The 72089-nt window shown below is 43.2% G+C and overlaps 2 protein-coding genes across 12 annotated transcripts; one reads left to right on the forward strand and one right to left on the reverse strand.

The window, feature by feature from the left end:
- Nucleotides 1-4844: 4844 nt before the first annotated feature.
- On the reverse strand, nt 4845-28363 carry LOC102929444 (phosphatidylcholine transfer protein). 4 transcript variants are annotated; one of them, XM_007055120.4, is made up of 6 exons: nt 28074-28363; nt 13193-13310; nt 8646-8725; nt 7720-7891; nt 6978-7045; nt 4845-6460 (listed from the first exon to the last, which is right to left on the reverse strand). In XM_007055120.4, exons 1-6 carry the CDS (start codon nt 28218-28220, stop codon nt 6395-6397), a joined length of 651 nt encoding a protein of 216 aa, XP_007055182.2. In that variant the 5' UTR covers nt 28221-28363; the 3' UTR covers nt 4845-6394. The 4 variants fall into 4 exon arrangements, with proteins under 4 accessions (XP_007055182.2, XP_043383687.1, XP_043383688.1 ...); XM_043527752.1 differs by having other exon boundaries at nt 8646-8731; nt 28074-28307; XM_043527753.1 differs by lacking the exon at nt 6978-7045 and having other exon boundaries at nt 8646-8731; nt 28074-28319.
- A 9836-nt stretch (nt 28364-38199) lies between these two features.
- Nucleotides 38200-47141, forward strand: TMEM100 (transmembrane protein 100). Of its 8 annotated transcripts, none has more exons than XM_043527759.1 (3): nt 38200-38497; nt 45870-46380; nt 46584-47141. In XM_043527759.1, exon 2 carries the CDS (start codon nt 45937-45939, stop codon nt 46339-46341), a length of 405 nt encoding a protein of 134 aa, XP_043383694.1. In that variant the 5' UTR covers nt 38200-38497; nt 45870-45936; the 3' UTR covers nt 46342-46380; nt 46584-47141. The 8 variants fall into 8 exon arrangements, with proteins under 8 accessions (XP_043383694.1, XP_037770072.1, XP_043383691.1 ...); XM_043527755.1 differs by lacking the exon at nt 38200-38497 and adding exons at nt 38504-38751; nt 41317-41513 and having other exon boundaries at nt 45870-47141; XM_043527757.1 differs by lacking the exon at nt 38200-38497 and adding exons at nt 38770-38888; nt 41317-41513 and having other exon boundaries at nt 45870-47141.
- Nucleotides 47142-72089: the final 24948 nt, after the last annotated feature.

Below are 72089 nucleotides of genomic sequence, written 5' to 3' on the forward strand. Positions count from 1 at the left end.
GTCTTCTGCCAACTCAAGTGTAAGCTTATCAAATATTTTGGGCTAGATATCCAAATTAGGGAAATAGATCAAGATTCCTGCTGTGGGATAGGAACATTGGAAATGAAGATTTTTAGGGGAGAGTCACTTCCATTTAAAGAGTGGCAACGACTATTTAGAATTGCATTCTGTGAATATCCATCACAGGGGAATTGGCCATAAGCAGCAGTATGATCCTGAACTGCTTTGAATACAGGTATTAAACACTCACCTTACAAGATGGCCTCCCAGTTGCCCTGTGCAACTCATTAAAACAAATGGGAATCACACCCCTCACGCCCATGTACTTTTCACATTGAAAGCTCCAATGAGCCAGTTTTCCCACCCTTTCCCTGTCCTTACTACCATTGCTTGCACTGAAAACCATTGCAACACGTCTACTGGCTATGGACCTGGAGTAGCAGTCAGTAGACCTGGGTTTTATTCCTTGCTCTGGGACCATGGGGAAATCATTTCACCTCTCTCTGTGCCTGCATTTCCCCTCTGTTTAGATGACAGATGCTTTAAGAAGGAACTGTCTACTGTACTAGGCACTGTACAAACCAAATCCTTAAGTACTATGCAATATAAATTGTAATTCAATTTCATGACCTTAAGGTCAATATAATACTTGCTGGGAAGACTACAGGGGTATGTTGGTATGATCCTGACTCATGTGATCAGAGAAATGGTCATTTCCACTACAGTGGCCTGGAATGCCGTCTCCTCCCACTCCTTATGTGGATAGTTTGATCTAGCACCAAAAGGAGGCTTTTTCGTCATTCTCCTGTTGCTTCCTCTTCATTGGCATCTTGTCGCCTCAGGGACACAAAAAGGAATGCGGACCTAAGGGTGTGTCTACACTGCAATCAGAGGGGTGATTAATTCTAGGGTGGGTATGCCTACCTGAGCTGCAATCTTCTGCTCAAAAATCAGAGTGAAGATAAAGAAGTATGGGAACTCTGGTACGTACACACGCACATTGGTAACCTGCGCCGCTCCATCTTCACTACTAATTAGTAGTGTGCTAACGATATTAAAGCAAGCTCTGGCAGGCTTACTGGAGCAGCAGTCACACCTTCAGCTGCCGTGCAGACATACCCTATGTTACACCTACATCATTTACAGATCCACTTGTGTATGCAATACCTCTTGCCACAGCTAGAGGGCTAGCTGCACCTCTGCCCGTTTGCGTCTGAGTGGAAACCCCCCCACCGCAGACGTCAACCCTGCAGCCTATACCTCTCCTGGGGTGGAATTCCACAAGTCTCCCACTCCTTGACCTGACCCTGGGCTACTGCACCCTGTGGATCAATTATGTTCACCCAGGAGGTCCAACTGAGTTCAGACATCTGCAGTTCTTCCCTTTGGGAACCTGTGACAGTGACCACCCAGCCTTCTTAAAACCAAAGTATTGGTTATTTTAGCAGTAGGAACAAAGCATGGAGAGGAGGTTTTAAAAAACAAACATGTAGATTTATCTTACTAAAAAGCTGAGCATCCCCTGATGGTAACCTGGGCAGGCCTAACTTCTTCAGCTGCCCCAGTAGATGCCTCTCTCTCAGCCTGGTTCCCCAACCTCTTTTCTCCCTCCCAAGAGAGAGGCCTCCTTTTCAAACTGCTATAGTATTTGTTATTCTACATTCCTGGGCAAAACCAGTCCTGAATACTAAGCAAGAAGCCAAGCCAGAGGCCTCAAACCCAATGGCTCTGCCATTGTCCATTAGCATCCCTCATGTATTTGCTGAGAGGTGGCTATCTTGAGCCATTCATTTCCTGTGTGTTTTTCCTTGCAGGCCCAGTGTTCAGCTAATTAAATAGATTCGTGCAGTAAGCATCCCAATGAGCAGCTCAACATACAGTATTCAGACACTGCAGAGCAGCTTCACAGCCATCATAGCTGCATTCCTAGGAGCAATTGGGCACAGCAGGCAGCCAGTTCTCTCTTTCTTTTTTTATTGAAGCCAGTAGATGCGTCCTCCCCTTACTAACCAGAACAGGAAGACCTGAGTGACCAATCCAGCTCAGCCTTCTCTTTGGAGTTCCTGGCTTTCCCAAGCTTGCTTTTGAACAAGTTATTAAGACCACGCCACCGCTGTGCATTTAAAACCTTAGTGTGTGGACTCATTATGGGAATTATGTAACTGAAATTGCAGAGGAGGTTGGAGAACACATACGCTAGAACCCAGGCTTCTCTGTCAAACACCCACTGTTTGCTACAATAGGTACAGAAATGTCAAATGACCCTTCTCTTTTATGAAGTATTTATTTCACTTCATTCCCTTAGAACCAGAGGAAAATGTAAAAAAGCTACAAGCCTGTGGAAATATTATAAAGGATGGAGTGTGGAAATTAAAAAAACTCCCTATAAAACAGATGAACACAATCAGCAGCATAGTACATTGCTTCAGCAGGAAACAACCTTGCAGACACGAAGGGCTGTTCTATTTGCATGCACAGCTCTTGCGGGAGACAAAGGTATACTGAAGTGTATCACCGCCTTTCATAGACCTTGTTACAGAATGTGGGAACAAGGGGACACTTGATAAAAATTAAAGGGAATAAAAGGTTTAGTGCTTTATGAACTGAACAGTCAAGCTGGGAAATTTAGCAACAACGGAGGTAGAGACATACTGTGGATTTAAAAAGGACTCAGAAATTGTATGACCTTTAAATACCATTGGGAACAGGTCAAGCCTGGATAATAAGGGTAATCAAGTCTTATGCTTCAATGAAAGATGGTTGTCTGCTAGGGGAAGGACTTTATTGTGCAGAATTGCTCAGTGCTAGATGCATTATGGTTTGTTTTTTTATCTTCCTCTGAAGACAAAGCTATTGGCCCCATCCAGAAGCAAGATCGGAGGCTAACCGATTCAGAGAGGCGATTTCAAAGGGTAAATTGAATATTCCAAAGTTATGCACACAACAGCATAGACTCTTTAAATGTCTTAACCATGGTGCTATGTTATGTGCACTTCACAAGTAAGGCACACAGTAACAAAACACACCCCTGACTACCACACATAGGGTTTTGAAGGCAGCAGCATTTTAAATTAACACCCTCCCCGCCACACCAAAAAAAACAAAAACAAAAAAACAAAAAACCAAAACCCACCCCATTCTGTAAAAACCTAAAGCAAAACTCGTACAATGCTAGGTTTTCTCCTTACACCAGTGCTGTGAGGAAATTGTTTATCTCAAAGCCTCCTGCAGCATGCATGAAGCACACGGAGATACAGCCAGAAGAACTAGAGGGGATTTCTCATCTATTCTTAAGGCTCCGAATTATTTCTTATACAGTTAAGAAAGTTCCACCAGAGATAAATAGATAGGATCTGACCAGTTTCCTCCTCGACCCTTTGTAAGACGACCAGGGACAATTTCAGTTCATTATGAATTAAATTCTATGAATCTGTGATTAGGGCCAGAAGAGACCATTACCGCATCATTGAGTCTGACTTGCATAAAAGAACCCAGGCCACAGGATTTCACCAAGGAATTCCTGCCTCAAGCCCTTATCTTATCTTGTGATTTTTTTTTTAAAATAGTCATAGCACTGTATGCAAATATTTTTTTGCAAAAATTAATTCTGGGGTATATGTCATTGTATGCAGCAAATTGTATCTGTAAATGAAAATAAGGCTGATGCTCTCCTGTAATCATGTGCCTGACTCAGATAGTTTGAGTAATAGAATGCAAAGCAAATGAGGTTTTAAGGAGATCAGAATGCTGCATTTTACCTACGTTATAGTTACCAAAAAGGTGGAAAACATTAACTTGTGGCCTCCAGAGCTTCCATACACTCCATCGAGGGCATAAAGGTAGTTTACAGCACCTTTGTCCATGTCCGGGTGCCTTGCCTCTGAGAGGCACAGCGCAGACTTTCAGCCATGCAACAGCATGTTTATTATGGTGGGGCCTAAGCGCCAACCAAGAAGGGGACCCCATTGTGCTCAGCACTGTACAGACACTTAGTAGACAGTCCCTGCTGTGAAAAACTTACACTCTAAATAGACAAGACAAATGCAGGGTGGGAGAGAAATGGGGCAGAACGAACAAGCCGAGTGAACAATAGGAGGGCAGAAAACATCATGCTAGTTTGATTTTTGGGTAGGTTCACTTGGGCAGGGATAAGCTGAATGGAAAAAAGGGAAGGAGGCTGAAGGGGCCAGGGTAGGAGAAATAGGGGGTGAGAGGAGCCAGTGTGAAGTGAAGCTGAGGTGAAGAGACTGAGGGAGAGGATTAGGGCAAAGCAGCCAATCAGCACAGGGCAGAGAAAGCCCAGTCAAAGCGGGATCAATATTCCTATCAGTGGGTCAAATTAATCACTGCACTGACTTAAGTCTAGAGAGCAGTAGACTTCATGATATGATGCCACGTGTGTTTGAATAGCCTTCAAGCCTTGCAAAACAAAATGTATCAAAGGCACCAGTTAGACTGATGGAGTAACTGTTTACAAAACCAGGGACAGAGTCTCAGCTGGGATAAATTTGCTGCTTTACAGCACTTGAGAATCAGTTCCAATATATTTTATATTATGGCATTTTCAGCTTCTTCTAGTGGAGAAGCTATCTGAACTCATAACTGACAATGATTACTGTTTACAACTTTAAAAAAAAAAAAACAAGCAGATCAATCAGTTTACTCACCTTTCAAAAAAAAAAAAAAAAAAAAAAAGTCAGAGTCTCACAGCGTTCATGCTGAAGTGCAATTGATGATCTGCCATGTCCATTAGCCAGCATTACTATGGCTACATGTGGAAATGATTAAGGAGCAAAAACTTTATAGCAAAGATTTTTTTAAAAAAAGCTACTCGTACAAATCTGTAATTTCAAGGTTTTGTTTTTAATTCATCAACTACCATTCAGAGCACATAAGGTATAAAGGCAAATAACTTACATCATTACTTTTATATACAGAAATGCTTATAGGTCGTTAGTTATGGAGAAGATCTGCCATTCCACTGAAGGCTGTGCATCTGGCTAGATTAACAGCATGGACTATGTCCCTGAGATCATCACCTTTGTGAAAGTGTTTTCCCTCAATATTCTTCCCACACAGACACACCCACATGGAGGTTCTACATGTGATTTTTTCCCCCTCTTTTACTGGGATTTCTTAAGTTATAGTATCAGCTGGAAAGTTTGGTTCTTGGCCTTCTCTCCTTGTATCAGACTTGGAAACATGAGCTATCCTTAAGACAGCCATTGATCCCCTTGTCAGGATCAAGCCATGTCAGGATCAAGAATGAGGAAGCAGAACCTTAAAATTAGTCCCTAGTATGACAGTTAGGAGATCCCCTGATAATGTCAGATACTGGGACAGTCCTAAAAGGATTTCAAATTATAGTTGATATCTGAGCTGTGTTTATCACAGAACTCTTCCAGGTAAGGGCTTGATAGACTTTTAGTACGCTAATTGGTTTTCATTAGAGCAGAACAAGGAACTGACTCATTCTGTCTTATTTCATCACAATTTTACTTATTACATGTAGGTCTCTTCCATCCTCCCCTCAACTAACTGGATGTGGCAAAAGCATGGCAGGTACAAACTATTAGATTTGATAGATACAAAAATGCCAGTATTGGGACTTAGACATGATCATAGCAAAACTCTTAATTATACCCTGTAATAGCATGAGTCCCAGTGCGGGCTGCAGGTTATTTATCAACACATATAGCAAATATCCTCCACCTGGATGGCCAGCAAGCAGGATGTGCATTTCTGATCAATGAATCTCAGCTCCCAATAAATACAGGATAAAATTTAGGAAAAGACGGGATAAAGAAACATACTTAGGATCATGGAAAGTATCCAGTGCATTAGACCTGAGCGCGCCTCCAAGGGGCAGCCAGTTTTGGCAGAAGGACTTTATTAGCAAGGCAACACCTGCCAGAACTGGTTACCTAATGTGTACAGAGACCTGATTCATCACAAGAATCAAAATTTACTTTAAAAAGCTGCCATTTTACAGTATTCTTCTCCAACAAGCAGTAACGGGCTCTACTCTGTTGAGGATTTAACATAAGCCAAAATTCCCCTAATGGACCTATGGTAGAAAGCATACAGAATTGGGGGTGGTGGAGGAAGGATGGGATAAAAAGGAAGGAAACTATTTGAAAAGCAGGTAGTAATTGCATCAGCAGTTGAAGCAAGGATGCCCAGCTATCTAGCTAAAGTGCACAAGAGATGGCAAATGAAAAAATAAAGTCTTGACCACTTTGAAGGCATATGCCAATGGAACCTAACTATAATGAGTAGAAGATCTCAGGAGGTAGATTTTATCCAACAATGTTTCACAATAGTTGCCCTTGGAAGCATCCAATTTTGGGAATCAAATCAAGAAACAATTCAGAGAGAGACTCGAAGCAGCAATTCAAGTTTTCTTGCAGTAATTAAAGCAAGCCTTCTGCAGGTCTTTGAGGAAAGCAGGTACTCCACTCTGTTTAAAAAAAAAAAGTAGGCAGTGGTTATTCTCTGATGATGCTGATAAAAAAGACACCGCAGAGAAAAGCTATATATAGACACCATTTTACACTACAAATATTCCAAGAGATAACAGAAGACAGTGCTTCTAACAAAAGGATTAAATTTACTACAAAGCAGTAAATTCTGTATTTGTTCCTAGAACATCACATTGTATTTCAGGAGTTTGCAAACTACTAAATCTGTCTGCTCGTATTTTGGAACATGAGTTTTTCTGGCCACAGTGGTGCAGAAACAACTCTGATGAGTTTTAGTATCAAGAGTGAGCTTTCTTGAGGTGTGGGGGAAGGAAAGTTAAAGAGACAGCTATCAGAAGCGAGGCCTGAAAGACAAGACAGAGTGGCCAAGAGGGAAGAAGACTTCAGATAAAGATTGGCTTATCTTGTCTGATTTATGGAGGCCAGATTTGGATCCTGGATCCACAGGAATAAGTTAAACACAAAGAAAGATATTGCCCCCAGCTTCCTGCTTACCTTGGCTGCCCAGTTAATGAGCCATGACGGAATCATGCCACCAGGATTATCAAAGTAATACATGTAAACTTAAAGAGAGACAGACATCGAAGGGAATAGAGTTTATTATAACAAAATCATTAGCAGTTTACTTGCTTGCCTGCAGCTATATTGATTACAACCACAGTTTTTGCTTTACTATGGAATGTAGAATTTAGCCCTATGTAAGTAATGTTACATACACACATTGTTACCAAATAAAACATTTTTTCTTAAAGATCAACTTTGTCCCAAAACATCCTTCAGTCTATTTAGAAGAACTTCAAGATTGGTTCCACAGAGATTAATAAGTGACTTTTCAATTAATGGAGTCTTCACTGGGTTACCCACTTTCCATTTGCTATCAGTGATCAAAATAGAATAACCAATATCCAATAAGTTCAAATGAATGACATCTGTTCTCCATTTAGTGGAGGGAAATGACTGATTGGACCATTCTTAATTGTGCAAGTCCAGTAAGAGTTACCTAACACATGAAGTCCAATGTAACATTCCCAGACATGCTTCTTTCAGCATGGATTTTCAGAGATTATAAAACTCTTGATATACATCTTTACCATATACTTTGCATGTATCTTCAAGTCCTTAGCCTCTCCTGCTTTGATGGTATCCGAGATTTTACATTTCATTTCCTTAATAAATGTAGAATAAAATTTGAAAACTTGCTCTACTTTACTTAGCTGTAATAAGTGATATTTCTTACCTTTGGATCCAGTCTTGCCATCACTCTCAAGCACCAGACTTTGCACGTAACTATTTACTCTGATAATCCCAGGTTTTTCTGGACACTGAGGAAGAGACATGCTTTTAGCCAGCATAACCCAGATCTTCCGCCCATCAACCTCCATATCACGACGTTCACGAATATACACATACTGTATTGCAAGTTAAGAAAGATGCCTGAAAGTTGAAGAAAGATGTGTGCACACACACAAAAAGTATAACTGGGTTCAAAAAAAGAAGTAGATAAATCCATGGAGGATAGGTCCATCAATGGTTATTAGCCAAGATGGTCAGATATGCAACTCCATACTCTGGGTGTCCCTAAACCCCTGACTGCTAGGGGCTGGGATTGGATGACATGGGGTTGATCACTCAATAAGTTGCCCTGTTCTTTTCACTCCCTCAAACATCTGGCACTAGCCACTGTCAGGAGACAGGATACTGGGCTAATGGACCATTGGTCTGACACAGCGTGGCTGTTCTTATACAACTATGATCAGTTTCACAATATTATTATTATCAACTTGTATTACAGTAGCAGCCAGCAGCCCCATCATGACAGACACTGCCTTTTTGTTGTGTGCAGTCTCTGACCTGTTTCAATCTATGTTTCACCTCGGTCTATTAAATGAATCTTCGCGTTTGCATTATTGTAGGGTCTGATCCTGCAGACTCTCGCATTCGAACATGCATTTAATTGAAGTCAACAGGATAACCAGGTGAGTGATTCACACTGCACAAGCGCAAATAAGGACGGCAGGATCAAGCTTTTAAACTCTTCATTCTCATCTCAGGTTTGGCTCTTCTTCAACTCCCACAGTAACAGACAAGTGAAACTCTTAGAGCTGCCTGCATGGACTCTTGAATAAGTTGCTTTGCCACCAAGACAAAGATTTGAAAGGATACATCTCTATTTGACAGAGGGAAAGGGTACTTCACTTCCCAGTAGATTATTCTCTTCTCATCATAAGTCTTCTCACACAACTCTACAATTGGCAAAGGGGAAAACAGTGTTGGCCATCACTGAGTTAATTCCAGCTGCAACATTTACACATATGTAATACCAAAACACCACTTAGATTAGCAGTGGCAAGAATTTAAAAATCTGTTTGCATCTCAGCACAGTTATACCAGGATATGCTAGGTCTAGTAAAGCCAGGTCAAGAGAAAAGTTTGTTTCTACTGTAGACCGTTCCATTCAGGAATTAAGTAAAACAATTGTACCAGAAATTGCAGGAAGAATCATATCTCCATTGCTACTGATTTCATCGATGCAAGAAGAGAACAATAGTTTTTGAGGCGCCCGAGTCAAACTCCCACCCAGAGAGTTAACTCATTCAAAGCCCGTCCCACCTCTTGGGTAAACCTGTGCATAAGAATATGTTCCTTTTAATGCACATCCTGTAGCTAGAAGTTCAGAACAGCTCTGTTGTTGAACATGCATTTGAAACAAAACAGGTAATCACTTTATATCCTTGACAGCCACTCCAATCTAACATGGAATTAGAACATGTGGCAAGTATGAAAAAGAGAGGCTCCCAATTAAAGTGAGCGATGAGCAAAATTTGGGGTGTGTGGTGGGGGAAGGTTACCCTTTTTTAAAAATTCTATTTTTGTCATTCATTGGCAAGTGATAAGTTAACTCTGTTCCAGAGTTACCAGCAGGCACCAATGTTTGCTCTGCATACTAGAAGCTGAAATAGGAGGCAGTCTGAGTGGGAGCGCCTGGGAACAGAATCAGAGTTCAAGAGACAAGATGACTCACTAAGGAGATCAGATGGGAAGAAAGTAGCAGGAAGGAGAGAGTGAGGGAGCTTAAGCCAAACTAAATCATTGGAGGTTAGAAGGAAGCTTTCTGTGGAGTAAGTTATTCCCCCCCCGCCCCCCCCAACGGTCCACTGCAGGGTTTTCTTCTGATGTAGCCAATACTGGCCATTGTCAAAGGCAGGACACTGGACTAGAAGGATCCTGGGTCTGAGCCAGGATGGCATTTCCTATCTGACCAGGAAGGCAACCATGTCCGCTGATGCCCCTGAAAAAACCAAGATGAAGAAGGACACACAAAGAGCCATCAGTGTTAGTTGCATGTGGTCGGATTGTGCCCAAGGACGTTAACAGTACCAGTGAGTTAGCACCAACAGGGTTAAGACACTTGTGTGTGCTCATATCAAAGGAAGCATCCACTATAATTTTTCATGCTGGAACCATTCAGCTGTCTCCTAGGAACTCCCACTCCCAACCCAAGGTAGCGTTTGAGCGATACATACAGATATTGCAAGACTGTAGTGTCATCCTCATTCACAGCTTCTTGGGCGTGTTTACAAAATGGCTTTGAAAGTAGCACAGGAGGAAACACCATGCATTTACCTTTCCAAATGAACAAAGAATGATGCCACAGAGGACAGGGAGAGTGGCTTTCATGTGGGAAAGAAAATGAAAGAGGGAGGGGGAAAATGGTGCATCTAAAAAGAGTAGAGTTACCATTATACCCAGTGCATATGCATGTACCAGGTGTCCCACACACACACACAAAAAAATCCCATTTCCATTCCCCAGCCCACTTGCAATTTCACTAACATTTAAGATGTGCACACAGTATGCTGCAGTCCCTGCAATGCAACGACAAACCACACAGTATCGTGTTTTCCACCAGAGGTCACTGGAGTATTAATTTGTTGCCTTTTAACTATTGCTTTCATTTAATTCTTCTTAGCTAAAATGCTAAGAAGTGAGTCTTCCTCCTTTTCAAAAGAGAGGTCAATTTGAGAGTGCCACGCCAATATGTATTGGACAGAATGACCAAACAGAACTTCAATAATCCATTCTGAAGAGCCCAAGAGATACATTATTATGCTGAAAATTGCACACTTGCTAAAATGCAGCATTCAATTTTTTTCAACAAAACAAACCCCCAAACCCCCAAGGCTATATTACAAAATGTACTTCACTTAGTCCACAGCACTGTTCAGTTTTGTTTATAATACAGAATGTAAACATCGGGTAGTTCAGCTTGTTAAAGCAGGGACATGTTGGTAATGGACCTTGTTTCACTGCAAAATTTTAATGAAGTGCTGCAGTGAAGAATGGTTGATTTTTGTATGTGAGCCATAAACATGTGAATTATTATATTGCACCATAGGAGTGTTTGGTGCTTTATAGACAAAGGCAAATCTACAGCTTATAGTCCAAAGCTTTGATGTTGAGATGGAGATCACTGTAGATGAAACCGCAAATCAGACCCAACGTAGCAATGCATGCTCTGTGTATGCCCGTCTTTTGAAAGCTCAGTCCACTTTTCAGGAAAGCAAAACCACCTTCCACTCTGCCATGAGTTGTTATGGGCCTAGCCAAAAAATGAGCTATTACTCAGAATAGATTGCGTAAGTCTTCATAATATGGCGCTTGCTTTCTTACATGCTTTGATGAGCAGTAAAGTTGTTAAGAGTGTCAACATTTAAAGCTTCACTGATATCAGCGTTAGCACCCCTTGAAACAATGGGCATATTTAATGGCTCCAGTTTTCTGCTATCTACCCAGAGTATTTTAAAAAGAAGTACTAGAGTAAGCCTTCTGCCAACAGGGAGTTAACTCGTCCAACCTTGGAGTATGAAATACCATTAAGCCAGCAATTCTCAAACTTGTGTATGTTTGAAACAACGATTTGATACAAGTTCTGGATACAGTTCAGGGAGCCAGACTATTTCCCTAGTCAATGAGGGTGTAGAGGCCAACCCTGCAACATTATCTACATTTTAGAATTTAAAGGGTGTAACTTCCCAACTGCTTCCTTTCTATTCTCTTAGAATAAAAAAGGCATTATAAAAAGATATCAGCATGTTGGCTTCAGACACTGTAGGTTGTAGTTGCCTTAGCTAAGTGTTTTACAAACCAGAATCCGATAAAGTCATTTAAACGGAAAATTAGAACGACAGATTGTTGTGTCTTCGTGTATGATACTGTGCATGAATTAAGGTTCCACTTGAAGCTTCTTTGGGGTATGTCTTTGCTAGTAGAAAAGGTGAGTGCCTTTTATAGTGAAATAGTTCTTGTGTGTTAGCTCACACCTATTCTACTAGTGAAGCTACAGGCGGACTTAGATCAACATCTCATTTTCCATAGGTTAAGTAGCTCTCCACAATACTGCCCAAGGTGCAATCAACAGAACCATGCAGGCTAGAGCCCCCACGGTTTAAAACCAAGGGAAGGCATCTGGCAGCATTCTCCTTGGCTTTCAAACTTGCTTCTTTGGGCCCCTATTCAGGAAAATACTTCATGCATGTGCTTAAGTTCTATTGACTTCAGTGTAAGCATATGCTTGAGTCCTTGCCCCTCTAAAGTCCAGGTCTGTTAGTCTTCCAGACACCCTGCAAATTCCACCCACCCTCCCTCCACCCCCTCCAGGTGTTTGCAGAAATAGAGGTGTTAATGGCATGGGAATTTGTTGTGTGGATAACAATGGCTGAAGTGTTATTGTTCTGGAGGTGGTCAGGTGTACTGTTATTTTCTGGGGAGGCCACTGTAGGTGTTCTAGGTTTTTCAGTTGGACAGTCACTATTTTTGTAAAGCACCCAGGAAGGTACGATGGTTGCCAATCCCTCCTACCCGCCCCCCAAAAAAGACAAATAAAAGTGGGGCATATGACCGCTAACCCTGACCTCACCACTGCCAAACAGGCCCCCAAAACTACCATCGAGTTGACAGCTATTCTGAGCATTTGATGTCAATTAGGCCATCTAATGTTTCTAAAGATTGTAAATTAAAAATTATAGTACAAAGCTTGTGCTGACCCAGCCTCCAAGAGACAACACAGATGGATGAGAACGTGAGCACCAGCACTGTCATTCAGGCTTTCTGGGTACAGTATCACCAGGTAAAGAGCACTTCAAAGGAAGATGTTCCCCCATCGCCAGAGCAGAGTAATGGTTTAGGTGCCAACCTCCTCCTTGGGAGACCTGGGTTCAACTCTGAGACTTCTTCTGCCTCCTCAGGTAAGTCACTTAGCCTCTTCATGCCTGAGTTTTGCCCATCTGTAAAATGGAAATAATACCACTTCCACCTCCCTGGGTGATGCAAGGATAAAGACACTTGCAATGGTTAGGAACTTGGATCCTGTGGTAATGAGGGCCACGTAAGTACTTCGGAGTGGCAAGGACTGATGCTGTGGGGTGCTCTCCCTTGATATTTGAAGTTTGGCCATGACTAGGCAAGAATGTATCTGTTATATGCCACATTTTTACTTATTGGTATAACATTGGGTGCCTGTTGGGTGATGAGTGCTTTTGATAATCTGGCCTCAATTGTAAATGCTGAGCACCTGAAAATGTGACCTCAAGTCCTTTGGGGAACGTGGCCCTAAGAGAAGAGAGAAATTTTAGAAAGCCTTCCGGGGGGGGGAGAGTTAAAGATAAAACTTATTTTTAAACTTTTAAAAAGTAATTTGATTATTTACTAACCTTTAACATATTGATCCCATTGTTTTCTGTAGTCTAAATCCATATAGACATCTGCAAGCAACTCTGGGGGACAATCGGCAAGGCCACCAAAGATTTTATACTCATAAAGTCCTGATTGCTGTGGAAATGGAACAGACGAAAAAAGGCATCACACAGGAAAGGGAAACATTCTATTGCATGAAAAGCAGCTGAAGGAAGCAAGGTGGGGCACTTATTGCAAACCTACGTAAGCTGGGAAAGCAAATCCTTTTAAAAACAATCCCCAATGCAATCTATTTGCAATATGGCCTTGTTTTTATGTTTGTATATGGAAGTGTAACAGTCAGACTCCCTCATACAGAGCCACTTCACAGTTCCCTTACTCACATCAACTAGTGCCTTACTCCACAAATAGTTCCCAGGAACTCAGTGGGACTGCTTGGGGTAAATGGCAGTATAAAGGATAGGACTGATCCTGTTCCCATTGACTTCAGTGGCACAGGATCAAGGTATCACAATCTGACCTATAAATAGGAATTTTTTGTTGTGAAACGTGACAAGGTAATGCATGACCCACAGTAATCACTACTGCTGTAAAATGTTAAGCACAGTGGGAATCTTATTCCTAATTTTGATGTATAGTTGTAACACAGGCTATACCTATAAGTAAGTAAGGGAGAGAGAGATAAAGAGTCATATTTTGAGAGTCTTGGATATTAGCTGTTTTCCTTCTGCAAGCATCCTGAAATCCCAGCCCTCAATTCCCCTAGCACACAATTTCGTGTGTTAATGCTTTTAAAGTTTCACATAACATATGGAAATTCCATCTGTGCATATGGAGCAGTGTTTACACTATTGTTACTACTACGTCAGTACTAAATAAAACAATGAGAATAATATTTTTAAGTGTCAACTATAAGATCGAGCAATCCCAAGGGGGGTGGGGAATATTATAGCTATTCAATGGTCTGTGTGAACAGAATTCTTGGTCTTTGTTCGGGGCCTACCTGTCCACACCACAAATCCACCACTGGAACTAGTACACCCAATACATCAAGAGACAAATAATGGATGGGCATGTAGTTTCAGCACCCTCATCCTGAGAGTTGCCTATTCCCTGAAGAGTGTAACCGAGATCACAATCTGGCCCATTAGTTCCAATCCTGAACTGCCTTACAGCCGGTGTAATCCCGTTGACTTTAATGGAGTTGGACAAAGTGAATCAGAGCCCATTTGGGTAGTCTTACTTCGGTTATCCACAGAATAGGGTACATTCAGGGTAACACTTCATTCCTGGGCGCCAGGGTCGTCAACTCAGTCTTTTACATGCACAATATTTAAAGAACAGGAAATATTTAAAAGAAAGATACAGCATGATTCATACCACATTTGTAATAAGGCATTACTAATATAGTTCCATTTTTACGAGACCATCTCGGGGTAATTTTGGCAAAATGGTACACTTCACCACGCCAATATCCAAGTAAGTCCCTTCCAGACAGCTAAGAGGAATGATACACTGAATCTATAGTTATCCAATGGCAGCAGCTTTAGAAATAGCTTTTAAGCCTAAAAAGAAGGAAGTTTGGAAGCTGGTGACATGTAATTTTGTGATTATCATGGTGTTTCAAAGTATCCCATCCCTCTATGGAAGACCTTGCAGTAGACCTTGTCAGTTATTTCAGGTTTTTCCAACCATGCATATTTTAGATAGATAGCTAGATCTTCCTGAAATAAATTTACAGTCCCAGCCTCGCTAGAATACCTATGCGTGTGTGTAGTTTTACAAATGTAAGCAGTGGCATTGTACTTAGTGGGATCATTGACATCTATAAATGTCAGTCACATGTGTAAGAGTCTGCAGGATTGGGACTGGAGTGTCCAGTTTGGTGTATTCAGCTTAACACGCAATTTGGTGCGTTCAGCTTAATGTGCAAATTTAGGGACCATCTGGTCCTCAGAGATGCATCCTGTAAAAGTAAGTTATGTCTTTCACTTTATGGTATGTACAGTAGCTAGCTTTACAAGAGGAGCACTGAAAGAGGTTTTAATGATTGAGTCTAATTTATATATATCCATCCTACTTTGGATATTAAAAGGATTTTTTAATAAATAAAGGGATTAGTATCAGGTAAGAGGATATTTTTCCTTATTCCTACAAGGATTCCAAACACTCTCCCTAATTTTAAATTTTACCAGTAACTTCCTCTCCACCCCCACCCCACCCTTTGGGAGCGTTTTATGTAACTTTTGGGACGTTAGAATGGCTTCTTACGTGACAGGTTCCATTGTGTTCATAAAAGGTCATGAAAAAAACCACAGGATTCAGGAGCTGTCAGTGTTGTTAAATATTAAAAACAAAACACAACACATATAACAAAGACATTCCTGAGCCTTACCCTGTATTTCCATTGACAAGAGACAACAAAATAACCAGTCTACACCCTTAGAGTCTGACGTGTGTTTTTCCAGTCAAGATGGCAGCACAAGCCTCCCTTATTTGGTCACCAACAATTTGGCAACTCCTTTTTATACACAAGAGGAAGCCAACATTGGAAGCCGACAGCACCGTATATTTTTCTGCTATTTCCCCCCTCTCATTAATTTGGTTCCTCTATTACTCATAAGAGCAAATAAAAATGTAGGGATACTTTAACAGGATTAGGATTCCCTGAAAACACACTACCAAAGGTGATCAATGCTACTGAACTCGTAATGGAATCTTCTGTATCTGATCCTGATCACATGAAATATTACATTATGGAGAACGGTGGTAGGGAGAGATACCTATAAAGAAAGAGAGAATATATAATCGCCACCGTTATTTTAAAGCACACACCACTAAGGCTCTGTCTACACTGGGTTGTCCTGTCCCTCCTCCTCCCCCCCAACACCTGTTTAATTTACAATGTGAGCAGCATTGGTCCCAGATGAGGCTTGTACCACCCTAGCTTACCCCAGTAAGCTACTGGAGCACGTTGCACCAGCAGAGTGTCTGTGTTAAGCATTTACACTGTAGTAGCTATATCAGTGCAAATTACTTTAGACTAGACAAATCCCAAAAGTTAAGTAAATGCCCCTCCAATTAACAACTATGTTTCCACAAGTAGTACAGTTAAACTCCACTATCATGCTAAGTTTATGACAAACTTACAAAAGCAAGTAGATGCCCTGTAACTGCTCTTTCCCTCATTGTGCCCAAGGTATGCAATGAAAGATCTCGACTTGCCAATGTGCCTTTAGCAACGATAAAATGCTGAAAGCTTGCTGACAACTCTTCATCCAGGGTGTGACGCAAAGGCAACTGACAACAGTCGAAAGAATCTCATTGACGTCAAGAGGCTGTGGATCAGAGTTTTGGGCACGTCTATCCAGTGCAGAACGGACCCTAACTTTCACCGTAACAAGCGTATGCTTTGTTGGACAGACTTTCAAATTTACAGTTTTGAGAGGTAACTATCCACTGTCAAATGCAGTGTGGGGTTCAAGATTTTCTTCCATTTCAAGTTTATCTGCATTTACATTATAAAAATAATACAAGGCAGGATAATCACTCACATTTCCCTAATCCCACTAATGGGCTAGGAAACATTAATTGTATTCCCTTTGTCTCTCGTATAATAGCTCATTGCTATGCTGTTGCAGGAAAAGAATCATCTTTATTATTCTTTTGCTGGATCCCTTCCAGTTTCTTCATGTCTCTTGACAAGCCACAAACTGAGCCTGCTGAAAACTATAATCCTGCCGTCAACATCCATAACTTAAGCTAGGACGTAGTAGAGCAAGTTAAAAGGACAGAAGCAAAAAGTTTATCTCACTGAACCCTTTATCCCCCTACTGTTTATCTGCTTGGGAAAACAAAAGCCACACGGCACTTCCTTCTCATTTAAGCTTACAATGGCAGCATCCACACATTCTAAGTCCAGCGCTGTGTTTTACACTTCTTCCCTCTCTCGGAGCTTGTCTTCATTAGTGGGTTATCTTGAGGTATAACTCAAGTGTTGCCCCAACCTGACTCCCATTCACACAGCTCTCTAGCTTGAATTTGGTGGTGCTTTAAACAGGAACCAGCTGGCCCATTATGGAGGTGGGTCGAACCTCAAGTGCTGCTAATGCTTGAGCTAATAATACAATGGGGACAGAGCTCCTTTGTGATGCTAATGAAGTCACTCGGTGCTGACTGAGTGTTATTTCACTATGGAGCCACTCTCACTCACCTGGGCCATCCTAAACTACCAGATGTGCCCCTTGGGTGACTGATGAGAAAACCCGATATATGCAGATCAGGCCATGCTATGTAACAAATAAGGAGCTGTGGGTCTATGGTTGAGAGTCAGACTAACTACATGTCCATGTAAAAAATGTCATAGTTACGAAAACAACCCCCAGACAAGGATCTGGTCAGTTAGCAAGCGTGAAGGAGCTTGAGAGTGACTACACTGCAAAATAACATGCAAGCAGCACAGAGTAGCCAATGTGCCTTTAGAAGCAGAGTAGCTGTACCCCCATTGCATTACTAGCTTGACTGAGAAAGAGCTTGCTTACCAGAGAAGATTAGCCTTAAACATCAGAGATTTCATCAAAGCCTTCAACTGCATTCACTGTGAAAGAGGACAATCTGGGCTTCCCAAAAATATAGCATCACTGGTTAAGATGCCGTATGAAGGTTCAAAATGCTGCTATGTAAGGGCAGAAAGCGGAGAGACCAATTGATTCGATATTGTTCCTCCCACCAAAGATGCAGATCCAGGTCAACCAAAACATTTTGTGAATTAATGTGGATTTCGACTGACCGCTTCAGTCAAAATGAAAAAAACTGCAGATGTGTTGAAATGAATCATTTGGATATTACCAGCATAAAAAGTTTTGATATTTCAGGCTAGACGCACAAGGAATTTAGGCACCATTCACAAAACACTGCCCTCCCCTTATGTCTAGTAGTCCAGCAGTTAGGGCACTCACCTGGAACATGGGAAGCCCAGGTTCAGTGGCCTACCTGAGGGCTAGAAAGCTGTGTTCGCTCTCTCCCCTGCTCTCCCCCCATGGAACAGCTTCCGCAGGGCAGACAGAGTCACACCACAGAATATCCCATAGCCTCTGGACTAGGGCGAGGTTGTGTTGATTTCAAGGTGTTTATACGCGCTTTCACTGTCCAACATTAAAAAACAGTGATACTTAGGTTCAGGGGTTTTCTTCTACAGAGGCCTTGGTTTTATTTCGCCCCTCGGCAAACACGTTCTCTCTCAAGTTGAAAGTTTATTGATCAAACACAAGAAATTAAAAACAAGCATTTTTACTGAAACTGGAATTGAGTGATTATGCAGAACAAATTTAAAGCCTTGAAAGCAGGGGTGGGCAAACTTTTTGGCCTGAGGGCCACATTGGGGTGCGAAACTGCATGGAGGGCCAGACTGGGGAGGCACAGCCTTCCCTAACAGCCTGGCCCCCGCCCCATCTGACCCCCTCCCACTTCCCACCCCCTGACTGCCTCCCTCAGAACCCCCGACCCATCCAACCCCTCCTGCTCCTTGTCCCCTAACCACCCCTCCTCCCCAGGACCCCTTACCATGGTGCTCAGAGCAGCATGTCTGGGAGCCACGCTGCCTGGCCAGAGCTACACATGCTGCTGCTCTGCCCTGCAGGAGCACGCAGCCCTGCTGCCCAGAGCACTGCCTGCTCGGCAGCGCAACTGCGGGAGAGGGGAGACAGCAGGGGAGGGGTTGGTGGCCAGCCTCCCTGGCCAGGAGCTCAGGGGCCAGGCAGGATGGTCCCGCGGGCCATAGTTTGCTCACCTCTGCTTTAAAGTCTCTCTCCCTTTGGAGATCAGTCTTATTTTCAAAACAAACTTTTTGATGTGAAGGGTTAATTTTACCCTCAGTCCAGATGTGTAAAGGGTACTCATTTTGCCTGTTTCTAATGGACAGGCAGGCTGAATATGGAGGAGAGTTGGGATAGAAAAAGTGAGGGAAATATGGCTTTTGTTGATGTTTTTGGAACGCTGGACAGCTGGTCAGTCACAAATGGATGCTTTGGCTGTTAGGTCAACCACAGCACCTGTTGCTCGGATCCTGGTTCACATTCCAGTCAGGGATGTCACCTGCTTGAGTCTTTTCTCCTTAGACAGGGCAGGGCTGTGGTCATCTCATCTCGCTGTGCAGATGCAGGGCAGGTGATTTTATGATTTGATGAAAAGCCAAGAGAGAGATGGGAGGGGGGGGGGACGACGGAACAGCATCTTGTACGCCTCTGCTATGCTGGCTGTTACGTATCCCCCTGATGGATAAGGACAGGATGGCATGGTGATTTTAAGAACTCAAGTGAGAAAGCTCCTTGAACAAGAACAAGGCTTAATGGCCTCCCTCTCAGAAAAAATATTTTGATCTGGTCTGCTCCTGCTGTCTCAGGCTCAGGGAAGATGAGGTGAGTGGAAGACACCCTGGGAAGATGGTGATGATTTTCTTCCCCCAAAGTCTTTTTAAACCCCAAAAAGGGAAACGTGTGCAGCAGAGTTAATCCCCTCATTATTTTGTCCACCTAATAGCCATCACACCAATTTTGTTTCATTCACTTCTGACTCCACGTCTTCCATTTTTACTAAGCACGATTTCAACAGTTCTTGAACCTTATCAGGAGGCCCTTTTTGTTTGGACTAACCCAGTTTGTGTCTCTGGTTCTCTTGCACTTGTTCATAAAATTAATTATTGACAAACAACTTGACCTATTTTCCAAGATAAGATTTCAAGCAGACAAAATGTTATAGGTTAGTGTGACCTGTTATGAACTTGCACATCTTGTTTTACATATGAGCTACAATTGGGACAAATGTTTAGGCCCGATAGCCACAGCAGCACTTGCCTGGGAGGGAGGGGCACCTGGGTTCAAACGTAGATCTCCCACATCCCAGGTGAGAGTTCTAACCACTCAGCCACTGAGTGTAAGTGGGGATGACCCCACCACCACCTCCTCCATTCTATGATTCAAGCTCTTTATTTCATTTTCTAACTTTAAAAATAAATAAATAAAAGCAGTGTCCAAACAAAACATTTCATTCAGCACAAAACAAAATTCTGAATTTTCAGTGAATCAAAAGGTCTAAAAATTCTTTTTTTTTTTTTTAAACTTTTTGCAACCGCCAGCAAGCAAGCAACAAACATTTGCACAGCTCTACACTACAATAATCAAGGGTACTTGCCAAATTATTGGATTTTCTCAAGTTGCTTACAAGGTTTAAACTATTAGATCAGGCTTTGCAAGGGGAATGGAGGATCACTCTATGCATACACATCTACTGTAGCAAGAGACATGCTGAGAGACAGGAATTTAAAATGAGTTCAAGGCTAACAGAACCTGAAGACAGAAATTCTCAAGATTTCAGAGTCATGTGCCAGCTAAACATTTAGAGATGGTACACTGTACAACCAGACTAAACTTAGCATCTTTATTACCCTTTTTCAAAACATGACCTTTGTATACAATCCAACCTCAACTATCCAAACTCTTGTCATGTCTCCCCAGAGATTCAGAGAAGCTACATTTAGATAATTGTGGCTGCACTTGTCCCTTCTCCCAGGATTCACTGCCAACTACTTAAACCGTGCTGCCCCTGAACAGGCAGGGCCAGCCAGCTTCCCATCCGGTCAGTAGGACAGCAGAGATTTAATGTACTAGAGCAGAATACCAAGACGTCTACATTCAAGGGAACCAACTCAGCAGGCTTTGAAGCCTGCTCTCTCAGGTACGCCAATTCAGTTTCAGCTTTAGTTCATTGGAATCACTGGAGATGATCAGCTGAAATCCAGGGTAACAGCCAAATTTGGCCCAGTCTTAGCCCAGCACAGACTTAATGCCTGCTGAGCCTGTTTCCCCCAGTTATGCGATCCTCAGTAGTTTGGATAGTTTACATTGTATTCCCAGTTCTCCTTCTTCTGATGTAACCTATTAGACATTCTATCCACACTGCAACATTATACCCGGGTACAAGTTCTATTATTTTGCCTACAGTTAGCAAGATCAGGCATCTTCACAGAACTGCAGCCATTAGCAAGAGCTAGTTAGAGAACTAAACTGATGCCACATCTGCCAGAAAATGTTACAAACTTTCACCTGCAGAGTGGAAATGGATTTTGACCAATCATCCTTTTCAGAAAAGTTTTAGGCACTCAGCACAATCCTACAATAAAATCCAAAAGGAGAGAATTCGCAGGTGCAAAAGATCTGTGTGACGATCATCATTGTTTTGTTGATGTGCACCCTGAATTCCTTTAAGTACATCCTATATTTCCACCCACTCTCAGAGTTTATCCATTTCTGGATGAACATGGAGAATCCTAGTCATCCCTCCCCAATAACCCCCCGATTCACACCTCAATTTCAATTTAATATTTGAGGGTCATTCTTGCAACTGCAACAAATGTCAGTATGAAATGCAAGATTATGAAAGAATTCCCAAGTACTTTTTTTTCCCCTTCATACATTTTAGGGTCAGATGAGACCATTAGAATAGTCTGATCTTCTGCATGACACAGTCTGTAGAATTTCACTGAATGATTCTCTCTCTCATGCCCACACACAAATTTATCCTCAGAAATAGCCCGACAAGGTGGGGATAATAAAAGTTCCCTATTTGGCAGATTGGGAACTGAGGTACAAGAGAAATCAAACTACTTTAGATCAGACCCTTAAAGTCAAGGTGGGGGTCCTGCTGATCAAAGATATACCAGAGACCCCATTTTCAATATTTAAGAATTTCCATCTTCAAAATATTTTTCAAAGGGAAAATATTTTTTAGTCTCATATGATTTCTCCAGAAGTAAGTCAACAAAGGCCCAGTGCTCTTGATGTTTCTGCAGGAGCGCATGCCTAGTGAGATAGTAGATTGAATGCAGGCCTAGTTCCATCCAGGGTTCACCAGGGGGAAATTTAGCAAGCTTCATAGCATAGCACAGGGTACAGCCTGTTGAGTCAGGACTTAAAAATAGTCTACTGGTGAGGGTCAAGTTAGACAATAGTCAGCAGGAGTCCTATTGAATTTGTTTGAAAGCGTCCATATTTAGTAACTTATACCACCCGGTTAAGAGATATTATCCACCCACAGTTATCAGACTATGCGGAAATACTGCACCACTGCACTTTAAGTGATTTTACTGGCAATTCGAAGTGGTATATTTTTCCTATTAAAAAAGATATATAAAATGGGAAATGACATTTTTTCTAAAAACATTTAAGAATTTTCCCTTTTTTCCTAACAAAAACCAAGCTTTTGGAGGTTCCCCCACCCTCTCTCCTTCCCCTTTTTCAATTGGCAATTATCAGGGAGGGGGAAGGGAAAGTGTGAGGAGAGAGAAAGAGGAAGACAGACGTTTTCAGGGGGGAGGAGGATGAAACAAACAAAATTTCAAGAGCAAATTTAAAGTTTCTCCTCAAAAACAACTAATATTTTATGACCAACTTTACTGGCAGCTACTGTGCGGTACCCAGTTACTCAGACAATGCGGTTCCACACACTTGTACCCTCCCCATAGATTCCACCAAAAACATTGCCTATTTTATACTTCTTTCAAGTACCTGACAAACCTCATTAGCTAGCTATTTACTGTGTGTATTCCACACACTAACATGCTTTCATTTCAGTACTACAGGTTACCACTCCCACACTATAAATAGGGGAATACATTACCACACAGTGACAGAAGAAAAACAGATTACCCTGAAGTGACAATTCTATTTCTTGTAATGGGAATGAATCAGACTTTCCCCAGCCACCCTTCCCCTTTCACAGGGACCTGCATGACCTATTTGTTTGCTTTCTCCTTTATGTTTTCCTTTTAGGAAAGAACATCCCAAGAAACAGGGCACCTAAACCACCAGAGTCAAGAGGTGGTGTTTCCTGAACCCACGTTTAATCCCTTAATATGTATTTTTTGCTTTTTAAAAAGTAATTACAAGACTTCCACGTTTTGATCTCACTATTCCTTAGAGATACCTTTCAGAATTTAGGGGAAAACATGTATATTTATGTGTAGCTGAGCAGGATGTTCCAATGCGGAGGACACTATGTTTGAACCTATAACTGGAATATTTTGTTTGTCTAACCCTAAACGATCTTTCATCTGCCATGCCTCCAAAACAAATTAATTTGGGGACACCAGTGGTACAAATATGATCCTCATTTTGTAGACTGGTGAACTAAGGAACTGATCATTCTTAGGCCCAACAGGCAGATTCTGGAAGCTCTGCCATACTGCATTGAAATCAATGAGATTCTACAATGGGATCTGACCAACTATCCACCTCTCTCTCTGGGAGGTCAAGAGGTTGATCAATCACAACCTCCAGCGGGAGACAGAACGTGCGTAGCTCCCCCTGCTGAAAACCTGCCAGAACCAAGAGGCACATTACCTATTTCAGAAGTCCTCGGCTCTCCTTCCTAAGGATGCTCACAACATGGGAGCCCCATCACTGCCCCTTCCTCAGGCCTTACTAACAGGTAGTGCAAAGATCTCCACCATCTAGCGGAGTGCTTCAAAAGCATTCTGCCCAGCTACTGATCACACAGTCATTGGATATTCCCACACTGTCCCAGCTGATCAGGCTCAGTTTCCTTCCCCCCCCCCCCCCCCCCCCCCCCCCAACTGCCAACTTTGCTACCATAGCACACTCATCACTTCTTCCTGCAGCTCAAGTGACGTTTTTGCAGCACTCACATGGGGGGGGGAAGAAGAGAAAAAGAAAAAAGAAAAAGAACGAATCAAAAGTTCCATCGCATCATTCCTAAGAAGGGACTGTGAATGGTGGCTTTTGATACTCAGCACACTGCAGGGGATTCAAGGTCAACTTGCATGACAGGCTGTTAGCAGGAGGTCTCCATAAGCGGTTTCCCAGGTTCTTCCCCACTGTGCTGTGCTTGGCAGCCTCCACTCAGGTGCAGAGGCAGGAAGGATGAGTTGAATTTGCACATCAGAGAGGTCTGTTCATGGAAAAAGACAGGCCAGCAGAAGATATTTAATGTTGCCGGGGACTGGCAGCCATCCCCAAGTGAGAGAAAGCCCAGCGGGAGTTTGAAAGGGAGAAGGACCAAGGGACTCATGAACAAATCAGGGAGGCTTCCACTGACTCCAGCTGTTGTTGACTCTAATACTATACCCAACCCTCAAGCCTGGCTAAGGATGTTGTGTATGCCAAATACAGAGAGATTTCCTCCAATACTAGACCTCATTGTGGAACCCTTTATAGCTGCGGCCAGGAGTTGCTCTCTAGTACCATCTGTTGTGGAATATATTTATTCCCAAATAAATAAGTGCCTGCCACGAGTGTAGGAGAGAAAGAGAGCCTGGAGCACTGGGCCTGGTGCAAGATTTGAGGCCTGAACCAGAGGCTATGAACCAAAGTCAGGCTGTGTATTAAACAGATCTTACAAATTCACTTTGTGGTACGTTAACTTGGCAAAGTTGTTGCTAGCATACTAGGCACTAGATATTTATGTAAATTCATTCTAGAAGGCTAGTACAGATACACCCCAATCTAGTACAAGAGAAGATGGTTTGACAGAATAATGAACAGGGATGTTTTGTCTGAAATATCAGGAGCAAGGGGAGGAAAAAAAATTATATATATCGTGAAACATGTAACATGGTATATAAATTGTTTATCCCAGTTGTTTGTCTCAGTCTATAAATGTTCCGATACCTCACCTTAACCCTTTGTGTGGCCAAGGGGACAGCAGAAACTCCCACTGCTGACTGAGCTGCTCCTTGCCACTGGGCACTCGTGTTAGTGTACCTGTAGCTCCTGTGGGACACTAGCACTGTACCTTGAGGGCAATAAAGCTGGCCAAGTGCCTTTGTCACTGAACCGTTCCAGTGGTCTTTCTTTATGAGTAACATCAAGGTCTGCTGAATTAGCAGGCTACGCTCTCTGCTAGTGCTGATAACACCAGAGCTCCAAGGGCAGAAGCACAGAGCAGTTGGAACAGCTTTATCAGCAACATTCTTCAGCACCCTTCTACAATAAGCAGGGAGAAACATGAGAAGACTGGAGTGGCTGTGAGCGGAGACCAAAGTGATCCTCTAAAGGGCTTTCAACCCAATCCTGAAGTGGAGATTGCAAGAGTGCGGATGATGGCTCTTTACAGAGAAAATTAATGCTGGTCCTCAGCAGGTCAGCCCAGACAATTTAGGAAGAAGGCCTGCTGGAACCTCAAACTGACCCAGCCTGATATGATCACCAGGCTGCCACTCTTAGACTAGTGGGTTTTTTAAAGCCCAATTTAATAACAAAATATACCAAGTTTCATAGCCATAGGAGCCAGGAAAGGGGAGAAATGGGGAAGAGGCCTTCACTGCCAGCAATGTTCAGGGAATCATGCTACAAAGCAGCTCACTGAGAAAGTATAAACATTATACATGGGTAGATAGTCAGTAATCAGTCTCCGTGTTACTGTTGTGACAGTAACCATATTTCTAGTCCTTCCATTTCAATTCATCTTACCCACTCCTAGCAAGCTATTTGGATCTAACCAAATCTGGACTGTTTTAAATCTGATGATGAGTAAGTGTAAATGCTAATGGAAATATATTTCCTAATTCAGTTTAGCTAAGTCTACCTTTCATAGTTCAAGAAAATTTGTTTTGAGAATTAGTCCACATTTGATCTAGCTGGAAAGTGACATACAATTTGATTAATTCTGCATTTTCAATAGCTCTTAGGGTATGCTGAATGATATAAGTTGCAATTAAGAGGCCACTGAAGCTAGAAAATCATATGTAAAAACTATCTCTAATTCAGGTAAAGATACCATAGATTATTAAAATGAATTTAACTTTTAAAGTGTCATTTACTTTTGATTATTTATGCCATTTGCTTTTTTTTATTTTATTGAGCTCTGAAAGAGAAAACAGGCTAGTCGGCTTCATTTTGGTCAGTTTCAAGCCAAGTTCTCTTTCCCATTCTTGTGCACTACCAAAATATTGTAATATTCAGATTGCAGAGACAGCAGGAAACAAAACTGCTTCCACAGACTTTTTAAAAATAAGTTGATGAACAATTTTATGACAATACTAGATTCTGTAAAGCTTCGCCCTACATGGTATATCATTTAATTCCAATGCAACAATAGCACTGACCTGTTAAGTATGTGATAAGAGTAATTACAAAAATGAAGACATTTTGGAACCATATTTATACCTAAATGTTTGAATAAGTCAGGAAAATGGATTAGTTACCAAGTAACAATAAAGTATCAGCTGCCACTGATAGAAAATATCTATATTCAACTGCAAGCTAATTTTAAAGATAGATTCTAGCCTTGAATATTTAAAGCATTTAAAACCATTGAACTGTATCAAAACCAACTCAGGCAGTTTTGGACATCTCAGCCATAATCTTCCCTCAAAACCAAGAAGTGAAGATTTTAATGCTGATAGGGGATTTATTACAATATTTTCTGAAGCTCTGCTTGATTTGGGGCCAGGATCTTGATGATGTGGCCAGCAGTGAACAACATCATCAGCTAAAAAGAGAAGGAGATGGAGACAGGACATGTACCTGGAAAGTTATTGAAGATTCTAAGATTAGGAACAGATGGTATTTGAAGGTGGAGTAATAAGTTCCCTAGCCTTCCTCCTTAAGGGAGCCACTCTCCCCTCAGATAGATTTTTTTTGGAGGGAGGAAGAAGGGGGAGACGGGTATTTCCCACTGAAATCAGTAAACTACTTCCTTCAGACTAAAAGGCTTCCTCTCACCAAGCAGAGCCCTCCATCAGGAGTTTCCAAATTACCAAGTGTGACTAAACCTTAAACTCTCAGTAATCTGCAGGCCCTGCCGCAGCTTTTAGAGAAACAGGCAGTGTTTGCAGCTGCAACAGCTTTCCCCATCAGCAGTTAATGGCATTAGCCTGAAAGCTGCTTTCTGTGACTCAGGAGACACTGAGCTAGGGGTGTTAGAGCTCAGACAGATGACAGAGAGGTGCCTCCCGCAGGGGAGCAGTTCAGCCTGTCTAGCTAATCAGCAGAACATGTCCCCACTTTTTAATATCTAGCTAAATACACAAGCCTCTTCCACTCAAGAACATGGATACTCTTCTAAGGAGAGCAACCCCACATAAAAGTTTCTAGGTGGTAAACTGTCTCCAGCTAGCAATCAGTCCTACTTCCATTCAGTTATACTGATGACTATCCTTTCTGCCTCCCATCGATATATAGGGGGGCTGTTTCTCCCTAGATGTAGGGGATACCCAGTATTCACCTGCTGTAGCTATAGATATGCACCCATAGATAAGGGATGAGCACTTCCCCCCTCCTCCCCTGAATATGGGGGAACCATCACCTGATATATAGACGCCTTCTCCATTTATATAGGGAATGCCCCTATCCAGCATAGATACAGGAACTGGGTATAGCCTATGTATTGTGAATGTTCCCCATATAAAGGAAATGCCCAAGTTTATATATATATATATATATATATATATATAAATAAAATGCTCCCCTCCCCCAAATAATGGAGTCCTTTCCCTCATGTAATGAGAATGCCCACTACACAGGGCATTCCACCTTGCCCCACATATATAGGCAACTAACCACCTGTACAGAGCATGCCCAGTTCCCCAGGCACAGTGTGAATACTCTCCTTTATGGACTTTTGCCCTTTGCTCCCCGTACACAGGCAGCACTTCCCCACTGATATCAAGTATGCCCCCCTTCCTCCAGGATACAGGGGGTGCCCCCACCTCCCCATGTCTCCAGTGAATGCCCCCAAAAGAGGGGCCCTGCCTCTGCCCCTCCCCCCGAGGATACCACACGGAATGAATGCCTCTCATAGACACGGCATGCCCCGCCCCCGCGTCCATAAGGGACCCCTCAATCCTTCAGGGGCCGCCGGCCAGGTGACCCCTCTCCAGGGTACCTCGTCGTAGAGCCGGTAGATACTGATGCCCATAGTCTCCACCAGGAGCTGCCAGGCTCCCCCTGGGGCCAGGGCCGGCGCTGGCTGGCTCAGCTCCCGGCAGGCGGCCTGGAACTGCTCCTCGGAGAAGCCCGGCTGCGCCTCCATCCCCCGGCTCTGCGGGGCCGGGCCCGGCGCGCCATGTGATATCCCCGGCCGGGCCACAGGCGGCCAATCGCGGGCACCCGGCGCTCGGCTCGTTCCGGGAGGGGGGAGTGCGGAGCCGCGGCCTGCGGCGGGATCCCCCCAGCCGTGCGTGGGACTCCCCGCCTGCCCTGTGCCTCTAGGCCGGCAGAGAGGGGGCATTCCCTGCCCTTGTAAGGGATATAGGGGAACAACCCCTCCTTCCGGGCACTTCCTTCAACATACATATGGGACACTTCCCCCAAGGTACATAGGGGACACCCCCCGCCTTCCAGGCACTTCCTCCAACATACATATGGGACATTCCCTGCCCATGTGTAGAGGGACCACTTCCCTCAACATATACAGGGAGGCACTCACTCACATATATATAGGGGATATTATCTCTTCCCCCATCCAATGTATTGTGGGGCATGCTCTTCCTCCCTGCCATATAGGTCCTGCCCCCTCCCCAGTTTGTGTATAGGGTCACGCCCTCCCCACCCCACGTATAATACTGCCATCCCACATGTATAGGCGCAGTCTCCCTCATGGGCCATTTGTATGGGAACTGTCTCTCTCCACATGTATAGCAGGGACATTGCTTTGTCTGTTAAACACCTATTGCATTCTGTCTTTGGTGCAATTTCTAGGAATAAGTGCAAATGGTGTCAAGGCAGAGCTAAGGTGTAGAAATCCAAGGGGTATAAGTAGAACCCTATCAAATTCACAGGCCATTTTGGTCAATTGCACGGTCACAGGATTTAAAAAATAGTAAATTTCATGATTTCTGCTATTTAAATCTGAAATTTCACAGTGTTGTAATTACAAGGATTTTGACCCAAAAAGGAGTTTGGGGGGTTGCTAAGTTATTGTAGGGGGGGTTGCGGTACTGCTCCCCTTACTTCTGCACTGCTGCTGGCAACGGCGCTGCCTTCAGAGCTGGGCGGCCGGAGAGCAGGGGCTGCTGGCCAGGAGCCCAGCTCTGAAGGCAGAGCCGCCACAAGCAGAAGTAAGGGTGGCATGAATTGGTATTTCCACACTGACGTCTGTGCTGCTGCTGGTAGGGTGCTGCCTTCAGAGCTGGGCGCCTGGCCAACAGCCACAGCTCTCCAGCCACCCAGCTCTGAAGGCAGCGCAGAAGTAAAGGTTGCAATACTGTGGCCCCCCTAAAATAACCTTGTGACCCCCTGCAACTCCCTTTTGGGTCAGGACGCCCCATTTGAGAAATGCTGCTCTCCCCTGTGAAATCCGTACAGTATACGATAAAACACACAAAAGACCAGATTTCCCAGTGGGAGACCAGATTTACGGTCCATGACGCGTTTTTCTTGGCCATGAATTTGGTGCGGCCCTAGGTAAAAGTTTATGTAGCTTACATACCGAGTGGGGCAGAGGGGGCTGTATGTGACACCAGCACAGAGTCTCCTCTGAATTTGACCCCCAGTTTGTAAAGTGCTTTGGGGTCTCTCGGGATGAAAACCAGTATAAATACAATTGATGTGTTGCTATGGCAGCCTCACACAGACAGCCACAGCAGCCAGTAGAGCAAAGTGGGGCAGTGCATGTAGAATAGTCTCCGTAGGTCGTACTGCTATATGAAATATTGTTCTGTTCACACAGCTCCTCCTAGATTCCCCTGCTTGCACACAGTGTCCCTTGGTTAAGAAAGATTCAAGCATCCCTGAGCTACTAGCGGTGGGCAAAGAATCAGTCTCACAACACCATTATCTTGCATAATGACAGGTTTCAGAGTAACAGCCATGTTAGTCTGTATTCGCAAAAAGAAAAGGAGTACTTGTGGCACCTTAGAGACTAACCAATTTATCTGAGCATAAGCTTTGTAGCTCACGAAAGCTTATGCTCAAATAAATTGGTTAGTCTCTAAGGTGCCACAAGTACTCCTTTTCTTCTTGCGAACACCATTATCATCACCATCCCATGGATGGTTAACTAAACGCAAGCTTAGCAAATGTTATTTCTCTCTAGTTTCCCTGCCTGATTGCTGGCTTCTTTGACAGAGTCCAGTGATGTCAGATATCCCTCCCAGTTCTAGCTAATTGCTCCATAATCAGGCTGTGAGGCTTTCTGTCTGCCATTGTGTTGGACATCTCGGCTGGGTGCGATCCCTGAGCAATAAGTTTGTAAGAGCTCTAGAGAGAGCCTTGTGGCTGATGGCAGACTGGTATCTTATGTCCCTCCTCCAACATGTGATTTTGACACTAGGTGTGGACCTGTACCTTCTTTCTCAAATGAGATTACTAATGTTGGTATGCCATACAGATTCAATTGCATCCATGCATGGATCAGCTGCTTGCATATCCTTAGGGAAACAGACTAAACAGACTAAAGTTTCTATATTTTACTGGTTTGTATTCTTTGTGAAATGCCATGTAGTTTTTATGCTCTGTGGGTCATCAGTCGCTTCACTTGGCGAGTCATAGCGTGGCAATAATGTTTGGAAGTTAATATGTCTTTGTTGCTAAACTCTAAAATCCTCAGCTGATATAAATCTGCACAGCTCATCTGACATCAGTGTAACTACACTGATTGACATCAACTGAGGATCTGGCCCATTGAGTGGACTATGATGTGGTGATTTTCATGTGATAAGGAATTATTGGTTCTTTCACAATAGGCTTGGTTAAATTCTATAAATACTGCACTGCTTTTATGATCAATAAATATAAATACCTCCCCCCGCAAAAAAAATCAATGGGTGAAAATCACCCCTGTGCAGAGGGCCATCACAACATGACTTATACATCACTTTTAAGTTCCACTTACACTCTCAGAACAGGGCTTAGGTGAGACTGAAGTGGTGCATGGTGGCCTTGTGCTGGGCCTCTGTACAGAGGAGAATTTCACCTAATATTAAAAAGAAGAAAAAATTTGCACGTGTAAGTCAGAGGATGAAGGTTTTTAACATGTAGCAAGAACAAAAGGCTCTAAATGACCTTGATGGATTACATGATCTCCTATCTTAAAAAGCCTTGGCAGTGTAAATAATTAATATGGGGCTGCTTAATGTTGACTGCTACTTTACAGTAAAGCTCAGATCCATGAAGATAGTTAGACTCCTAACGTCCATTGAAATCAATGGACGTTTGAGGCTAAATACCTTTGTAGAGCTGGGCCTGTGTGTTCTTCATTATATTGTCTGGATAACACTGAAGTGCTGTTGTACACTGCCACCTCTCCAGCACCCTCAGACAAAAAAGGATGTCTGTCTTACAAGGTTATTCCAGCATGCAAAACTTTTAAATAAACTTCCAGTTTTCATCTGTGGCCATGTGGGGTGGTGATTACGGGTGCAAGGACTTCTGAGAGGAGCTGATATACTCTCCTGGGTCAAGTTCCGTTCACTTCTATAAAATTATTTATTATTTGTATTGCACCAGTGCCTAGGAGCCCCAGTCATGGATCAGGCCCTACCATGCTAGGCGCTGTTCAGAGAGGAGTTTATTTTCTTAATGTTACAACAAGAAACAAATCCATCTGCAAAGAACTAACCAATTAAAAACAGTGGGTCACTATTATGTGAGTTGTGGATGGGGTTTCAATAGTGCCTAACTGATTTAGGAGCACAATCCCATTGACTTGGGACTTATGCTCCTTTGATTTCAATGGTGAATCAGTACCCAACTAATGGGCCAGATTCTCAGCTGGTGTAAAATGTTACAACTCCATTGATTTCAGCTGAGCTATACTTGTTAAACAAGTTGAGAATCTGTCCCCATGTTAGGCAAAGGGTACACCTGGTTTGCAGTGGAAATTCCCACCAAATGAATTTGCTGCCCACAGTTTACCCTACTTTGGTAATTGCTCTTTCAATTAATGCAGTTAATTAATTGTTAAGACACTTTGATGAGCTCCTCAAAGGAAAGGTATTAAAATTAGTGAAAACCTTCATCATTATTTAAGTGCATGATTCCCTTGGGTAAAATAATTATTGATGGAAGTGTGTTCCCATATGTAGCAATTTAATCATTTATAATAATAAGCAAATGTTTGTAAAAATAAAATGGGGTTTGCTGTGCAGTGAAAAGCAGAGCCGTTTCTAGATCCATAAGCAGGGTGATTGAGGACATTGCTATCCACTGAAACACATGAGATTCCCATGTACAAGAGTTTTGGGGGTGGTTGGGACTTTGGGGGTGTTTTTTCAGGACTTTTATAGAAAATAGCTTTGTGGACTCTTTTATGACTTCTTGCAAATTACCATAAAGACCAAAGTCCTGCAGAAAAGTCTGTAGTGCAACTTTCCCCACACTGACTACACCCTGCTCCCAAGGTTCCACTTCTAAGAGTGAATGGGTCATTTGGTCCCCACGGCCCATTCAGTCACTGGCTTCTCTGCTGGGATTGTCATCAAGAGAAGTGAGTAGTGCCAGATGTGATGCAGATGCCTATTGGATTGAGGCCATCTCCATTTCACACAGACAGAGAGGTCACCTGCATTTAGGCACCTGAGTGTGAATTTCACTTCTTTGCAGAGAGCCAGCAGAAAGCGTATGTACCATTTAATCCCAAAATAGGTTTTAAGTGGAACTTAAGTGATGCATAAGACTACACAGGAATGAATATCATCCTAAATCCATATGCAAGTATCTAGCTTCAATGGGGTTGAACATAGAGAAAGAGAATCCTCCTGCACAGAGCTCAGTGCAGAATCAGGGCCTGCACTCTAGCTGTAACTGACTAGCTGCTGCCTCTATGTACTAAGGTATTTCTGTCTCTCCTGGAGGTTTTAGTTGGCTGAACTGTGTGTGTAGGGTTTCTCTCTTTCACTGTGGGCGCTAATCTGTGACGTGCTTTTTCAAAGACTCTAAAGAAAATAATGTCCACTTCCTGTGTGCTTCCCTTACTGTGTAAATAAACAGGAGCCTATGAGGCGCAAGCCGCTTGGTGGAGAGGAGGGTCACTTAAAAAGTTAGGGCAAGGAAAGAAAGGGTTAAAAGTATTCTCTCTTGTCCAAAGCCATCCAGCCAAAAGATAAACAAGTCGATTTAGATCTTGATTTGGTTTGGCAGATGCTTCTCTTTCCCGCTCCACATCCTATAACCGTCAAAGACTTTGAAATGGATGGAGAAAGATTTCTAAACATTTCCTATAGCATGTGATCGGGTTCTGAACAAACACGTGTGAAGTCCTGTGTTCTGCTAAAACAATTCTTTCTGCTCTAAAAGGCTTTCCTTGTGTTGAGCATTTGACTGTTTACATAGAAAACACATATTAAGTACAGGAAAAGTCTCCTTTTGAACTATAGAAAGTGTGCCTGTTCGTTCTGACAGATCCTGTCTGGGGTTGTGTTCACCAGTGGAACTACAGGAGAAAGCCATAATGGGAACCAATGGGAGGAAGTTAAAGCCAGACATATTCAAATTAGAAATAAGGCACATATTTTTAACAGTGTGGGTTGACTAACCATTAGGACGAACTACCAGGGAAGTGCTGGATTCTACAAATCAAGACTAGATGCCTTTAGCCAAACAGAAGTTACTGAGATCAACACAGGAGTAATCGGATGAAATTCTGGGGCTTGTGTTATACAAGAGGTCAGATTAAATGATATAATCGTCCCTTCTGGCCTTAAATCTATGAATCTATGTATCAATAGCCCTTGCTGCTGCTCTCACACACCACCAAAATGCTGTTACTTAGCACACAGGGTTTCTACAGCAGAGCTTCTGCCAGCCTCTAGGAACAGCCAGAGTTTATCCATTTAGTCTCTGACAGTGGCCAGATGCTTCAGAGAAAAATGTAAAGCCTCTATTATGGGCAATTTTGTAATATAATGTCTGGCGGGGAAGTTTCTTCCTTAATCCAGGTAATTAGTGATTGGATTATGTCCTGAAGAAGCGTGAGTATAACATCGCTTGCACATTTTTGTTATTTAGTGTTAACTAGTGGGACCAATCTTATTATTCATATTGGACAGGGCAGCAACCTGGGAGCTAAGGTACATGGGTTCTAGTCCCAGACTGTCACTGACCTGCTGTGTGACCTTGGGCAATGCACTTCACCTCCTTGTGCCTCTGTTCCCTTCCTACTTTTGGCTGTCTTGTACAGGGCTGGCTCCACGCACCAGCGTTCCAAGCAGGTGCTTGGGGCGGCAGTTCCTCCGGTCGGGGTGGCAATTTGGCGGCAGCTTCTTCCTTTTGCCATCCACGGTGGCAGTTTTTTTTCACTGCTTGAGGCGGCAAAAACTGTAGAGCCGGCCCTGGTCTTGTAAACTCTTCAGGGCGGGCACTGTCTCTTGCTATGTGGCTTTTTTGGTTTGTTTTTTTACAGCAATGGCACGGTGAGGCCCTAATCTCACCTGAAACCTCTAGGCTGTGCTGTAGTGCAATAAAATAATTTACAGCAGCATCGAAAATGCACTGAAATCATGTAATCTGCTTGTCTGTCATAATACTTGTGCTCAATTAACGCCACCAACTGGAGAGCGGCAATGGAAGTGAAAGAGTCAGAACGTTCTGCAACCTACTTCTATCAGGTTTTGGATTTAGCTTCTGGTCGCCCTCATGCAACCCTTGCTAATTAAAAATGTACACACAAGGAATGCAGCTCTTCCAATGCAAATGTGTGTCATTATAAAAGTAGCTGGACATAAGAATGATCACGTGCAGTTACAGATGAAGGGTCCTGTGCTTCCCAGCGCATCAAGAGGAGCAAGTGAAAGTCAAAAAAGGCAGAAATGAATGCCCCAGTCCTGCAAAGCACTTGTGTATATTGAAGTCAATGGAATAACTCATCTAAGGGAGATGAAGAAAAGCCCTTAACATATTACTGTCATCCCAGGGTGCATCCTTTTATAATTAGCAGCTCATCAATTTCACTGTTGGTGCGATGACATATAAAATAGGTGCAGATATTAATGAACAAGGCCAGATTCTCAGCTGGTGCAAACTGATGTAGCGGCTTTAACGTCAGTGGAGCTGTGCTGATTTGTCCCCCCGTGAGGATCCAGCCCATAGTATTAATGGACTTTATTAATCGCTACTTTTCCATCCCACAGCACTCACATTCCACAACAGCATAAGGACAACTTAAAACATATTTAAATACATTAAAATCACAGATCATTCTCCAAAAGTTCCAGAAAGCAAAATCAACTGGGGCAGAGGAGGGTGGAGACCCACAAAAGGAAAAAAGCAGTAGAAGGTGGGGAAAAGGGAAGAAGAGGTAATTGAATATGGAACCCATCATGGTCATACTTTGCTAGACCAATGAATCACTTTCTGCTTTGCTGTGATGTTGAGCCTGGGAGGCTGTTAATATGCGGTCAGAATCTCAAAGGCAGCCACAAAGCATTGCAAGTGTGTCATTTAATAAGTGGAGCAACAGTGCTGCTCAATTTAGGGGTACCACCCTCTGCTTTTTTAAAAGCCCATTAGAGTTTACACTGGGAGGACTTCAAACACTCATGCATGATGTTTCCTCGCCTGTTGTTCCAGCAACAGTGGACTGCACCTCCCCAAAGCAGCTGCGTGAGTGCAAAGGTAGGCCAGACAGGGGCTTGTCATTTCCCAGCCATTTCATTTCTAATCCCCTCTAGTTTCCTGTCAGCCGCTGCAGAGACAGCCTAGGCTGAAGTCATCTTCTGGAAAAGTGTGGAAAGGAGTTGTCCATGAACAATTCAGTCTGTTGTCAGCGTGGCTCTGCAGTACCCTGGCTACCAGAATGGGAGCCGAACTCCTTCCTCCAGTGACCTGTTCATAGCTGCGACTAGGCTTTTCTGATTCAGCTGGTCTCCCCTTGTCTAATAATAACATAGGAATGCCTGCACCACGCATTTACTTAATACCTTCCATCCAAGGATCAGTGAGGTTGGTAAGTATCTCACTGGTAGGGAAAATGAGGCACAAAAAGGTGAAGTATCTCACCCAAGGTTGTCCAGTGAATCTCTAGTAGAGCCAGGAATAGAAACCAGGAGTTCTGACACCAACTCCTTTATATTAACACAAAACCACCTTTCCTTTATATTTACCTACAGTGATTCCTCCTCTTTATCTCTGTCCCAGTCTCTCCTGTCACTTTTTATTCTCTGCCATTGTCTCTCTTTCTCTGCCTGACACCTGGTCTTTCTTTCCCCTACTTCACTGGTCCTCGCCCACTGCAGTTCTCTGCCAGCCCTGCATTTCTCTCTCTACTGTGTCTCCTTCCCCAAATCTCTGCATCCTAGATCCTGTTTCCCCACTCATCTCCATCTACCATTGTTCCCTCCTCAGGTCTTAATTCTCTTTACCTCATCAGCATATGGAACTCCCATCAGCCCTCCCTATGATGAGCAAAGGGGGTGATGAGAGAAAGTGTGTGGGGCAACCAGTGTCTACTGTCTCCTTCTCCCCCATCTCTAACTCACTGTGATAGTAAGCTGGGAGAAGGGGATGGAGGAAGAGGAAGCAGCCTTGGTTGCCTGCTCAACCCTAGTAGTCCCCTGTAGGTGGGAGGAGAAGCTACAGGGGAAATCTTGCTCACACCAGACAGCCCTGCTAAAGAGAGACAGCTCGGGTGAGATGAGTGATGGGATGAAATACCTGAGAACTGGAGAAGAGGACAGTGGTCCTGAGGTCTGTCAAGGACTCCAGTGACTGTCCCTGAAGTCATGTCATCAGGTATTCTACCAGTGACAAGGTTAGGCAGAGCTACCATTGCTTTGTGATATAGTCATACAGGGCTACTAAAGCATTGGCCTAAAACATTCGGGTGAAATACAGCCCAAGTCTCATACACTAAGCTCCACTTACATTAGGTTCCACATTAGATTCCATTCTGAGGGAGCTGGCCTGTCTTTTGGGATGGGTGAAAGGTGCTGCAAACCTAAGATTCAGAAAGGAGTGCTGGACAAAAGGTGAAAATAGCAGACATCTTGTATAAAGTAGTGGCAATTCTCCAGAACACCTCTGGCCTGACTTTGACTGAAAGAGACACAACCCATGGTGGGATAATTTAAGGGATTGCATCTCCACCACCAGAAAGAAGTTAACACAACAGGAAGAGGGTGAAATCCTGGCCCCAGGAACATTAATGGCAAGATTTCCATTGACTTCACTGGGCTCAGGATTTCACCCCAGAAAGGGGAGTCAAAAGTACATGTACATTCTCAGCGACAGAGACTGATTAAATACATCCGGTGCATTGCTGATCTATCAAGCATTGATTAAATAGTGCCTTTTAAATGTAAGCTGTGGCTAAACTTAACCACAAAAATCAAACAGACCCTTCCCCCAACATTTAAGGCAAAATTTCCCGCTTATATCTAAGGAAACAAAGGAAGCCATAAGATTAAAAATAACTAAATTCTTGATATTATATTGACTGATAGATTGAAGCCTAGAAATTCCCTTTAAAAGTTTTTAAATAAGATGGATAAACAGCCTCAAACTTTATTGCACTAAGAACATAGTTCTAAACCTGATGCAAGCTGCATTCCTTCCAACCTTATTTTTGAGCAAGTAGAAGCCAGTTGGGAGCCCCTCTGGATTTCAAAGCGCACTGTGCTCCGGCAGAGCTTTTAAACAACCATAAGACACTGATCCTGCAACGAACTCTACTTGAGCAGGCCCCCACCCCCCAAACACCCCCGCTCCGTGCCCCATTGAAGTCTATAGGGCTCAGCACTGCCCCAGCAGTCCGGCCACTTGGATCAGAGCCTTACACCACTTTTCAACTAAACTTCATGCAAGAGAGAGAGGGTGTGTGTGTGTGTGTGTGTTTTGATTTGGGTTTGTCAGACATCCGGAGCTGCTGTAAAATGCACCTGTTTCCCCAGACTTGCTGGATCTAGGTTCATATAGGGCGCCCATCACCATGGTCTCTGAGTGCATTTCAGAGGACCTGAAAGGGGGGTTCCGTGCTGGAGCGGGTGGGTGGATGGGGAGGGAGTATTTTTGTTATTATTTCTGTTACCCGAGCACCCACGGGCCAGGCTGGGATCTCCGCAGGGGCACGTTTGCCCAGGCTGGGGGCTGGACGGCCGAGCCTGCTCCCCTCCTGCCCAGCGGAGAGACGGACCCCAGAGGAGAAACCAGCCAAGCAGCTTTCCAAACCTCCGGCCCGCCCGCCTGCTCCAAAGCGGCTCAGCCCTTCCCAGCCACGCTCCCTTCCGCCGAATTTCCCCCGGTCCCTTAATGGTCTTCCAGCCTGGCTCCGCACTTTGCTTACACTCCCTTGCGCGGCGATGTGCGCCCCCCCTCTCCGCTGTGTGCGCGGTGCGAGGGGCTGGCTGCCCCAGTTCCACTCCGGCCGAGGCGAAGGTAAGCGGCGCGCCCAGGCTCTGGGCTCCGACCGCCCGGGCGCCCAGCGGCATCTGCGGGCCCAAAGTTCACGCCCGCTGGGTACTGAGCCGGGGTTTTGTGCACCAGCCGGCGGCTGGCTCAGGCGCGTTTCTGGAGGAGCGGGAGCATGTGCGCTTTGTTGAATGGGACCCAGAGCTGCGGCGCTGTAGAGGGGGATTTTCTGGGTGTAAAGGGAGTCACGAGGGATGCAGGTCTCTGCTGCGCCGGTACAGGTGAGCGGTCACTGCCCTGCAGGTCCAGGAATTCTCTCCTTGGGCACAACTGTTGGGAGCGCAGCTGGAACAAACCCGCGGCGTGCCCGCCTGGAAGGTCCGCCCGAATGTAACCGACCGCGCTCCACTTGGGAGAGGTGGGTTTGATCCAGTCTGCTGCGGTTCACCGAGGACGTGTCTACCCGGTGTAACCTTCTATGGGGTTGGTCAAGCCAGGGGTGAGGGGAGTGACCCCAAGAAAAGGATTTCGTTCGCTAATAAACCCTGGAGTTGTTTAGATTGAGAGTAACTTCTACAGAACCCTATTCAATGTCTGTTGGTTTAATCCTTGTTACATTCAGGAGGACTTTCCCCCATAAAGGTACAATGTGTAGCGCATATCATTCTTCTTCTTAACTTTAAGGTGGTGTATGAATTCCTGATACCAACACTCTTGTACTTGGAGAGAGTTGCTTCTTTTCTCTCATAGGGGAGTGTATGACAACCGTTTTGTGCCTGGTCATGCCCCCTCTCTTATATTTGACTATAGACAGGACGGTTATTAGTTTACAGGACCATAGGGGTGCATGGTATATTGTAAAGTCTCCCTCTTGAAAAATTTTTAGTTGCTAAATCGCATACAGTGCAGATTCTTCCCCCACCTCTAGCCCCCTAAGATTATGGCTGAGAAATACAATAAACTTTTTGTAATTCTTGCATACAGGAATTTTGTGTAGCAACCATTATCAGCACCCCCGTCCACACTCGGATGCAGCCTGCATGTATATTACATGTACCTCTGCTACCTTTTTTGTCCTGATCCTACTGGCTTACTCCTGTGAGTAAGCACAAAGTGACTACAAAGAACTACAGAAGGTGCAGGACAACAATCAGGCCCAGAACATCTATGCAAAAAGTCTTAATCACCTTCCTCCACTATTGCATAAAACGTAAAAAGGTGCAAAGGCTGTGGCAGCTGGCCCATTCCGTCTATTTGCACTTCTCCAATGGTATTTGGCATGGAGCTGATCTCCCGAGAGAGCATCACATTGGAACCTTTCATAGTTTGAACATGAGACTTGATTTATAGATTTCACATCTCAACTTTTCTACTTTGATGGGGGATAAGTTTGCTGTGTGGATTCAGGTTTGCTGAGGGGCACTGCTATTTCACTGCAACATATTCAAGGGTAAATGCAAATCACTCACAGAACAGCATATCTATTTCTAAGCATGCCGCAGGCACCGTGGTTTGTTTAGCACAAACATCTTAGTTAGAGGTTTTTGAATAGACTTCCTTATAAAATGAATACAGTGGATGGCAAAAACTTTTTTTTAAATACCTTCAAGTACACAGTTGGTAGTTAATTCAGAATATTCCTTTCTTTTTCCTGCAGCAGGACTATGCTATACCTAGTTAAAGGTTTCATGGGGGGAAGGGGAGTGTCTAAAGTTCAGCTGGTAACTTTGTTAGGCATCAGGCAGAACAACTTATTCAAAAGGTTAAGAAAGGAGATCTTCTTAGCTGTTCACTGACATAAGCTAAGTGTATTTTAGATATTCGTGGGTGTAATATCTTAAGGATCTGGAGAATAACAGAAGTTATCTGTGTAAATGCACACTTGCATTTATGGGATATTTAAAAACAACTTCAGTTTTATCATTCCATGTATTTATTGCCATCCTCAAAGGCCCTGCTGCAGAGTTAAAATGATCCTAACACTTTACCACCTTCCCATGCCTATAGAAAAGCAATGGTGAATAAGCCTCATAACAGAAATCTTTGCCGTTTTGGGAGGTAACCCAGCTGCCTGGTGATCTCACAGCTGTTACTGCCCTCGATAACAGTTTCCCTCATTCTGCCACTCTCAAAACTGTCCCACTGAACTGCTCCAGGTTCTGAGCCCTTAGAAATCTTATTTAAAAGATTCAGAAAAGAAAATGACAGCCTGATATTAAATACAATGGAACAGTATTTATCAGCCTAGGACACAGGATTCAGTTTACTGAATAAAAGGGGAAGTTTTCAGTGTAATAAACCTATATAAGAGCAGGGCACTATCAGTAGAGCTTAAAGCGCTTTACAAAGGGAGGTCAGTCTCACTAGCCACAGTTTACATGTAGGGAAACTGAGGCACCAAGCGGTGAAGTGACATACCCAAGGTCACCCAGCAGAAAAGCTGAGTCTAGAACCCACATCGCCTGAGTCCCATCCAGAGCTCTATCTTTTAAGCTGTCTTTAAGTGGGATAACCCCTCATCATGAATATCGGGTTAAGGGTTACATTGGGCAGCAAAGATTCAGATTCCACTCCAGCTCCCCTCGAGCTCTTTTGCCAGACGCTTTAATGGACAAGGATGCCCTGAGTTCCAATGCTCATCGCTGAAGGTGACACGCTGTCAGAGGAAAAATACCAGGGTCAAAAGCAAGAGGCTGCTGTCACCAAGGAAATAGGCACTAAAGAGCAGAGGCAGGGGCGGTAGAAAGTCCCCCAGCCTGTTCAGAAGTCAGTGTAGAGCAGACCCTTATTTCCTTGCAGGAGCCTTATTCTGAAGAGCTGATGTTACCCAAACACTTTTCTTGTAGGAAACCTCCATGCTAGAGCCATATCATGTCCAATTCATCATCCAGCAACAACTAACACCCCAAAGCCTGGAGCTGCTCTTTCTGCTGCCTGACTTTACCTCAGAGTGACAGAGGAGGCTTTTTAAAACCGACTCCCCTGCCCCCCCATCCCAGCCCCTTACCAAGTGATTTGCTGTGATGGATTTCAGATGAACATGGTAGGTGCACACAGCTGGATATTGTTTTCAGCTCTTTTAAGTAAATCTCCTCTTACATTTATTAGTGGATACTAAAGTAAAACATTCCTCTACCCCTTTTATACTTTACCTATAGAATAACTGCTGTGACACCTTTGCCCAAGTGAAAATAGCTGCTTGGGAAAAAAACTGAATACAAAGAAATGTGTATTCACTAAAAGCAAACTAATGGCCCAATCCTGTTGGTATTGTTAGTGTACCCTTCCTAGAAGTTCCTACTTTATAAACCCGGGGTGTGTTGGCCAGGTGATGTCATTCAGGATTGACTTCACTTGATCTTCATCAGTTTACACAGGCTGAGGATCTGGTCCTTGCTTTTCCAGGAGTGTGTACGTTTAGTACATGCATTTGGAACAGTTTAGTTTATTTGTGTTCCAGGAACTCAAGGTGGCTTACCATATTTTTGTAAATGAATATTTGTGCACTTATGCTCTCATGTAGAAACATATCCTGCCCCTTTGAAGTCAATGGGAGTTTTGCCAAAGAGTTGGATGGGATCAGGGTTAGGCTGTAGGTGATTTTGGTACTTTTTAGGGAGGATTTTGTTTCATATTGTTCATTTTTGTTGTTTGACACAGAGATTGCTTACTGGGCAGGCAAATTAGCTTCTTCCCATAATATTTTTAATCTGCATATTTGTCCTGACTTTGTGAAGTTTGATACTATGCACCAGGGTGATACAGTGCTTATTAGGAATGTACATAACAGACTGGGACGGGAGCAGAGGGACAGGGACGCTAGGTAGTCAGCAACAGGCATTTAAAAGAGAGGTACAATGAATGTTTTGGAAAATGAACAAGTTTATTATGGGCCTGATCCAAAAGCCTCTTGAAGTGAAGGGGAACTTCCCTGCTGCTGTCAGTGGGCTATGGATCAAGTCCAAACGTGCTAAATCATTACTATGGGAGATGTGGTAAATAATATGTCTTTTTATAATGTCTGGGAAGTTTAATAAGACAGAAATGGAGCTAAATAACACAAAGGGTTTGACCCACTAACAAAGCTAAAAGACAGCATTCCGAGTCGAGTTCTCCATTGCCCTGCTCCTCCTTGACTTACATGGGTACATATTGAATATACACTGGCACCATTCTAACGCAGGAGCTTTTCACATCTTTACACTGGCGTAAGTCACTGCTCACAGGGTAGAGCAACAGCGGATCAGACCGAGGACTTTTTGCTTGCAATTTTTAGTAACGCCTAAGATAATCAGAACAGCAAGATTAAACGAAAAGGTGGGTGTTTCTCCATTCCTTCAGCTTGCCCTTCAAAGCAAATGGGATGAGCGCACCGAATGCCGATGGCCTCCTTTGACCGTCCCAGATGTTATCTAGTCAGATTCACCTGAATGGTCAGAAAGACTGTGTGGAGGCCCATGGATGGCAAGTGGGATCAGCCCAAGCCCTGCTCACTGCAAGGCAGAGGGGTGTGTGTGTAAAGTTTTGCCACGTGGTCTCAGAAAAGAAAACACGTTGTAATCGAAACAGGCGAGTCTGATTGTGTGCCCCCTGCCAATTTTGTGGGTTAACAGGGACAGGCATAGGGCCTGAAACTACATGTTCATTAAACAAATAAGGGGCATGTGTACACCAGGTGTTTATGGTCTGAAAATGCCTCAGTACATGCGATACAATTAATTAATTGGAGCACACTGACTCCAGATTCATCACAATCTCTGGTGTCCTCTAAGGCTACTTCTGTGCTTGAAGCTGGGGGGTGTGATTGTGATATGTACGTGCTAGTGCACTATGAATAGTATGTAGCCACAATAGCAGGATCCATGGCAAGCGGCAGCCTCACGTACGTAGCCATGGGGATCAGGCAGGTTTGTAATTGGGAAGCTGCTAGGCCGTGTCACTGCTCGCTGCTGCCCATGCTACGGTGGCTACCCTATATTTAGCGCATTAGCTCAATGAGCGCTAGTGTGAGCATGTCTACGGGAGCAGGGAATCGCACCCCTTGCTGCAAGTGTAGACACAGCTGAAGTGTGCTAAGTTGAAGGCAAGCTGACTGTGTCCCATTAAGGATTGCTGTAGTGATCAATTGAGCAGTTTAACAGCTTTAGGCTGGAGTTTTCAAAGAAGCCTAAGGGAGTTTGAAAATCAATGGGAACTTAAATCCCTTTGACAGTCCCAGGCCTGATGTATTGAAGCTGCAAGATTATGGCCTAGAAGAGCCTTCACCGATTCAGGTGCATTTGCGGTTTTTTTTTAGAAACGTTCAACAGTAACCCCTTTCTCTAAATAACCCTTAACTTGAGAAACAGCGTATTGTTCGATGCCAATAGGGGACAGACCCAGCCTCAGTAGGTGAGAAATGTGAGCTGTCAAATATACAAAATAAGCAGGGATTTGGGGGCCAGAGTGTTGAGAGAGTCTGGATGACTGAGGAGTTGGAATAGTTTAAAATAAACCAGCCGCCCATTGGTATTTCCTAGCACTGATTCCACAGTGCTAGGCACCTTGCACATTACTGCATGGCCATAGTGACTAGGAACCCTGAGCAAGGATGAGATGAGAGCCTTGTTGTGCTAGGTCCCATGCAGATGAAAAACAAATGCAGTTCCTGCTCCAGAGAGCCCACAGCCTGGGATTTTCAACTGAGCCTCTAGGAGTTAGGTGCTCAAATGCCATTGAAATTCAATGGGATTTGGGCACCTAATTCCCTTATTTTCTTTTGAAAATCCCAGATGAGTTAAAATATTTATAAGGCCCCGAGCATGCACCAATTTACACATACACTTAATGTTACTCAGACCAGCAGTTCTACTTGTCGTGAGTGGCGGAGCCTAAAGGAAAGGAGTAACTTTCATTCATTTAAAAAAACAAAAACAAAAAGTAAAATATTTGATCTATCAAATGAGACGTTTATTCTCTGAATTATTCATTCATTACATGGACAGCTTCAAACTCTGCTTCCAATCCAAGGCTGGAAATTGAAATAGATATTAGAATTGTCAAAATAGGTTTGATCAAAACTGTGCGTTTATTCTGTAGATATATTTAGGTTGAGATTTTCAGTGTTGGCTGGGTATTTGGATGCCCAATTCCCATTAAAAATTGACAGATGGTATTACTGCTTACTGACTTCCTGTCTGCATTTAGGCCCTGATTCTGCAAAGTCTTACTTATCTCAGTGGGGCTACTCAGTTATTACTCAGTGTGAGTAAAGGGGGAAGAACGTGGCCCTTTTGTATGCTTGTAATGATTTGCTTTCAAAGAAGCTGTAATAAAATGATTTCCAAGAGCCAATACACAGAAGGCTCTAAGGAGGAATGCAAGTTAAGTACAATTATGGAAGTTGCAACACTCTGTTATGAAACTAAATAAATACATAGTATTGCTTATTTGACCTATTCCCTACTGATGGGTGATATCCGTTGATCTAGAGTCAGTGACGTGCTATTTATGTATTGAGAAAAAAGATGCAAGAAAAGCAAAAAGGATGTGGAATCTAATAACTTATAAACAATTAATAAAGATTTATTATTGTAAAAAGCTTCCTGGTTTTATTTATATGTATAAATAAAATCATAGAAGGAAGAGCAGATAATTGTTATAAAAATAATAAACTCACTCTCCCAGGATCAAGCTGTTATTACTGTTTTCTAGTTTGTTTATATTTTTATTTTAAACTGCCTCGATGCTTCATGTATTTTGGGTGAAAATGCATCAGACCTTCCGCCTTCCTTTAATGCCCCAAGCCTTATTAATGTGACTAACCTCATTGAACTCAGTGGGACTACTCAGAAGCTTAGAGTTAAATGGGTGCCCAAGTCTTTCCAGGATCCGGGCCTAAATGTAGATGGTGTGGTGATGAGCAATGCCTATATATTAAAAAGGTGAAGAGAGTAGGCCAAATTCTGCTCTCACACACAAGCAAACTCACTGTGCCAAATTCCACAGCATAAGCAGGTCCAATTCCACTGAAGTCTAAGAAGTCGTATCTATTTTGCACCAGCTCATTGACTTTAGATTGTACAGATATAGCTAAAAACAAGATTTGGCCCAAGACCCTTCAGGGCAAGCATTTGTCAAGCTCTGTGGCTCAGTTCCTTCAAAGACTTATGCATGTGCTTAACTTCAGGCCTGGGAGTAGCCCTATTTAAAATCAACTCCAGTCCACGCAATCAAGAGGAAATACTCACATGCTGAAAGTTAAGCCCAGACATAAATCTTTGCATGATCAAAGATGCTATGTTTGTGCAGCATCTACCACAACTGGGCCCCGATCCGGACTGGGACCTTTCCATGCTACCATAAATGTGTGTAATAGTTAAAGACTTGTCAGCTGAATGCTTGCATCTTCTTTCCACAGTGTAAGGCATATTCAGCAGAACCTGGTCTAGCCTAAGAATTTGCCTAGAAAAGTCCAGAAGCACAAGATGACAGACGAGCCCATTAAAGAGATTCTGGGAGCTCCAAAGCATCCTGACCCCGTAACGATGGAGAAGAGCAATAACAATGACTGTGTGGTAGCCACTGTCCCTTTGGTCAGTGAGTGCCAGCTGACTGCAGCAACCGGAGGAGCGGAGCTGTCCTGTTACCGTTGCACTATCCCCTTTGGCGTGGTCATTCTTATAGCTGGAGTGGTGGTCACCGCCGTGGCGTATAGCTTCAATTCCCACGGCTCAATCATCTCAGTGTTTGGACTGGTCCTCCTGTCATCTGGACTCCTCTTGCTGGCTTCTAGCGCCTTGTGCTGGAAAATCAGGCAACGGCACAAGAAAGCCAAAAGGCGTGAGAGTCAGACAGCGCTTGTGGCGAATCAGAGAAGCTTGTTTGGTTAGAGACTACCAGGAAAACATTGAACAGAAGAGCGCTCCCTTGTAAGTCAATTTGACTATTTATTGATAAGTCAGACTGCAGGAGGTTTTTGACTGGATTGGAATGAAAATGGGTTGGATTAAGAGACTCTAGGAGCATCTTTGGAATTGTTAGTATCTGTCATTTCACAGACTTACAGAAAGTGATATTTCTTCCAAGACAGAGGGGGGGAAAGAGGTGGATTTTATTTTTTTTTCCTTCACAGAAAACAAATTTGTCATAACTGCGGTCAAGAGAATTAGTCAACACTCAGATACTATTGGAAAGGGAGCCCGGTGAACAATCAAGAAAATAACTTAACCTGATCTGATGTGCCAGAAACCTGCTTAAAAATAATACTCACTGTGAGGCCTGTCCAAGGGAGGAGTTGTAGCATTTGAACAGATGACAAAAAAACCCCATGTGATAGATTGCCTTTGACTTACGTTGTTCTAGGGACAAACAACTGTGATTGCTCAATAAGCTGATGTGAGGATGGCAGGTCATTTTGGTTTGTTCCAATGAGTTATCGGTGGTACTTTTAAAAAAAAAACAAAAAACAAAAAACAGTAACATTAAACTTGTTTTGCTATTGAATAGAGGTAGGTCGCTATTTGTAATTATATTTGTCCAACATAAATAACGAGGTATGAGTATAGCTTAAAAAAAAGTGAGTTTTTTGTAAATTAAAGTGGTCGGATTTAGCACTTTTGATGAGTTTGATATAAAAAAAGATGAAAAGTGTACATTTCATTTAAAATAATAAACATTCAGTGCTGCTAGAGCTTTAGAAAGTCTGGCATTTTTCATTATCAGGACTGCTTGTCCTTTCAGCTTCGATCCCCGTGCTTTACGATCTTCTTTTCACATCCCTTTGTAGACCAATAGCTGTGTTAATAATTTTGAACACAGACTGTCCTGTCTCATCTATACTTACAAAGCCTATGTTTGATTTGATGTGTTTTCCTTATTTACGTCTTCAGTAAAGATGGAGCTACATCAAAATTATAAGGCTCAGTCCTACGAAGACTTATGCATGTCAGCAATAGCATTCAGACTATGAAGTCGATGAGGTTACTCACAAGTTACTCATGTACATAAATATATACAGGATCAGCCTCACAATTACCACTATTTAGATACGTAGGGCCCAATCCTGCAGATACTCAATACCCGGTGTAGTGCTCATCACCACAAGTAGATCCATTGGTGTCATTGGATCTACTCACAGTAGCAAGCACATACGATGTGTGATATTCTGTGGTCACTCAGTGCTTAAGGTGCTTGCAAGTGCTCTGCTTTATTCAGTGTGTGGTTCCAACTGGCTGTCCATTACAGGAGCTTCACTCAATCCTGCCCAGACTCTGTCTGGGAAGCTCAGTCCTTAAAGGCACAGTCACTAATACTATGCAATGGGGCTCAGAATTTAAACAGAATACCATTTTACATTATCTTGAATTTCTCCCGATGCGTGTGGATGTAGAGGAAAAAAGAGGTCTCTATATCTTACAATTGTACGTACAACATCTAGTAGAATTAGGGTAGGGCCCTGATTTAGGAAAGCACCCCTATCCAGTATTGCATTTAAGCACACATTTAAATACTGTAGTGAATAGGGTTGGACTTAAGCATGAGTTTAAATGCTTTCAAAAATGAGGAAAAACAAAGATTTGACTGACTACACATAGCGAGCAGATTTGTGGACTAAGAAGGTGCCATTTTTACAGTCCCTTTGGTCAGCCCTCTAACCTTAAATGTTCATCAAGAGATCCAAGGCCTTTGAAAGAAGGGAGAGTGCACTTCTATCTACTGCTTTACAAAACAGCTTGCACTGCTGAAAAGACTGAAGCAAAACAGGATTGTAACTGAAGACCATACTGTTTTTACAGCAGTAAGTAAAGACTCTGCAGTCAGTTTTTATTTGGCACCCTATTCCCTTCTGAGTTAATAGAATATTTTTACAGGCTGTAGCCTTGCAAACAATTTTTTGGTCATTATTCATGACAGGCAAACACTGGCAACTTAATCATCGATAACTGGCAAGATCTGCCATCAACTACAGGCTCAGGTTGCACAAAATCATTTTCTGTTCAAAACTGGGTGGAACAGAGACAATAGACGTTGTCTGGTGCAGTTGTCCCACTGGCACAGCTCTCTGCTCTGAAATGCTTTATCTACCAAGGCTGTCTTGCTCCATTGGCTAATTAGGTGGGTTGGTCCAGAAGGAAAGCAAAACAAAACATTCTCAAGTGATAGCATGAAAGATAAATGCAGGTGACTTTCCATCTAGGACCAACGCGAGAGCCCTGATCCACAACTTCTCTTGAAGCTAGTGGCAGTTCTGTTTGTCTGAAAGACAGGTTGCAGTATCAGGCACTTACAGTTCAATGGGCAGAATTTTCATTTCTTTTTGTGAGACCCAAGTGGCTGAAATGGGCTTTAAAAGGACAACCAGCAGTCAGCTAGGACTGGACTGTTGTTCAAGGCAAAGGCAGACACTGCAAACATTGGGAAGGGGAAACGGCCGGGTTAGGTGATGGCCTTAGGTGTTTTGAAGGCAAGAGTGGAAAATATTTTCAGTGCCCCCCTCCCTGCCTCACAGCAGCCAAGCAGTATGGCACCCCTAGCCATTGGTGGCCACGGTGACCCCCCCCTTCTCACCTAGCCCCTGGTCACCGTAATCAACGTAATGGGCTAAATTCTGCTTCCCTCAGAGGCCCCAATTTAACAAAATATTGAAACACATGCTAAAATCCCATTAAAGTCATTGGGATGTCACTGAACTAGCACCTCCATCTACATGCTAAAGGGGAGAGAGTTTGTAGGTGGGCCTTTCCCCCTCAAATGCATCTGTACCAGGGCCTGGCCTGATCCCATTCCTTCCCACATACCCCCATCTCCCTGAATGCCAGGATGGCTTCATAGATGGGATCACTGACCACACCTGTTGAACAGGTGCGGTAAGGGGAATCCCTCCCCAGGCTCTCTCTGGCCTGGGAGTGACCATGCCTGGATAGCTTTCTTCCCCTCCTCCCCAGCAGGGCTTATGCTTCTAAACTCCCTAACTTATCTGGGGACTTGTGAAGCGCACGCTGTGTTTTAAATAGAGCAGGCTGTACATGTGGGAGGGGATGTTTGGAGTCAGTATTTGCGTTGCTACACTCCGTGGTTACTTGACACGATAATAAAACTGCTTGCATCAGAGGAAAGCTGACAACACATTTTAGCACTTTCATAGCACCAACTTAATCACGGCAGGAAGCTTTCCTGCTACTGGGAGAACATGTTGCGTCACCAGAACATCTGACACTGGTGTCCAATGTCAATCACTTTGCTTAAGGTCATTAAAAAATATTAGGGTGTCCCCTTACAATATAAAGCCTTTGCATGACTGACAATTAACAGGAAACCCATAGCATGCTAAATAATTGAACAGGTGCATTCAAGAAGTGTCTTTCCTGGTTAAAAATGAGAAAAGTGATTGACATCAGCGCAGCTGGGGTGGGCTGGTCAAACACGACTCTAACAGGCCTGTCAAGTGGGTGTCATGGGAAAGAAAATAAATTTTTCTGCCCCTTTTTTGAAAGTGGAATTTTATGGACCGCAGTGAAGGGAATGGCTTCAGCTGGAGTCTGGGTCAAGATGGAAAGTCCAAGAGTGATTTCAGTGTCATTAGGGTAACTCGGCAGCTTCTGCACTGAGATCTGGCGACACGCAGGTATAGAACTGGTGGGAGAAGAGACCCAGGCTGCTCACCCTCGGCAGCAGAGGTCTTTCAAGGTATAGATTCTCCCTTGGAGACACTAAAGTATCAACAAGCGAGCTTGCATTTGACACACATGGGATGAAAGCAAATTAGAAATGCAAACTAGGCTAGGATCCATAAAAGGCCAAATTCAATGGTGGTTAAATGAAGGGGGCTGGATGGGGGTAAGTGAGGGCACATATTGACCGTAGGCATTTATACAGAGGCAGAATTTTCCTTTGTGATCAGCCTGGCAAACGTCTAGTGCCTATTCTATTCTCTCCCGTGTGAGTAATTCCCACTGCTGTCAATGGGAGATCTGCACCTGCAGGGCGGGAGCAGGCTGCTTGTGCCGGTGTCTGCATTGCTATTAAGAGGGGCAGTAAGACCTTAGCCTTCTGGGAGACAATGGTGGGCCGCATTTCAAACCTTCAGCGTATGAGGACCAAGCCCTCTGACGTTCACCAGTGCACGTACAGCATAGGTTCTCATACCAAAGGAGTGTCTCAGAAGAGAAACACTGAGGCCAGAAGAGGTATCTGAGCATGGGACCACTGCAGCTCCATCTGCAGAACTCAGTCATCACCCAGGCAGTCTGAGAAGGTGCATCTGCACTTCCACCGGTGAGAGGAAGTGTATCTAATGCTCTGTAACATGATTACAGGGAAAGGTTTCTTCCCTATTTCTCCTTACTTTAGGCAAGCAAAATGATAATACCCTGGAAAAACAAGCCCCTTATTCTGGTCTCATTCAGAAGTGAGACAGAGTTTATCAGGGGATTGGTCAGAGGACTCCTTCCTTTGCCTGGAAGTTCTAGGTTCTGTTCCCTGTTTTATCACTAACACACTGTGTGCCATTGGCCTAAAGATTAGCCCACCCTTTGCCAAAAAGTGGCTGTTCGTTTTGGGTGCCTCAGTTTTGGGGCAGTTTGAGGCGTGTCGGTCACACACGTTGCACGCCCAAAGATAAAAGCACACAAGCATGTGATCACTTTTGAAAAGCTTGTCCTCAGTCTCCCTCTATGCTTGCTCCCCGTCTGTAAAATGGAGATAATACCTACTGCCACAAGTTGCAATACTCAAATAACTGATGCTGTTCAAAGGGCTGTAAGGGCCCGCTGTGGCAAGGGCTAGAAAGGCCACAGTGGTGGTGTTATTACTTTCACTATACCAGAAAATGGGGATACCACATTCAAGTAGATCTGAACTTCTGTGACGAAACCAGAGCTGCACTGAGTGAACCCCCCAAATAGGCAGCTGCACACACAAAACTCTGCCGATGTTTGACAGAAATTTTTCTGAGGCCCATGAGCCCTTTGAGCTAATCAGAATTTGATGTATGGTGCCATGCCAAAGTCATGCAGTCCCCACGGTTTTGCATCAAAACCATTTGAAACTCAACAGTTTCCACTGAATTCCACTTGGCATTTTTCATTAGAAATCCAGAACTCAGGATGCAGCCCCCTCGGAGATCAACATTAGTTTCCAGTTAAAATGCCTTCCCTTCTTGTATGAAAAGACGTTGAATGCAACAAATGATACTTCAGTTTTGGGTGAGGTTGTGTGGGAGTCCATGCAAATTTTATTGTCTCCACTGCTTGTCTCTCCCTTCCTGAAAGCTCTGGCAGCATCACACAAGAAAAAAAAAATTGCCTTCACACGGATAGAAAATTATCTAATTGGGAATTGCTCTGGTGCACCAGAGCAAACGTGGGGATCTTAAATAATAATTTAAAAATCTAAGTACAGGAAATTGTGTCTGTAACTACACCCTGTGTTGCTATTGTACACAACGCCTGTTATAGCCTGGAGTTATCTTAGGACTTATCTAAAAGTTGCCACTTTAACCGCGTTGCCATAAATAAAGCAGCACAACCCCCTATTTGGATGCCATTACCCTGGAATACAAGTGTTTATAATACTATAGCTTATTCCGGTTTGGGAACTGAAATAAACGACACTGGTATAAGATCACGTTATTCCAGTTTAATGGCATCCATGCTAGGACTTTACAGGTAAAACTATATTGGCAAAAATTAATTAATGAATTAATTAATTAATCAATCACATCCCTGAATGTGGACAAATGCACCATGAAATAAATGATGTACCTGAGATACATCAATGATATTTTCATCCTCTGGACAGGTGACCTAAACTACCTCATAGATTTCCACCACAACTTCAGCAACCACCACCATCTGTTCAACTCTCTATAGAACATTCCCACAGTAGCATCAACTTCCTGGACACCACAGTCAACTTCAGCAATGTAACCTTACAGAGGACTATATACAACAAATCTATGGATCACCACCCCTCCCTTCACAGATCCAGTGACTACCCCAAACATACCAATAAATGTTAGCTACAGCCAAGCAGTCAGATAAGCATAGGCACCGACTCCGTGGGTGCTCCAGGGCTGGAGTACCCACGATGCTTAGGACTTTCCAGGAGGGACGGGGGAGGAGTGGTGAGGAGGTGCAGAAGAGGCACGGCAGGGGCAGGGACTTGGGAGAAGGAGGTGGAATGACAACGGGGTGAGGGTGGTGCAGGGGCGGGGCCAGGGTGGGGTCAAACAGCCACCGGGAACAGTGGAAGTCGGCACCTATGCCATAGAATATGCTCTGATGAGAAAGTCCAGGACATACACTTTAACACACAAAACCACCTTCACCAAACAAGGACACTCCACCAGAAAAGTAGATCACAACATAGAATGGGCAACCCAAATACTCCAAGAGAACCTGTTTCAATATGGAACTAAAACTTCCCTCCAGTGACACACCCCTAGTTGTCACCTACTATCTGATACTGGAACCCCTACAGCGTATAATTAAACAATTACAGCCCATGCTTGATGGACGTCACATCCTGAAAGATATCTTTCTTGCGCCCCTCTTCTGGCCTTTAAATAACCCCTCAACTTCTCCAACCTCATCATCAGACACAAGCTCCCCACAGACCAGGACACACCAACTCAAAGCGGCACAAGACACTACCAGATCAACAGATGCAAAATGTATAGGCATATCTTCACTGCTATGATGATCAACACCCACCACAACTCACATTTCAAGATCCCTGGGTCCTACACATGCCTATCACAACATGTGGCATACCGCACTAGCTGCACTAAATGCCCGAACAACAACTATGTGGGCGAAATGAGACAATCACTACACTCTCAAATCAACTCACACAGGAAAATGATAAAAGACAAAAACACCATATCACCGGTGGGTGAACACTTTTCACAAATTTCAGAGTAACAGCCGTGTTAGTCTGTATTCGCAAAAAAAAAAAAAAAAAAAAAAAAAGGAGTACTTGTGGCACCTTAGAGACTAACCAATTTATTTGAGCATAAGCTTTCGTGAGCTACAGCTCACTTCATCGGAGGCATACTGTGGAAACAGTATTCATATGTGGAATACAGTATTCATGCAGTATTCCACAGTATGCATCCGATGAAGTGAGCTGTAGCTCATGAAAGCTTATGCTCAAATAAATTGGTTAGTCTCTAAGGTGCCACAAGTACTCCTTTTTTTTTTTACTTTTCACAAAGTGACCACTCTATATCTGACCTATCAGTCCTCATCCTCAAAGGAGACCTGCACAAAACTTTCAAAAGACAAGCCTGGGAGCTTAAGTTCATAACTTTGCCAGACACTAAAAATCGTGGTCTTAATGAAGACCCTAGATTTTTGGTTTATTACAACAATCTATAACTCACTAAACACCCCACTTTTTTTTTTCCTTTCCTTGCCCCCCTCTGAATGGAGAGGTGTTAACTGGCTACTTCACCTTGAATTGTCTTTTGAAAGATGTGTTAAATACTTATGCTCAACAATTTGTTCCACCTTGTATTTAGCTGTGACAAGAATACATTTCCCAGACCTGAAGAATTTTGTGTAAGTGTGAAAGCTTGTCTCTCTCACCAACAGAAGTTGGTCCAATAAAACATATTACTTCGCCCACCTTGTCTCTCTAATATCTTGGGACCAACTCAGCTACACAACCACTGCATACACATCCCTAACTGACAGTAAACGTGTGTGTAGACCAGCCTTTATAGACAAGAATACATAGACAGGGCAGAAATTGCTGCTTAAACTGCAGCATCGATTTGAATTTTAGGCTCTTATTGAGATAATTAATGTCACTATTAACGCAAGTGAGGACCGATCACCTCTCTTATGTGAGGGAAATTGAAATCCTTGTGTGCTAGCCAATGCATCGAAATATTTCTTATGGGGAGATTTGCATTTCTGTTTCACAAAGCACCTTTCTTCTGTCAATTCAGTTCATGCCCAAGTGCTTTGTGCAGTAAAAGTCCAAAACTGTAAAACCACCTTAAAAATATGGCTCTGTAGAGACTATACTGATACTCTGATTTTATATAGAGTATCTACACCATATGTAAGAATATGGAAAGATACCGTAGCTTTTAAAGTGTGTGTAGATTGCCCAGCTGGAGGAAATACATTTAACAGTTTATGGAAGATAAAGTCTTGTTTGTAAGACACATTGGGCCAGATCACCAGCTGGTGTAAATCAGCTCAGCTCCAAAGAAGTTAACGAGGCTTCACCATTTACACCAGGTTAAGATCTGCTCCCCTCCTCCCCCTGTTCCATTTCCCAACAGCCCCCCACCCCAATCACTAGAGTCATCCCATCATAATGTGTTTAATGTGCTACCATCATGTAATAACCACCCTGGCTAGGTGAATTCATTACAATCAAGCATAGGGCTCTTTGAAACTCACAAAGAATGTCCCAGGTTCTAGTGAAATAGACACATGGCCATAGCTAAACTGCAATTTAATCTCCAAGAGTCAGAGCCACTTTATACAGTAAAACAATTAACAGACTTTATTTATTTATTTAAAGGCCACCAGTGCTCGGCCCAGCCATGCTACCCTTCAGTCTAAGGTCCCAGGTTTGTGAATTGAGTTAACAGCTTTCCTGGAAAACTGGCCCATGACATTATTTCCTTGTGAACTCCATCCACCTGTCATGTTAGTGCTTGGTGCGACGCCAGCACTGGCAGGAAATAATAGGCAGCAGGATACCGGTGTGTGTCAGTGGCCCTGACCCTCCCATTCCTGAACATGAATAAGTTTTGAGCTTGCAAGGCGTCACAGCGGATCGGCTTCTGGGCCCACAGAAATGTATGGGTGGGATGCACAGCTATTAAAATAACATCCAGCCGGCTGGGCTGCAGAAACCGCACTGTATGGGAAGAGACAGTGGTGCATTGTCTCTGGCTATTACTGTAATGCAGCTCTTTGTTCTTTTGCCTGCCCTCTCAAAGGCAGGGAGTTATACAACGGCTAGTTAAAACAAGAACAAAAATACTAATTTCTGGTCCATCAGTGTCTGAATGAGCTGAAATTCTCATAGACAAACCTAAAAACTGCAGCTAACAATTTCCACCATTAAGATCCAGTTTTCTAGCAGATGAAGAAATACATCAAACATGTTGAAAAAACAAACAAACAAAAAAAGCAAAACAGAACAAAACAAAAAAACTCTTACAGCCAGAGACTGTTTTCAGACCCATTATTCTCTATTTTATAGCTGTTCGTCATCAATCTGGAAACTGAAACTGTACCAGGGCAGCAGGTGTCATTGGTAGCTTTAACAGTTTCCTGGGAGAAATGAAAGCCACCCTGAAAGAGAGATTTAGGACCAGATTGTGGCTTTTAAGCTGCAGCTGTTGCTGGAGAGTGGTTCAGGAAATGCTACAGGAGAGGCCAAGGAAGGAATTGCTACTGGAGACAGCCTGCGGCAGTGGCCGCTCTCCGGTCCTTTCAGCGTGTGCACTGCAGTGTGCATTCTTCCATGCTTGGCCAGCGTTGCGATGCCTCACTGGCAAGCTAGCATCCATGAGGCCAGGGTGCTAACAGAGAACAGCGCCCGAGTGCCCCAACATGTTTAGATAGAGCCCTTTCACAAGGCAGCAGGAATTCTCTTCATGCTCTGTCCCCGTGTAGAGCAGGGCACAATCTAGGTTCTTCTGTGACAACTCCCCATCATGGCATCCCCAAGCCTTAAGACCATAAAGCTGGAGCACACAGCCAAACGGTCCAAACTGGCCTCCGATTTGAGGTGCCACGGTTGGCGGGTGTCTGACTTCAGATACCTTGAAGGAGCCTGAAGGGTCTTCTGAGCACCAGCCCTGTGAGAATCAGGCCACTTTAAAGGCATCTCATTCTGACATTCCAAAGTCAAGTCACTTTTGAAAATCTTGAGCCCTCAGACGCTGAATAAAAACAACATGCTTCCCTGATTGCACAGAGGAGCAAATAGCTGAGCCGGGTAACTAATAATTGAAACAACTTGGAGTCCGCTGGCACCTTAAAGACTAACAGATTTATTTGGGCATAAGCTTTCGTGGGTAAAAAAACCCCACTTCTTCAGATGCGGGGAGTCATGGAGCCCGATGCATGGAGTCGAATAACTGAAACGTACAAGAGTGCTACAGAAAAAAGAACCCTCATTTCCGGGGCCGGTGGACGGGAGCCAGAAGACGCGCTGGAATGGCACGCTGGGATTGCAGCTGAAAGGAAACTCTTTGTTTGTAAGCCAGCAATCATCCTCCCTCTTTTAGCCTGGCTGATCCCACAGTCTCTCCTCTGGCAAAATTCCTGTTCACTTTCAATGAGATTTCTGCCCAAAGGAATCCAGTGGTCATAGCTTTTCCTGTGCTGCTAGAATAGTGCCAGCCTCTCATCTCAAAGCTGCCAAACCACCTGGAACTAACCCAGGAGAGTTTCATGCTCAACTTTTATGGACCCCCCTCATCCCCCGCTCCACAACATTCCTTGAAGAGCAAAGCAAAATTGTTTACCGTCTCCTGACAGGCATGGCGTTTCTGAGATTACGTTTCTTAGTTTCATAACAAAACCTATGACTGCTGGTCACATTGTAGGTCTTCTGAGCTGAACCAATCTTTGCAAGCCCGCCCCATCCCTTGTGCAACCAACTAGATTTACTTCTCGTTTAAAACAAGGTTCATAATAGCCCCAGAAAAGTGCAGTCTCCCAAGAAAGGAGGGAAAGGCAACTGTCTGCTAGTTTAAAAATATTGTTAGTATCGCTTTAAATCGTGAGATGAGCGAAGGTCACGTGACTAGAGGGAGACGCTACAGAAGATCTGAAGTTCTGATGCAGTGGAGATTCACCTTCCATGCAGGACTCTCCTCCATGCCCACAGTGAAGTGCTGTCTAGCAACCAAGAGGTTCCCCTCTGCTGTGTTTGGGTCTCCATGGCCTTTTGGCACCAAGGTTGAGGGCAGAAAGAGGCAGGCAGGCGCTGGGCCTGATCTGCAGTGCCTTCTCCTGCAAACCCATCAGATTTCCCGTGACAGTCTGGCAAGGAATTAGTAGGGCTTAACTCCCACTGGGAACCCAGGCCACACACAACTAGGAGGGGCCCCAGAGGGATAAAGGTGCCATTGCAGCAGTACAGAGGCAAGACTGGTCCATGCAGACCTGGGAAAATGAGTAGAAGGGATCAGATGTGGCCCCTCCATCCCATATTCCTCTTGTGTAGGCAGTGTGTAGGGATCTCCAGGACTTATGCCTCACTGAGTTTCTATGCCCATCCAGTCCATTCCTCTGACTTTCTCTGTGGGAGAAGGCATCTGGGCTGTCATAGCAAGGTACCTCACTGTTACTTCTCAGTGCTCCAATGTAATAAGCTGCCTCTAACCAGGAAAGTAGCTTACCCATCTCTACAACTCACAACGCTTAAGCAAACTTGTCTGTTCCTAATGAACCTGAAACCTAAAGCAAAATGGATTGAGAAAAAGTTAACCCAAAAACCCATATAAGCTGAAGCTGACAAGCTCTGTATCTTGCCGTTAGGGTTATGCAAGTGCTGCTCCCCACGTAATGGCAGAGCAAAGATCTCTGACAATTTCCAATTACTTCGCTCAAGAGAAGAGCCTGTTGTTTTAGAATACTTGGGGCCAGATCCCTCGTTGGTGTAAACTGATGTTGTTCCACTGGCGTCAGTGAAACTATGCCAATTTACATCAGATGGGAATCTGGCCCTTTAAAAAGAAAAGTAAGCTTAGTTTTTCTGCTAAGTTAAATATCTCTTATCTGTATCCATCACGCAAGCAGAAAGGCCTTTCAGTCATCATTTCAGTCATCATTGAAATAAGTTTGTAAATAGACATCCTGCTGTCATAGCCACTTAACTATAAATAGACAGTTTTCGTAAGAAATTCCAACAATTGGATCGATTGCTTCCTGATCCGGAAACGAAACTGGTGCAGCTAGATTACCACATGCAAAAGGGTTAATAAAATCCATGCTAGAAATAGACAGTCAAATCACCCCCTACCCTTCAACCTTATGCAGGCAAAACTGTTAGAGGCAGTGAGTGTTTAACCTCTGCAATGACTGTAAGATTAGACACATCATTGGTAACATTTCAGTTGTTTGTTAGATCAGCTCCAAAGTTTTAGAAGATAAATATCTTGATTTTTCTTTTAAAATAAAATCCTAGAAAATTAACTTCCCCCTCTATTTGCCAGCACTTGAGTCCAGGGCTCAGTCTTTGATTGCAATAGCTGATCACACCATAGCTATCATCCCCTGATTACCAGAAGCCTCTTAAATCAAGGATTGTGAGATACATAAACTGAAAGCTCTCTGGCACTCTAGGAGCTATTCACACAGTGCTGACTAAAGTCCTAGCCCAGTGTGCACAGAGTTGAGTAAAAACAAGGAGGAGTCCTTGTGGCACCTTAGAGACTAACAAATTTATTTGGGCATAAACTTTTGTGGGATATAATCCACTTCATCAGATGCATGGAGTGGAAAATACAGAGGCAGGTATAAATACACAGCACATGAAAAGATAGGAGTTGCCTTACCAAGTGGGGGGAGGTCAGTGCTAACGAGCCTATTCAATTAAGGTGGAATTGGTGGAATTGGCTCGTTAGCACTGACCCCCCCCCCCACGTGGTAAGGCAACTCCCATCTTTTCATGTGCTAGAATATATATTCTGCTTACTGTATTTTCCACTCCATGCATCTGACAAAGTGGGTTTTAGCCCACGAAAGCTTCTGCCCAAATACATGTGTTAGTCTCTAAGGTGCCACAAGGACTCCTCCTTGTTTTTGCTGATACAGACTAACATGGCTACCACTCAGAGTTGAGTAAAGTGTCAGATAGGATCTTTGCGGTCAGCCTCTTTTTTTGGTTGTTCTAACATCCTGGACAGGAATAGAGGGGAATATCCCAGGACACTCAAAAATCCACTTCAGTTGTCAAGTGGTTGTAAAGTGAAGAACTGCTGAGGAGATGCACAGAGCCCTGAGCTCAGGACTTAACAGGAAAAAAAAAAGAAAGAAGGAAGGACAGATTTTTCCTCTAGCTACTTGTTTTAATACATGTTTACAGGTTTTAAAATTCTGCAAATGATTTGGGGTGTTTACAACATTTTTTTAAAAAAACAAACAAACAAAAACATACAACACACTAAATTTTTGCAGTTCTTCTTTCAAACCTCTTTGTGGCATGGACAGCAAAGATGTACTGACTAGGACAGAGTGTTGTCTAATGGTTAAAGCAAGGGGGGAAACTTAAAAGTTCCAGTCAGAGGAATATCTTCCATGTTAAAGCCTTATGGAATAACACATTCCTGGTGGAAGCTCTCCTCTTTCCTACTGCCATCAAGGGTAGACGAAGGCCTCAGTCCTGACCTGAAATTTTCATCCATGGGATGAAACATAGTTTAGTCTCAGCAGAAAATGAATGGGCACAGAGACTTATCTTCTTAACCCGTGAATGAAACGTGCAGGTCAGGATTGAGGGCTTGTCTGCATGGCGAGTTAGCATGCAGCGAGCCAGGGTGTGACTCTACAGGTCACCAGATTATGGCGCACTAACTTGCTGTGTGGACGCTGCTATAGCACAGTGACAGTCCTGGAGTATGGCTTAGCGTACTATAGACAAGTCCTGAAACATGTTGGCAGATAGCTTGGAGAGGCCTGCAGCCCTGCGGTTCAAGATGTCCCTGATCCATGGATAGAGAAGAGGCTTGGTTTTACTTTTGAATAAAGCACATGACTGAGTCAGGAGATCTGGTTTCTATGCATAGCTTTGCTAGACTTCTTGTGTGGCCTGGCTAAATCACAGGGCATATTTGCTACTGCCAATTGTGGTGGTTGCTTTTATGCGGGGGACAGCTCTCCAATAGGAACTGGGCGCACAGGCCACTAAACAGTGACTCAGAGGGATCAGCTTTCCGTCTAGTCTTGCAGTTCACTGGCCTAAATAAAAAATAAAAATAAAATTCCCTTGCTAACTCTTTGCTTTTCTGTTGAAGAATCCCTACTGAGCCTGCATTGCAATGAGCTGAACCCCTTTGAATCAGAAGTCGTTAATTTTGGGGTCCAGAACAGAATTTTTTCGGCCACCCACCGGTTTCACTAGAATGCCTTAAACACCCACACATGGTATCCAGACACACCTATGTTCACACAACTTTGACCACCCAGTCTGTGTGACCATGCTCAGTACAAGCAAAGCAGCAAATCTGGTGGGCACGTGACCCTGCGTGCCCCGCCGCCCCATGCGTTGACTCCCTCTGCAATGTTGCCAAGCCAGTCTTACACTTTCAAAAAAAAGTCTCCATTAATTTTGGATGCCAAATTTTAGGCATTGAAGCTGGGCACCCAAAAAGCGGAGCGCACAAAAATGAGGGTGCACTTCTGAAGACAAACAAACAGACACACTCAATTTTCCCAATTGTACTATAAAGTGACTACTATTTCCTGCCCTCAGACAGGAGGTTGAGGGTATTAGTTAAACACTCCTAAAGTGCTTGGATATCCTTGGGGGAAAGGAGCTTTCGGAGTGTCATTATTAGAACTGGTTGACATGTTTTCTGACTGACCAAGGTTCCATTGGAAAATGGTGATTTGATTAAAATCTAGATGTTTTGTAGAAACACAATCGATTTGGTCAAAAAAAAAAAAACAGCATGGGAAATTTAGAGACAGTTGAAATGTTTCAGTGTTATCGTTCTGAGTTTTACGTTAATGTCACGTTTTGTGTCAAAACCATAAAAATCAAGAATATTTAGCTTTGCAAAAACATCTGAAATTTTAACCTTTTGTCCCAGTTTGGGCTGAAGCAACATTTCAAAATCTCAGAATTTCCCACAGGACAGGTGACAGCTCTCACTGTTATTCCTTTGCATCTATTCACCTAGTCAATTTGCCCTGGCGGGAAAGACAATAACCTGACCCAAGAAATGACCCACTCTGATCAATATCTATGCACACACTGTTGACACTTTGCTAAAACCCTGATTCTGACTATGTCACTCATTTCGCTGAAGTAGAGTGTTGGCAGTTTCAGTTTCCTGTGGCTGAATCAAATCTTTTGTACTTTTTCCTTTTGGTCTGTTTTCTTTTACCGGTGTTACAAGCTTGCAGAGCCTCTGCAGCTGCCTTTCAGAGAGACACACATCGCAGGCCATCGGGCAAGGAGTACAAAAGAACTCCAGTAACCGTAAACGTAACAACATGGACATCTGGCATATAGATTTGTAAGTATGGCTGTGTCGGGTCCTTGGCTGGATCGTGGTATTGTCTCCAGGTGTGGTTCATGCACCTAGTTTAACACTAGAATGCTGCAAATATAACCAGCAGCAGTTTTGCCGGTTAATTTGACAGAGCTCTTTCTTCTATTTAGTTGTCATTTGGAAAGGAATAAAAACCACGCATTTTTGGACCTATTTATTAGTATTTTGGTAGCAGCTAGAGGCCCCAATCAGACCCCCATGTACACACTGTACATATATCATAATAGAACTGTTCCAGAGAGCTTACAATTTAAAACACATGGTGAGAGGCAGCAAATTGAGACAATAAAACAGATTGGGGGAGGGGAGAAGGCAACCGTGAAATTGTTGTATTTGATACAGTCAGCAGCAGCCCCAGCCAGCCCACGCCTCGCCTTTTTAAAGTGTAGCCAGTTTTTATCAGAACAAAGGAGAGACCAAGTAATTCAGATTAATCGACTTCCAAAGCTCGATGTGCCCCAATCTCCTCTCTGTGTACAATTAATTACTCCCATCTTGCTCCAACATGCCTGTTTTAATTGATTGGGTAGTGCTAATTGTTTCTAGACATAATTCAATCACAATTCTAAACCTAAGGACCTGGCAGTGTGAGCAATTTGAAAGGCCATATTGCTTACCAAGACACTCGTCACATTCCTCTCATCCCAGGTACTTCGCTGTCTCTCCGGCTGGAACACTGGTAACACGAGCATGGTTTTATGGTCAAGACACTAGATGAGGGGGACTCTGGATAGTTATGTTCAGTTCCTGGCTCTGCCATAGATTCCCCTTCTCTCTCTGCCTCAGTTGCCCATATGCAAATGGGAATAACATTCTCCCACCCTTTGTCTGTCTTGTGCAAACTCTTCACGGCAGGGAGAGTCTCTTCCAATATAGGTATGTACAGTACCATGCACAACTCTCTGCTGCAGTCTTTAGGTGCAGGCATGCTACATCAACTTAACAACCAGGCATTTAGCGTAAAAGAGACAAACCTTTTAAAATTTATCTACCAATGTGATATATGACATCATGTGCCAGCAATGCTCCCCTGCCATGTACACTGGCCAAACCAGACAGTCTCTATGCAAAAGAATAACTGGACACAAATCTGACATCAGGAATCATAACATTCAAAAACCGGAAGGAGAACACTTCAACCTCTCTGGCCACTCAGTAAAAGACTTAAGGGTGGCAATTCTGCAACAGAAAAGCTTCAAAAACAGACTCCAACGAGAAACTGCTGAGCTTGAATTAATATGCAAACTAGATACTATTAACTTGGGTTTGAATAGAGACTGGGAGTGGCTGGGTCATTACACATATTGAATCTAGTTCCCTGAAGTTAAGTATTCTCACACCTTCTTGTCAACTGTCTAAATGGGCCATCTTGATTATCACTACAAAAGTTTTTTTTCTCCTGCTGATAATAGCTCATCTTAACTAATTAGCCTCTTACAGTTTGTAGGGCAAATTCCAACTTATCTGTATGTGTATATATATCTGTATGTGTATATATATGTTCCATTCTTTGCATCCGATGAAGTGGGCTGTAGCCCACGAAAGCTTATGCTCTAATAAATTTGTGAGTCTCTAAGGTGCCACAGGTACTCCTGTTCTTTTTGCAGATATAGACTAACAGGGCTGCTACTCTGAAACCTGTCATTTAAAATATTATTTTCTTTGCCTTAGAAGTATTTAGTGGAGGATGAGTATTGCAAACCCACAAGTAGCAGCCATCCTCATTTATATCTAACTGATCGTCAGGAAGAGATCATGTGTCCAGTGATCTAGTATAGTGTGATTTTAAGTCAGGCATAAAACCAAGGCTCTTGTCAACTGTTAATGAAGAAGAATGACTTTAAAAAGTCAACATCCGAACATGTAAATAAAGAGGATACAATAAATGTTTTTAATTAAGCGGAATTTTGGTTCATTTTAAAGGCGAGCTCTCAGATGCAACCCTATTATGTCCCTCAGGCTAACGTAGCATGGGGACCTCAAAATAAAGGATGCCATTGAAGCAAAGTTTGATATGGAAGGGATTAAGTACCATGAAGTCAAAACTCGGAACTTTCAGTTCAGAGACCTGCAAGTCACATTCCTTGGCCACGTGAACTGTATCACAACTCAGGAGTCATGGCCATCTGACAACTGTCTTCGGGAGAAGCACTTGGGGTGGGGTAACTTAAAGTACTGGCAAGCATTCGTTAAGGGATGCTAGAATGAGTGGGATTACAAGAGGGTAATAACGTAGGTGGCAGCTGATAGCCGATGGCCATGAACTGGAGAGAAACCATCAAGACTTCTAATGAAGAAGGAATGTTTTAAGTCATTAACCATTTCCACTGTGGAGAATATTTAAAGGGATTTTAAAGTCTGCTAAAAATAAATAAATAAATAAAAATTGTGCATTCTTCCAGAGTGTGTTTTTTTCTAGTTAAAATTCTGTCTGAAGAACATTCGAAGATGCTGGAAATGGGGGTTAAGGTAGGGACAAAACATTGGATCACATTTCCAATGCAGAGCTTTTGCTCTTTAGTATATGAATGGAGCTCACTCCCTGTATCTGTCTCCTCTACAAGTCACCTGCATTTGTGAACACTGGAAAGTGCCTTTTTTCCCAGATCTTTTTCCACTTTAGTATTTTCCCTTCATCCTTATTTGTATTTATTTATGGTATAAAACATACATAGGCAGCCATTTCACATGCTGGCTCCCCCCAACCCCCCCACCCCCGCATAACAATTTCATAACAAGATGATAGAACATTTTAATGCATTTGCCAAATGTGTCTATTGCTCAAGCTTCTGGGTACATTTACATAATTAAAAACAGGATTTGTTAAGATGCTTGCATCTTATTTCCAGTCTGCATATTTCTAACTTTTGCTTCCAACTCTTGGCTTTTTTTAAACGCCCTTTTCTCCTAAATGAAGGATAATCTTCTCTCTTGGTAGGTGCTCACACTCCATGATCGTGTCACCTCAACCTTTTCTTCAATAAACTAAATGTGTTGTGCATCTTAACTCTCGAAGTCTGGAAACATGCCTTAGATGAATTGTTCTTTACATTATGTATGATGTAAAGTGGTGTGGCTGGTCTTTCTATCACACACAAGGCTCACTGGGGGAAATCCTGGCCCCACTAACGTTAATTGCAAAACTCCCATTGACGTCCATGGAGCCATGGTTTCATCTACTATATTTTCCCCTGTGGACACCAACGGTTTTTATCATTATAAGAGACATCTGATGTTCATGGCTGCTCTATGGCTCTGAGGAAAGGAAATTTTTTAACAGTCTTTCAAATTTCCTTATCAAAGTAGAGGAATTGTTTCTCACATACCAGTTGAAAAATTATTTAGCAATACAGATCTTCCGTATATTCACTCAAGTGCCTGATCCAGTGTCCACTGAAATAAATAGGAGTCTTCCCCTTGACTTGGATCAGGTCCAAAGTGTATATAAAAATAGGAAGCTCCTTTGATACAGACACTAAAAAAATACAGTACATACAGATTGTTCCCATGCATAAAATCCTTTGGGGTTTGGCCACCTATCAATCGAAAAATCCAGCCTCCTGTAAAACCACAATCTAATCGCACCACACGCTTGGTGAAACTGCAGAACAATCACACTTGTCATTGCTGAAGGAAAGCCTGCTGTTAAATGTCAATCTTTCTATCACCAATAGGAAAATCAACTTCCAGACTGTTTACAAACCCAGTTTTGGGTTAGCTGGGCCTGATCCCAGACAAACTTCCTCTGTGATAATTGCTAATATATCAGCACAACATGGAGATTTTGTTAACTGAACCCATAATTTAAAAAAAATAAAAAATATCTATCATGCATCCAGCAGTCTCCCGTAAGAGGTTTATTTTGTTATACAGATATCAGAGGGCCACTCTGGTGTACCACAGTGATACCTTATTTTAATATTTATACAACCAGAATTAAATTTGACACCAAACCCCCTTATTCCCTTGTCTATGTATTTGGTCTGGAAACTGTGGAATGCATTTGGTTCCGATAAAAGACATTATAGGAATTGAACTTTGAGAAATCATGTTGCTTTAATCTCAGAGTCAGCCAACAATACTCAGATGATTAAAGTTAAGCAAGTGCTTTGCTGGATCGAAGTTTAAGCAAGCGCATATTACACCCAAATAAAACTTGTCCTGATGCTCATACCTTCATCATTTAGGGATAGGATACCACAACCAGTCATGCAGAGAAGAGAAAATAGTTTTAGTTATACATTTGAGATATGTACTAAATTACAGATCAGATATTTTTCAGTTAAACCTTCTAATTCAAGGGTGAACCATAACGTATTATTCCCTATAGGCTACAAAAGGAATTGGCATAGGATTCAAATATAGTTTCCAAGCTAATGAGAGTGCACTCTCATCTCCTGCCCTTCAAGGAAGATTTGGAGAGTCTCCATATGTGTTTTGAAATTCCTGGACTGGAATAAGCCACCCAAAAAGATTTTGCAACATGTGGGTTTTATGATAAAAGGGAGGAGGGAGCATTCAGTTTGGATTTTAAAAGAAAGATTTCATGCTTGGCGTCCCAGCCTTCCCATAGCTGTGGAAGTCAGATTGATTTTTTTATTCCATTATTAGAAGTCTCTTCAAGAATCTTTCATCTGAAGACTTGAGTATGATTAAATATTCCTTGTTACTAAGTCCAAGCAATAATCAATTTTGTCCCATGTTCAATGAGCAGTTGTTCCATTTAATTTTAGATTATTTTCCAGTTCGCATGTTCCCTGGTACAGAAGACAACTAATCAATAAGATCTTTTCATAACAGGGAATTTCCATTCCACGATCACTAGAAATGCACTGGAGTATTGTACAGTACGAGGCAATCAGCTTTGATGTCAATAGGTAACTCTGCAGTACCTTTTCATCACATTGTAGGATTAGACCTCCACGTTGCATTATTTAAATACACAAATACACATAAATAGTACACAATTCTACTCTCCAGCTTGCACTGTAAATCTCGTGTCTACAATGCACATCTCTCTCTGAGACTTGTGTAGCCAGGATCATGGATTGATGCAGAAGTATCTGGAGGTAAAACATATCCTTAAAATGTTTTGGAGAGGACTAGATCTTGTACAGCAATCATATCAGAGAAATGTGAATGTAATCAACTCCCCTGCTGACCTTTATTTTACTGTATCTGTTTATTTAAAACAGGAAAAATAAGCCCTTTGGGTTAGTTAATACCTTAGATAACTAAACTATACCCAGCCAGCCCCAATTCCTGACCGCTTCCTTGTTTACCTTGCTTCTTGGCCAGGAGCATTTCACATGTATATTTTTCAATTCAAGACCTGACCCTTGGCCACTAAAACTAGACATGAGGCTCCCAAATGGAACACCAGTCTCTGATAGGACAGTCTGAGCTTGGACTTCTGCATCCTCCCCATATTGTTGTTATGGATGCAAGCTGAAGGGCATCTACAATGATTACAGTGGACAACCGACTTTTCAACTGTTTAGCAAACTAAAGCAATAAAGTGAGTTTGCTCATCTGAAACAATGTCAAGACTTGCACTCTTTGTGCTCTTGAGCGTAAATATTTTATTTTCTATTTCCAAAGTACTCAGCATTTAAATGATGCATGAGCTTTATTTCCACTTTGTAATAGCATCTGTGAATGCAAACCTTCCAATGATTAGTTTGGATATTTGGGGAAGTACACGCTTTAACAGTGATTTATTCTACTGAGGTGCTTATAGCCTGCTTTTTCAGAGGTTTTGTCTGGACACAACTATTGACTTCAGTAGGAGGCCAGCACTACCAAGAGATCAGGTCACTACATCACACTGGGATGAAGTATCTTACAAATATCTAGGGTCTCCATTCTGCGAACCCTTCAGTGGTCTTATGCAAATTATTTCTTTAAGACTAATCACGATAGTGTAGGGTGGCAGGATCAGTAGATCTTTTCTATTATCCATCCTGCCTGTGTTTCCTACTCTGTGGGGACTTTCCTTCCCATTGCTGTCCTTAGTATTTAAAGTAGATAGAACATATACTTATACAAGATGTTCTCTGTAATGTCCTTTCTGCATGTCTCTGATATTGTGTGTGGGACAGATTCATTTGTTCTTTAATAATTAACTAGGGCATCATTCTCACTAGTCTCAGACATTATTCTCAGTGTAGAGAATTGGTACATGCTTTGGTATCACAAGGCAAATGTTAGGAGCATAAACGCATTGAAAGTTGATGAGCTTTGGGCTCCTAAGTCACAAAGGGCTGGATCTGTTAAGCATAGATGCCTAAAGATGCAGATAGGCACCTAGATACCTTTGAAAAATCTCACTAGGCACCTATCTCCTGTTGATAGTTTACCTTGAAAATGCCTTGAAAAATATGTTCCATAGGGTCCATTGGATCTAATAGTCTGAGGCGGGGGAAAAGGGGGGAGAGAAATCAATTGAGTTAAAACAGCTGAGAGCTCTTCAAGATCCTAACGTTCCAGTGTGACTGGGTAAAAAAAAAAAAAAATGTTGAATGTACTTCTATTGCTCCCAGGTAGAGGTGAATATCACACAGAACTAATTATCCTTCAGTATACTCCAGCAGAGAACTCATGGTCATTGGTCCTCTTAGAAAGGCTGGGGGACAGAATAAAGACCAGCATGCACTGAACTGGACTAAAGACAGATCTCAGAATCATAGAATATCAGGGTTGGAAGGACCTCAAGAGGTCATCTAGTCCAACCCCCTGCTCAAAGCAGGACCAATCCCCAACTAAATCATCCCAGCCAGGGCTTTGTCAAGCCTGACCTTAACAAACCTCTAAGGAAGGAGATTCCACCATCTTCCTAGGTAACCCATCCCAGTGCTTCATCACCCTCCTAGTGAAAAAGTTTTTCCTAATATCCAACCTAAACATCCACCACTGCAACTTAAGACCGTTACTCCTTGTTCTGTCATCTGGTACCACTGAGAACAATCTAGATCCATCCTCTTTGGAACCCCCTTTCAAGTAGTTAAGCTATCAAATCCCCCCTCATTCTTCTCTTCTGCAGACTAAATAATCCTAAATAATCCATTGGTTTAAAACCCAGTGTAGATGATTATTAGCAGCCCTGGGTAAATCCTGCATATAAGCTACTGAGTATTCAGTACAACATTCCTTCAACTCTTCTAAAATCTCCATTCACCACAAATCCATTTGGCTTTCACAGGGATCCAGCAGCCTTCCAGGTTAATGGCCATCTGAGGAGACAGAATGCCAAGTATGAGGCAGCAGTATGCTCAGGAGACAGCCTCATTTAAAGCAACATTTATTCATATTAATTTCTCCCACATAAGCTAGCAGAAAGAACAGAGAAGTCATTTGCAGTTCCTATTTGCAATTAGGAGGTGGAAAAGGAGCAGATCATCAAACAAGGCATGATAAGAATGATGCAGGGAGCCTAAAGCTAAGTTCTGCCCTTGACTTCAGGGAGTGCTTCACACTAACAACTGTGGACATGTCTATACTGCACACTAAGTCACTTTGTTGGTCCAGGGGTGCTGAGTTACACTGATGCAGGGGTGCTGGAACAATTTTTACAGTGGGAGTGTCATTGACCCAAACTGTAAACCCTGCATATAATGGAAACCACTTCAAGTCAGCGGGTGCTGCAGCACCCCCCGCACCCCAAGTTCCAGCACCTAGGCGCTGGTGGAAGTAAAAGGGGAATCAACCCCACTTTTTCCTTCTTGAGGTGTGGCTTTATTAATAACTCAAGCAACAGAACATAAACCACACATTTAGGCTTTTTTTCCAAAGCATGATTGGTCCTAAGATTACCCTGTAGGCTCTCCTTTGTCCCAGAGCAATGCTCAGCCCCAATTAGCTTCTGTTCGGAGCTAGCATGATCAGCCTGCCAGCTTGAGTCAGCAGTAATTACTCTGCATCTCTTCTGAATTCTAGGTCCTGGATTTAGGGTAATTCAGCAAAGGAACGTTGCATTCCTGCCACTTTATCACAGTCTGTTTCTTCTTAGACCCTTTCAGGTTGTAGTACACACAAAATGTCAGCTCATGTATATCTTTTCTCGCAGCCGCACTGACGAAATGTTTTGTCGTTGGAATTCCGCGTTCACTTCCATCTGTCAGACTGAACGGGCTGCTTAAGTGTATGCTAGAACTGTGATGGACACCTGCAGAAAGGACATCCATGTGATCTTGTCAGTAGAGATCATAGATGGTGCACAGCTGTGAAAGCTTGAGGATTCTACCCAGCTAGCAAATTCCATTTGTGTAAGTAGTGGCTATGTCAGCTGTTGAGGGGCTACTTAGCTAATGACAGGGGAAGACAGAATAATACTAAAGCTGTCGCTACCTGGCAAGAAGTAAAAGTAGCGGGGCTAATCTCATTGACTCCTGTTAAGGTGCGGGGGAAAGAACAAGTATAATTAAACGTAGCATTTGTCCTGGCTTCAGCAAGTTGATGATGCCTCAGCTTTCCAGATAGAACACAGTTGGTCTGTGCCACAATGGCGGGTGGTATACATGAATCCACATAGCTAGTGCTGCTGAATGCACTGTGCACTTCATTAATTTCAAGGTAATACTAATAGAGAGCAGGGAAGGACCAACTTTGAAACAGTTACTATCCTATAGACATTCTCTCTGATGAATGGCACAGCTGAGTCCCTCTCCATCCGTGGTATAGACGTGTAACCTATTCTCCACTCGGGTCAGTGATGGTAAACTGTGCATGAAGGACCAAAGGCTCAGGTCTAGCCCAACTGCACTTTCTGCATCCTTGCTCTTTGGAGCCAGTTCAGCCCTTGGTGTAACTTGGAGCAATTACATCAACTGGAATAGTTCCCTAGGAACCACTTTGTTGGTCCAGGATTGATGGAAGTGGGCACATACCCTAACCACACCTTAGAGTGTCCCCAGCTCAAGGGGAATCCCTAACTTCTGCTCAGGACAGTTTTCCACATGCTTTGCACTGCCTGCACCCTCCTCCAACCAACTAACCCCATTTCCCAAGCCCCACTGCCAATTCCTAGCCTGAGGGTAAAATTTCTGCCCTTCTCCTTCCTGTCACAGAAGTGTGTGCCCACACACTCGACTGCAACAGAACCACAAACTAGACTCTGTAATGTGGAGGGTTATGGACCTCTCTTTGAGATCCCCAAATCTTCCTTCTGCTCAGCAGCTGTTCTCTTGCCTGTGGAGCCTGCATAGTCATGTGGAGAAGGCCATATTTTCTCCTTTTCACTTTGTCATAAGCACAATTGGTATAAATTCAGCCTGGTAAACGCAGGTCTGTGGGACCCTGGCTTGGGAACTCAGTTTCCAAGCCCACACTTGAACGTCCACACTGCAATGTAAACATGGGCTTACAATTGCGGGACCTGAGTCTCCCAGCCATGCTAATGCATCCATATTGCACTATGCAGACCTTCTGACTCATGTCTGTGTCATGAACTGCATCCACATTGCAAAATGACAGGGATTGGACATGAGTCCCAGTTGAACTCAGGCTCTGACCTTTCCCCTTAGCAAGGTCCTAGGACCTGGGTCCTGAGGCTTGGTGACCTGAGTCAGACTGATTTGTGTCTGGATTACTGCAGGGCTTAGGCTCCAACTTGACCCAGTGCCCAGACTTAGTGTGCAGTGTAGACATGTCCACAGTTGTTAGTGTGAAGGAATAGCGCTCTTGAAATCAAAGGACTTGCACCAGAGCGCAACTGGTGAAAATTGGAGGCAAATTAGACCCAGTGTGCATAGCCTCTGTTCCAATCCGGGGAGGAAACTTCACAGGCTTGCATGACATTTGCAGCTACTGAACCATTGCAAAGAATGTTTTAGGGAAGGGCAGCCAAAATATTTCACTGCATAGTTAACAATTATCTACCACCTTTACTACATTGAGGAAATGGAATACAGGGATGAAAGGAAGAGCTTTATTTGCTGTTGAAAGTGTTAGATTCAGTGTGGTAGACAACACACAGAAATATGAAGTCATTTCCAGAAAACACAGCTGTTCTCGAAGGGCTATGATCTGCATCTGACTATGGTGTGTGAGAACATCTCTTTGGCAGATTTTGATGATTTAACTGCATATGTAATAGTAATCACATCGTGAAGAACTATTGAACTTTAGAGACAACTTTTTCTGCTTTGTAGTTGTACTATTTATTTTGCTTGTACATAGCTTTACTTGATATATCTAAAAGCTAGACCGGGTCAAAAATTTGTATTTTTAATTTCAATTTTAGTTTAGCTCAGCGTGACAGGGTTGGCGGAACCTGCCTCCCTGAGCGTGTAGGCACAGAGTGTATGCCACCTGAGTCTATGTCTCCGTAACCAGAGTCAATATAATCGTCTCTGTTAGTGTGGAAATGAGGCCTAATGG

This window comes from Chelonia mydas, chromosome 14 (genome assembly GCF_015237465.2).
Source record: "Chelonia mydas isolate rCheMyd1 chromosome 14, rCheMyd1.pri.v2, whole genome shotgun sequence".
Lineage (NCBI taxonomy): Eukaryota > Metazoa > Chordata > Testudines > Cheloniidae > Chelonia > Chelonia mydas.

Excerpts from the sequence above, each read along its gene's own strand:
- LOC102929444 (XM_043527752.1), bottom strand. The coding sequence starts at position 28,220 with ATGGAGGCGCAGCCGGGCTTCTCCGAGGAGCAGTTCCAGGCCGCCTGC. Across the intron at positions 13,311-28,073 it reads TCTACCGGCTCTACGACGAG|CAATCAGGACTTTATGAGTA; the intron begins GTACCCTGGAGA and ends CCATTTCCACAG. Across the intron at positions 8,732-13,192 it reads ATGGGATCAATATGTTAAAG|TTGTAGAGTTGTGTGAGAAG; the intron begins GTTAGTAAATAA and ends CCCCTTTGCCAA.
- TMEM100 (XM_043527759.1), top strand. The coding sequence starts at position 45,937 with ATGACAGACGAGCCCATTAAAGAGATTCTGGGAGCTCCAAAGCATCCT.